At 43.1% G+C, this 72,089-nt stretch overlaps 5 protein-coding genes and 1 long non-coding RNA gene across 25 annotated transcripts; 4 read left to right on the top strand and 2 right to left on the bottom strand.

The window, feature by feature from the left end:
* Positions 1 to 23,521: 23,521 nt before the first annotated feature.
* LOC118402615 (dual specificity protein phosphatase 13-like) lies at positions 23,522 to 31,286 on the bottom strand. Of its 6 annotated transcripts, none has more exons than XM_052477647.1 (6): positions 30,916 to 31,286; positions 30,387 to 30,604; positions 26,704 to 27,814; positions 26,464 to 26,655; positions 26,128 to 26,271; positions 23,522 to 25,983 (listed from the first exon to the last, which is right to left on the bottom strand). In XM_052477647.1, the coding sequence occupies exons 1-3, from the start codon at positions 31,050 to 31,052 to the stop codon at positions 27,603 to 27,605; spliced, it is 567 nt and encodes a 188-aa protein (XP_052333607.1). In that variant the 5' UTR covers positions 31,053 to 31,286; the 3' UTR covers positions 23,522 to 25,983; positions 26,128 to 26,271; positions 26,464 to 26,655; positions 26,704 to 27,602. The 6 variants fall into 6 exon arrangements, 5 of the variants coding, with proteins under 5 accessions (XP_052333607.1, XP_052333610.1, XP_052333608.1 ...); XM_052477650.1 differs by having other exon boundaries at positions 26,512 to 26,655; XM_052477648.1 differs by having other exon boundaries at positions 26,752 to 27,814.
* On the top strand, positions 28,499 to 30,197 carry LOC127911353 (uncharacterized). Of its 4 annotated transcripts, none has more exons than XR_008077921.1 (5): positions 28,499 to 28,889; positions 29,083 to 29,178; positions 29,611 to 29,706; positions 29,803 to 29,898; positions 30,091 to 30,197. It is a non-coding gene; the product is annotated as an uncharacterized LOC127911353 (long non-coding RNA). The 4 variants fall into 4 exon arrangements; XR_008077919.1 differs by having other exon boundaries at positions 29,803 to 29,946; XR_008077922.1 differs by lacking the exons at positions 28,499 to 28,889; positions 29,083 to 29,178 and adding an exon at positions 29,366 to 29,514 and having other exon boundaries at positions 29,563 to 29,706; positions 29,803 to 29,946.
* A 2,706-nt stretch (positions 31,287 to 33,992) lies between the features above and the next one.
* On the top strand, positions 33,993 to 44,336 carry LOC118402709 (sphingomyelin synthase-related protein 1-like). The gene is made up of 6 exons (XM_035800896.2): positions 33,993 to 34,402; positions 36,331 to 36,912; positions 38,040 to 38,135; positions 38,541 to 38,658; positions 40,055 to 40,205; positions 40,627 to 44,336. Exons 2-6 carry the CDS (start codon positions 36,350 to 36,352, stop codon positions 40,932 to 40,934), a joined length of 1,236 nt encoding a protein of 411 aa, XP_035656789.1. The 5' UTR covers positions 33,993 to 34,402; positions 36,331 to 36,349; the 3' UTR covers positions 40,935 to 44,336.
* A 2,709-nt stretch (positions 44,337 to 47,045) lies between these two features.
* Positions 47,046 to 56,800, top strand: LOC118402707 (voltage-dependent anion-selective channel protein 2). Its single transcript, XM_035800891.2, has 9 exons — positions 47,046 to 47,195; positions 48,013 to 48,084; positions 48,639 to 48,688; positions 48,786 to 48,938; positions 49,018 to 49,070; positions 49,291 to 49,518; positions 55,030 to 55,180; positions 55,406 to 55,463; positions 55,552 to 56,800. Exons 2-9 carry the CDS (start codon positions 48,018 to 48,020, stop codon positions 55,641 to 55,643), a joined length of 852 nt encoding a protein of 283 aa, XP_035656784.1. The 5' UTR covers positions 47,046 to 47,195; positions 48,013 to 48,017; the 3' UTR covers positions 55,644 to 56,800.
* Positions 49,523 to 54,387, top strand: LOC127911352 (uncharacterized). 9 transcript variants are annotated; one of them, XM_052477646.1, is made up of 3 exons: positions 49,523 to 49,596; positions 51,573 to 52,090; positions 53,426 to 54,387. In XM_052477646.1, the coding sequence occupies exons 2-3, from the start codon at positions 51,987 to 51,989 to the stop codon at positions 54,294 to 54,296; spliced, it is 975 nt and encodes a 324-aa protein (XP_052333606.1). In that variant the 5' UTR covers positions 49,523 to 49,596; positions 51,573 to 51,986; the 3' UTR covers positions 54,297 to 54,387. The 9 variants fall into 9 exon arrangements, 5 of the variants coding, with proteins under 5 accessions (XP_052333606.1, XP_052333605.1, XP_052333604.1 ...); XR_008077915.1 differs by having other exon boundaries at positions 49,525 to 51,457; positions 51,573 to 52,053; XR_008077916.1 differs by lacking the exon at positions 53,426 to 54,387 and adding an exon at positions 53,101 to 53,418 and having other exon boundaries at positions 49,525 to 51,457; positions 51,573 to 51,868.
* A 329-nt stretch (positions 56,801 to 57,129) lies between the features above and the next one.
* On the bottom strand, positions 57,130 to 66,085 carry LOC118402708 (catechol O-methyltransferase domain-containing protein 1-like). 4 transcript variants are annotated; one of them, XM_035800895.2, is made up of 8 exons: positions 65,931 to 66,077; positions 64,455 to 64,522; positions 64,143 to 64,270; positions 61,290 to 61,395; positions 60,966 to 61,084; positions 58,391 to 58,445; positions 58,180 to 58,313; positions 57,130 to 57,631 (listed from the first exon to the last, which is right to left on the bottom strand). In XM_035800895.2, exons 3-8 carry the CDS (start codon positions 64,245 to 64,247, stop codon positions 57,479 to 57,481), a joined length of 672 nt encoding a protein of 223 aa, XP_035656788.1. In that variant the 5' UTR covers positions 64,248 to 64,270; positions 64,455 to 64,522; positions 65,931 to 66,077; the 3' UTR covers positions 57,130 to 57,478. The 4 variants fall into 4 exon arrangements, with proteins under 4 accessions (XP_035656788.1, XP_035656787.1, XP_035656786.1 ...); XM_035800894.2 differs by lacking the exon at positions 65,931 to 66,077 and adding an exon at positions 65,021 to 65,120; XM_035800893.2 differs by lacking the exon at positions 64,455 to 64,522 and having other exon boundaries at positions 65,931 to 66,085.
* Between the last annotated feature and the right edge of the window lie 6,004 nt (positions 66,086 to 72,089).

Raw genomic sequence — 72,089 nt, 5'->3', positions numbered from 1 at the left:
TAGCTAACCGATCGCTGCCGCTGTACATAGTCTATCTGTAAATAGCCCACCCATTTTTACCTACCTCATCCCCATACTGTTTTTATTTATTTTATTTTCTGCTCTTTTGCACACCAATATCTATACCTGTACATGACCATCTGATAATTTATCACTCCAGTGTTAATCTGCAAAATTATTCGCCTACCTCCTCATGCCTTTTGCACACAATGTATATAGACTCTGCTTTTTTCTACTGCATTATTGACTTGTTAATTGTTTACTCCATGTGTAACTCTGTGTTGTCTGTTCACACTGCTATGCTTTATCTTGGCCAGGTCGCAGTTGCAAATGAGAACTTGTTCTCAACTAGCCTACCTGGTTAAATAAAGGTGAAATAAAAAATAATGATAAAAGATGGTTTATGTTGTCTCATATCTTTGCCTTCCCAATCCTGCAGGCGTTCTGAATACAGGTTCCGGGCGAATCAAAATATAAAATGTCGGTTATCCCCACCGACTGGATTCCAATAGAAATTACTCTTCACTTTGCAAGCCGTCATAATGTGATTTGCAAACCCTTGAGCTTCAGGCCAACAAATGAAGGTAAAACTATGCCCTCAGAATAAGGCCTAATTAATTAGGTGTATTGAATGTCATTTAATGTTAGTATATTCAATTAGGATCTCACTTGCTGGGGGCCACAGAACACACAAAATAAGAGACCGCAACAACCATGTCTCTGTCACTAACAAATACAGTCATGGGTAGTAACTACAATTCACCAGAAATGAAAGGCACTCTGGGAAATATGCAAATAACGATTTACACTAAGCAGTGTGTGTATTTAACACTGAAGTGTGGACCTGTATAGACACTGGGCCAGTGTTCAATTAAACACTCTGTGGTGATTTAACAATGGAGAATTTGCTGTGCAGCAGACGTTTTTAATACTGTGACTTACTGTACAGTAAGAGCATAAAACACATTTTAGTATTTGCATGTGATCCCTACGGGACTTGATCCCACATTCTTGTGACAGAAGATGTCGCCAGTGGGCTGGTCAACTTCATACATTGAACTTAATAATGGGTGGTCCTCCTGGGTTATGCCAAGGTCATGGGTTCAAAGGATCACAAATACAGACCATACCAACACATACAGCACATCCCAACACATACAGCACATACAGCACATACAGCAAATATCAGCACATACCAACACATACAGCACATACCAACACATACCACACACATACAGCAAATACCCACACATACAGCACATATCAACACATACAGCAAATACCCACACATACAGCACATATCAACACATACAGCACATACCAACACATACCCACACATACAGCACATACCCACACATACAGCACATACCAACAAATACCACACATACCAACACATACAGCATATACCAACATATACCACACATACCAACACATACAGCGTGTACTTACACATACCAACACATACATCACATACCAACACATACAGCACATACAGCACATACCAACACATACTAACATATACCAACACACACAGCACATACCAACACACACAGCACATACCAACACATACCAACACACACAGCACATACCAACACAAACCAATGCATACAGCACATACTAACAAATACAGCACATACCAACACATACAGCACATACCAACACATACAACACATACCAACACATACAGCACATACCAACACATACAGCATATATCAATAAATACCAACACATACCAACACATACAGCACATACCAACACATACAAGACATACTAACACATACCAACACATACAAACACACACAGCACATACCAACACATACAGCACATACCAACACATACAGCACATACCAACACATACAGCACATACCAACACATACAGCACATACAGCACATACCAACACATACAGCACATACCAACACACACAGCACATACCAACACACACAGCACATACCAACACACACAGCACATACCAACACACACAGCACATACCAACACATACCAACACATACAGCATATACCAACACATACAGCACATACCAACACATACAGCACATACCAACACATACAGCACATACCAACACATACAGCACATACCAACACATACAGCACATACCAACACAGAGCACATACCAACACATACAGCACATACCAACACATACAGCACATACCAACACATACCAACACATACAGCATATACCAACACACACAGCACATACCAACACATACCAACACATACAGCATATACCAACACATACAGCACATACCAACACATACAGCACATACAGCACATACCAACACATAGAGCACATACGAACACATACGGCACATACCAACACATAGAGCACATACCAACACATAGAGCACATACCAACACATACGGCACATACACCACATACCAACACATACAGCACATACCAACACATACAGCACATACTAACACATACTAACATATACCAACACACAGAGCACATACCAACACATACCAACACACACAGCACATACCAACACAAACCAATGCATACAGCACATACTAACAAATACAGCACATACCAACACATACAGCACATACCAACACATACAGCACATTCCAACACATACAGCACATACCAACACATACCAGCACATACCAACACATACAGCACATACCAACACATACAAGACATACTAACAGATACCAACACATACAAACACACACAGCACATACCAACACATACAGCACATACCAACACATACAGCACATACCAACACATACAGCACATACAGCACATACCAACACATACAGCACATACCAACACATACAGCACATACCAACACACACAGCACATACCAACACACACAGCACATACCAACACACACAGCACATACCAACACAAACCAATGCATACAGCACATACTAACAAATACAGCACATACCAACACATACAGCACATACCAACACATACAGCACATACCAACACATACAGCACATACCAACACATACAGCACATACCAACACATACAGCACATACAGCACATACCAACACATACAGCACATACCAACACATACAGCACATACCAACACATACATCACATACCAACACACTCAGCACATACCAACACACACCAACACATACAGCACATACCAACACATACAGCACATACCAACACATACAGCACATACCAACACATACAGCACATACCAACACATACAGCACATACCAACACATACAGCACATACCAACACATACAGCACATGCCAACACATACCAACACACACAGCACATACCAACACATACCAACACATACAGCATATATCAATAAATACCAACACATACCAACACATACAGCACATACCAACACATACCAACACATACAGCATATATCAATAAATACCAACACATACCAACACATACAGCACATACCAACACATACAAGACATACTAACACATACCAACACACAGCACATACCAACACATACAGCACATACCAACACATACAGCACATACCAACACATACAGCACATACCAACACATACAGCACATACAGCACATACCAACACATACAGCACATACTAACACATACAGCACATACCAACACACACAGCACATACCAACACATACAGCACATACCAACACATACCAACACATACCAACACATACAGCATATACCAACACATACAGCACATACCAACACATACAGCACATACCAACACAGAGCACATACCAACACATACAGCACATACCAACACATACAGCACATACCAACACATACAGCACATACCAACACAGAGCACATACCAACACAGAGCACATACCAACACATACAGCACATACCAACACATACAGCACATACCAACACATACCAGCATATACCAACACATACAGCACATACCAACACATACCAACACATACAGCATATACCAACACATACAGCACATACCAACACATACAGCACATACAGCACATACCAACACAGAGCACATACCAACACATACGGCACATACCAACACATACAGCACATACCAACACATACCAACACATAGAGCACATACCAACACAGAGTACATACCAACACATACGGCACATACACCACATACCAACACATACAGCACATACCAACACATACAGCACATACTAACACATACTAACATATACCAACACATACCAACACACAGAGCACATACCAACACATACCAACACACACAGCACATACCAACACAAACCAATGCATACAGCACATACTAACAAATACAGCACATACCAACACATACAGCACATTCCAACACATACAGCACATACCAACACATACAGCACATACCAACACATACAGCACATACCAACACATACAGCACATACCAACACATACAGCAAATACCAACACATACAGCACATGCCAACACACACAGCACATACCAACACATACCAACACACACAGCACATACCAACACATACAGCACATACCAACACATACCAACACATACAGCACATACCAACACATACAGCACATGCCAACACATACCAACACATACCAACACACACAGCACATACTAACACATACCAACACACACAACACATACCAACACATACAGCACATACCAACACATACAGCACATGCCAACAAATACCAACACATACCAACACATACAGCAAATACCCACACATACAGCACATAAACACATATAGCACATACCCACACATACAACACATACAGCACATATCAACACATACAGCACATACCAGCACATACCACACATACCCAAACATACAGCACATACCAACACATACAGCAAATACCACACATACCAACACATACAGCATTTACTACACATACCAACACATACCAACACATACAGCATATACTTACACATACCAGCACATACCACACATACAGCACATACAGCACCCACACACATACAGCATATACTAACACATACCAACACATACATCACATACCAACACATACAGCACATACAGCACATACCAACACATACAGCACATACAGCATATACCAACACACACAGCACATACCAACACACACAGCACATACCAAAACATACCAACACACACATCACATACCAACACAAACCAATGCATACAGCACATACCAACACATACAGCACATACCAACACATACAGCACATACCGACACATACAACACATACTAACACACACAGCACATACCAACATATACCACACATACCCACACATACAGCACATACCAACACATACAACATTTACATTTACATTTAAGTCCTCCGCTCTCTCCACTGGCTTCCAGTTGAAGCTCGCATCCGCTACAAGACCATACGGAGCTGTGAGGGGAACGGCACCTCAGTACCTCCAGGCTCTGATCAGGCCCTACACCCAAACAAGGGCACTGCGTTCATCCACCTCTGGCCTGCTCGCCTCCCTACCACTGAGGAAGCAGTTCCCGCTCAGCCCAGTCAAAACTGTTCGCTGCTCTGGCCCCCAATGGTGGAACAAACTCCCTCACGACGCCAGGACAGCGGAGTCAATCACCACCTTCCGGAGACACCTGAAACCCCACCTCTTCAAGGAATACCAGGATAGGGTAAGTAAGGGTAAGTAATCCTTCTCACCCCCCCCAACAAGATTTAGATGCAAGTGGTTATTCCACTGGTTGTCACATATGCACCATTTGTAAGTCGCTCTGGATAAGAGCGTCTGCTAAATGACTTAAATGTAAATGTAAATGTAAAAGTCATTTAGCAGATGCTCTTATCCAGAGCACTTACAAATTGGTGCATTCACCTTATGACATCCAATACAGCCTAGCTGACAAGGTAAAACCCTTGACCCTCTATACAACACATACCAACACATACAGCATATACTTACACATATATCACATACAGCACATACCAACACATACTAACACATACCAACACATACCAACACATACCAACACACACCAACACATACCAACACACACAGCACATACCAACACACACAGCACATACCAACACACACAGCACATACCAACACACACAGCACATACCAACACACACAGCACATACCAACACACACAGCACATACCAACACACACAGCACATACCAACACACACAGCACATACCAACACACACAGCACATACCAACACAAACCAATGCATACAACACATACCAACACATACCAACACATACCAACACATACCAGCACATACCAGCACATACCAGCACATACCAGCACATACCAGCACATACCAGCACATACCAGCACATACCAACACATACAGCACATACCAACACATACAGCACATACCAACACATACAGCACATACCAACATATACAGCACATACAGAACATACCAACACACACAGCACATACCAACACACACAGCACATACCAACACACACAGCACACACAGCACATACCAACACACACAGCACACACAGCACATACCAACGCATACAGCACATACTAACACATACAGCACATACCAACATATACAGCACATACCAGCACATACCAACACACACAGCACATACCAGCACATACCAACACACACAGCACATACCAACACACACAGCACATACCAACACAAACCAATGCATACAGCACATACTAACACATACAGCACATACCAACACATACAGCACATACCAACACATACAACACATACTAACACATGCAACACATACCGACACATATAGCACATACCGACACATATAGCACATACCGACACATATAGCACATACCGACACATATAGCACATACCCACACATACAGCACATATCAACACATATAGCACATACCAACATATACCACACATACCCACACATACAGCACATACCAACACATACAACACATACCAACACATACAACACATACTAACACATACAGCACATACCAACACATATAGCATATAGCCACACATACAGCACATACCAACATATACCACACATACAGCACATACCAACACATACCACACATACCAACACATACAGCATATACCACACATACCAACATATACCACACATACCCACACATACAGCACCCCACACATACAGCTTATACTAACACATACCAACACATACAGCATATACCAATAAATACCAACACATACAGCACATACCAACACATACAGCACATACCAACCCATACAGCACATTCCAACACATACAGCACATACCAACACATACAGCACATACAGCACATACCAACACATACAGCACATATCAACACATATAGCACATACAGCACATAACACATACAACACATACACATACAGCACATACCAACACATATAGCACATACGAACATATACCACACATACGAACATATACCAACACATACAGCACATACCAACACATACAGCACATACCAACACACACAGCACATACCAACACACACAGCACACACAGCACATACCAACACATACAGCACACACAGCACATACCAGCACATACCAACACATACAGCACACACAGCACATACCAACACACACAGCACATACCAACACATACCAACGCATACAGCACATACTAACACATACCGCACACACAGCACATACCAACACACACAGCACATACCAACACACACAGCACATACCAACACACACAGCACATACCAACACACACAGCACATACCAACACACACAGCACATACCAACACACACAGCACATACCAACACACACAGCACATACCAACACATACCAACGCATACAGCACATACCAACACATACAGCACATACCAACACATACAGCACATACCAACACATACAGCACATACCAACACATACAGCACATACCAACACATACCAGCACATACCAACGCATGCAGCAAATATAACTCATAACACATATAGCACATACAGCGCATACCAACACATACCAGCAAATACCACACACCAACACATACAGCATATACTTACACATACATCACATACCAACACATACTAACACATACCAACACACACAGCACATACCAACACATACCAACACATACCAACGCATACAGCACATACTAACACATACCAACACATACCAACACATACAGCACATACCAACACATACAACACATACAGCACATACCAACACATACAGCACATGCCAACACATACCAACACACACAGCACATACCAACACATACCAACACACACAGCACATACCAACACATACCAACACATACAGCACATACCAACACATACAGCACATACCAACACATACCAACACATACAGCACATACCAACACATACAGCACATACAGCACATGCCAACACATACCAACACATACCAACACACACAGCACATACTAACACATACCAACACACACAACAAATACCAACACATACAGCACATACCAACACATACAGCACATGCCAACAAATACCAACACATACCAACACATACAGCAAATACCCACACATACAGCACATAAACACATACAGCACATAAACACATATCAACACATACAGCACATATCAACACATACAGCACATACCAGCACATACCACACATACCCAAACATACAGCACATACCAACACATACAGCAAATACCACACATACCAACACATACAGCATTTACTACACATACCAGCACATACCACACATACCCAAACATACAGCACATACCAACACATACAGCAAATACCACACATACCAACACATACAGCATTTACTTACACATACCAGCACATACCACACATACAGCACATACAGCACCCACACACATACAGCATATACTAACACATACCAACACATACAGCATATACCAACACATACATCACATACCAACACATACAGCACATACAGCACATACCAACACATACCAACACATACAGCATATACCAACACATACAGCACATACCAACACATACAGCACATACCAACACATACTAACACACACAGCACATACCAACACACACAGCACATACCAAAACATACCAACACACACATCACATACCAACACAAACCAATGCATACAGCACATACCAACACATACAGCACATACCAACACATACAGCACATACCGACACATACAACACATACCAACACATACTAACACACACAGCACATACCAACATATACCACACATACCCACACATACAGCACATACCAACACATACAACATTTACATTTAAGTCATTTAGCAGATGCTCTTATCCAGAGCGACTTACAAATTGGTGCATTCACCTTATGACATCCGAATACCCTAGCTGACAAGGTAAAAACCCTTGACCCTCTATACAACACATACCAACACATACAGCATATACTTACACATATATCACATACCAACACATACATCACATACCAACACATACAGCACATACCAACACATACAGCACATACCAACACATACAGCACATACAGCACATACCAACACATACCAACACATACCAACACATACCAACACATACCAACACATACCAACACATACCAACACACACATCACATACCAACACACACAGCACATACCAACACACACAGCACATACCAACACACACAGCACATACCAACACACACAGCACATACCAACACACACAGCACATACCAACACACACAGCACATACCAACACACACAGCACATACCAACACACACAGCACATACCAACACACACAGCACATACCAACACACACAGCACATACCAACACACACAGCACATACCAACACACACAGCACATACCAACACACACAGCACATACCAACACATACAGCACATACCAACACATACAGCACATACCAACACATACCAGCACATACCAGCACATACCAGCACATACCAGCACATACCAGCACATACCAGCACATACCAGCACATACCAGCACATACCCACACACAGCACATACCAACACATACCAACATATACAGCACATACAGAACATACCAACACATACCAACACACACAGCACATACCAACACACACAGCACACACAGCACATACCAACACACACAGCACACACAGCACATACCAACGCATACAGCACATACTAACACATACCAACATATACAGCACATACCAGCACATACCAACACACACAGCACATACCAGCACATACCAACACACACAGCACATACCAACACATACCAACACACACAGCACATACCAACACATACCAACACACACAGCACATACCAACACAAACCAATGCATACAGCACATACTAACACATACAGCACATACCAACACATACCAACACATACCAACACATACAACACATGCAACACATACCGACACATATAGCACATATCAACACATATAGCACATACCAACATATACCACACATACCCACACATACAGCACATACCAACACATACCACACATACCAACACATACAGCACATACAACACATACTAACACATGCAACACATACTAACACATACAGCACATACCAACACATATAGCATATAGCCACACATACAGCACATACCAACATATACCACACATACAGCACATACCAACACATACCACACATACCAACACATACAGCATATACCACACATACCAACATATACCACACATACCACACATACAGCACCCCCACACATACAGCTTATACTAACACATACCAACACATACAGCATATACCAATAAATACCAACACATACAGCACATACCAACACATACCAACACATACAGCACATACCAACACATACAGCACATACCAACACATACCAACACATACAGCACATTCCAACACATACAGCACATTCCAACACATACCAACACATACCAACACATACAGCACATACCAACACATATAGCACATACCAACACATACAGCACATATCAACACATACAGCACATACGAACATATACCACACATACAGCACATATACCACACATACAGCACATACCAACACATACAGCACATACCAACACATACCAACACACACAGCACATACCAGCACACACAGCACATACCAACACATACAGCACACACAGCACATACCAGCACATACCAACACATACAGCACACACAGCACATACCAACGCATACAGCACATACTAACACATACAGCACATACATCACATACCAACACACTCAGCACATACTAACACACACCAACACATACAGCACATACCAACACATACAGCACATACCAACACATACAGCACATACCAACACATACAGCACATACCAACACATACCAACACATACCAGCACATACCAACACACAGCTCATACCAACGCATACAGCACATACTAACACATACAACACATACCAACACACTCAGCACATACTAACACATACCAACACTCTGCACATACTAACACACACCAACGCATACAGCACATACTAACACATACAGCACATACCAACACATACAGCATATACCAACACATACAGCACATACCAACACATACAGCACATACCAACACATACAGAACATACCAACACATACAGCACATACCAACACATACAGCACATACCAACACATACAGCATATACTTACACATACAGCACACCCACACATACAGCACATACTAACACATACCAACACATACAGCACATACCAACACATACAGCACATACCAACACATACAGCACATACCAACACATACAGCACATACCAACACATACAGCACATACCAACACATACAGCACATACCAACACATACAGCACATACCAACACAGACAGCATATACTTACACATACAGCACACCCACACATACAGCACATACTAACACATACAGCACATACCAACACAGACAGCACATACTTACACATACAGCACACCCACACATACAGCACATACTAACACACACCAACACATACAGCACATACCAACACATACAGCACATACCAACACATACAGCACGTACTAACACATACAGCACGTACTAACACATACCAACACATACAGCACATACTAACACATACAGCACGTACTACCACATACCAACACACACAGCACATACTAACCCATACCAACACACACAGCACATACTAACCCATACCAACACACAGCACATACTAACCCATACCAACACACACAGCATATACTATCCCATACCAACACACACAGCACATACTAACCCATACCAACACACACAGCACATACAGACAGCATATACTTACACATACAGCACACCCACACATACAGCACATACTAACACATACAGCACATACCAACACAGACAGCATATACTTACACATACAGCACATCCACACATACTAACACACACCAACACATACAGCACATACCAACACATACAGCACATACTAACACATACAGCACGTACTAACACATACCAAAACATACCAACACATACCAACACATACAGCACGTACTACCACATACCAACACACACAGCGCATACTAACCCATACCAACACACACAGCACATACTAACCCATACCAACACACACAGCACATACTAACCCATACCAACACACACAGCATATACTATCCCATACCAACACACACAGCACATACTAACCCATAACACACACAGCACATACTAACACATACAGCACATACTAACACATACAGCACATACTAACACATACAGCACATAGTACAAATGTAGAAGCATCTTGTTATGCAGGTGAATGAGGACCCAAAAGCGACTTGGCGAAAACAGAGTCTTTATTCCAGTAAAGGATAAAAGCAATACTCCTGGACAATCAGAGCAGAAAACAAAACATAAAAAACTTAAATCCACTCGTAGTGACGAGGACAGACTGGAGACTCGACCATTAACTGTAGGTTGCCTCGGGAAGGCACCGACCGTAGCAGACTCAGACACCTGCTCACACGCAGCATCTGAAGGAGACAAGACACGACAGGGCGAGACAAAGACACAGCACAGCGAACATCATACAAGGATCCGACAGGACAGAAACGGAAAACAAGGGGAGAAATAGGGACTCTAATCAGAGGACAAGATAGGGAACAGGTGTGCAAAGACTAAATGAGTGAGTAGGAGAATGGGGAACAGCTGGGAGCAGGAACGGAACGATAGAGAGAGGAGAGAGAGGGAAGGAGAGAGAAAAAGGGAACGAACCTAATAAGACCAGCAGGGGGAAACGAACAGAAGGGAAAGCATAATGACAAGACAATATAAGACAAAACATGACAGTACCCCCCCACTCACCGAGCGCCTCCTGGCGCACTCGAGGAGGAATCCTGGCGGCAACGGAGGAAATCATCAATCAGCGAACGGTCCAGCACGTCCCGAGATGGAACCCAACTCCTCTCCTCAGGACCGTAACCCTCCCAATCCACTAAGTATTGGTGACCCCGTCCCCGAGAACGCATGTCCATGATCCTACGTACCTTGTAAATAGGTGCGCCCTCGACAAGGACGGGGGGGAAGACGAACGGGGTGCGAAGAAAGGGCTTGACACAGGAGACATGGAAGACAGGATGGACGCGACGAAGATGTCGCGGAAGAAGCAGTCGCACAGCGACAGGATTGACGACCTGGGAGACACGGAACGGACCAATGAACCGCGGAGTCAACTTACGAGAAGCTGTCGTAAGGGGAAGGTTACGAGTGGAAAGCCACACTCTCTGGCCGCAACAATACCTAGGACTCTTAATCCTACGTTTATTGGCGGCTCTCACAGTCTGTGCCCTGTAACGGCAAAGTGCAGACCTCACCCTCCTCCAGGTGCGCTCACAACGTTGGACAAACGCCTGAGCGGAGGGAACGCTGGACTCGGCAAGCTGGGACGAGAACAGAGGAGGCTGGTAACCCAGACTACTCTGGAACGGAGATAACCCGGTAGCAGACGAAGGAAGCGAGTTGTGAGCGTATTCTGCCCAGGGGAGCTGTTCTGCCCAAGACGCAGGGTTTCTAAAAGAAAGGCTGCGTAGTATGCGACCAATCGTCTGATTGGCCCTTTCTGCTTGACCGTTAGACTGGGGATGAAACCCGGAAGAGAGACTGACGGACGCACCAATCAAACGACAGAACTCCTCCAAAACTGTGACGTGAATTGCGGACCTCTGTCTGAAACGGCGTCTAACGGGAGGCCATGAATTCTGAACACATTCTCGATGATGATTTGTGCCGTCTCCTTAGCGGAAGGAAGCTTAGCGAGGGGAATGAAATGTGCCGCCTTAGAGAATCTATCGACAACCGTAAGAATCACAGTCTTCCCCGCAGACAAAGGCAGACCGGTAATGAAGTCTAAGGCGATGTGAGACCATGGTCGAGAAGGAATGGGAAGCGGTCTGAGACGACCGGCAGGAGGAGAGTTACCTGACTTAGTCTGCGCGCAGTCCGAACAAGCAGCCACGAAACGGCGCGTGTCACGCTCCTGAGTAGGCCACCAAAAGCGCTGGCGAATAGAAGCAAGAGTACCTCGAACGCCGGGATGACCAGCTAACTTGGCAGAGTGAGCCCACTGAAGAACAGCCAGACGAGTAGAAACAGGAACGAAAAGAAGGTTACTAGGACAGCGCGCGGCGACGCAGTGTGAGTGAGTGCTTGCTTAACCTGTCTCTCAATTCCCCAGACTGTCAACCCGACAACACGCCCATAAGGAAGAATCCCTCGGGATCAGTAGAAGCCACAGAAGAACTAAAGAGACGGGATAAGGCATCAGGCTTGGTGTTCTTATTACCCGGACGATAAGAAATCACAAACTCGAAACGAGCGAAAAACAACGCCCAACGAGCTTGACGTGCATTAAGTCGTTTGGCAGAACGGATGTACTCAAGGTTCTTATGGTCAGTCCAAACGACAAAAGGAACGGTCGCCCTCCAACCACTGTCGCCATTCGCCTAGGGCTAAGCGGATGGCGAGCAGTTCGCGGTTACCCACATCATAGTTGCGTTCCGATGGCGACAGGCGATGAGAAAAATAAGCGCAAGGATGAACCTTATCGTCAGACTGGAAGCGCTGGGATAGAATGGCTCCCACGCCCACCTCTGAAGCGTCAACCTCGACAATGAATTGTTTAGTGACGTCAGGAGTAACGAGGATAGGAGCGGACGTAAAACGTTTCTTGAGGAGATCAAAAGCTCCCTGGGCGGAACCGACCACTTAAAGCACGTCTTGACAGAAGTAAGAGCTGTGAGAGGGGCAGCAATGACCGAAATTACGAATGAAACGCCGATAGAAATTAGCGAAACCTAGAAAGCGCTGCAACTCGACACGTGACCTTGGAACGGGCCAATCACTGACAGCCTGGACCTTAGCGGGATCCATCTGAATGCCTTCAGCGGAAATAACAGAACCGAGAAAAGTGACGGAGGAGACATGAAAGGCGCACTTCTCAGCCTTCACGTAGAGACAATTCTCTAAAAGGCGCTGGAGTACACGTCGAACGTGCTGAACATGAATCTCGAGTGACGGTGAAAAAATCAGGATATCGTCAAGGTAGACAAAAACAAAGATGTTCAGCATGTCTCTCAGTACATCATTAACTAATGCCTGAAAAACAGCTGGAGCATTAGCGAGCCCAAACGGCAGAACCCGGTACTCAAAATGCCCTAACGGAGTGTTAAACGCCGTTTTCCACTCGTCCCCCTCTGATGCGCACGAGATGGTAAGCGTTACGAAGGTCCAACTTAGTAAAGAACCTGGCTCCCTGCAGAATCTCGAAGGCTGATGACATAAGGGGAAGCGGATAACGATTCTTAACCGTTATGTCATTCAGCCTCGATATCCACGCAGGGGCGCAGAGTACCGTCCTTCTTCTTAACAAAAAAAAACCCCCCCGGCAGGAGAGGAAGAAGGCACTACGGTGCCGGCGTCAAGAGACACAGACAAATAATCCTCGAGAGCCTTACGTTCGGGAGCCGACAGAGAGTATAGTCTACCCCGAGAAGGAGTGGTCCCCGGAAGGAGATCAATACTACAATCATACGACCGGTGAGGAGGAAGGGAGTTGGCTCTGGACCGACTGAAGACCGTGCGCAGATCATGATATTCCTCCGGCACTCCTGTCAAATCACCAGGTTCCTCCTGAGAAGAGGGGACAGAAGAAACAGGAGGGATAGCAGACAAACACTTCACATGACAAGAAACGTTCCAGGATAGGATAGAATTACTAGACCAATTAATAGAAGGATTATGACATACTAGCCAGGGATGACCCAAAACAACAGGTGTAAAAGGTGAACGAAAAATCAAAAGGAAATAGTCTCACTGTGGTTACCAGATACTGTGAGGGTTAAAGGTAGTGTCTCATATCTGATACTGGGGAGATGACTACCATCTAAGGCGAACATGGGCGTAGGCTTCCCTAACTGTCTGAGAGGAATGTCATGTTTCCGAGCCCATGCTTCGTCCATAAAACAACCCTCAGCCCCAGAGTCTATCAAGGCACTGCATGTAGCACCCGAACCGGTCCAGCGTAGATGGACCGACATAGTAGTACAGGATCTTGATGGAGAGACCTGAGTAGTAGCGCTCACCAGTAGCCCTCCGCTTACTGATGAGCTCTGGCTTTTACTGAACATGAATTGACAAAATGTCCAGCAAGTCCGCAATAGAGGCACAGGCGGTTGGTGATCCTCCGTTCCCTCTCCTTAGTCGAGATGCGAATACCTCCCAGCTGCATGGGCTCAGTCTCTGAGCCGGAGGGAGGAGATGGTTGCGATGCGGAGAGGGGAAACACCGTTAACGCGCGCTCTCTTCCACGAGCTCGGTGACGAAGATCTACCCGTCGTTCTATGCGGATGGCGAGTGCAATCAAAGAGTCCACACTGGAAGGAACCTCCCGGGAGAGAATCTCATCCTTAATCTCTGCGTGGAGTCCCTCCAGAAAACGAGCGAGCAGCGCCGGCTCGTTCCAGTCACTAGAGGCAGCAAGAGTGCGAAACTCTATAGAGTAATCCGTTATGGATCGATCACCTTGACATAGGAAGCCAGGGCCCTAGAAGCCTCCCTACCAAAAACTGAACGATCAAAAACCTGTATCATCTCCTCTTTAAAGTTCAGGTAATTGTTAGAACAATCAGCCCTTGCCTCCCAGATAGCTGTGCCCCACTCGAGCCCGGCCAGTAAGGAGTGATATGACGTAAGCAACCCGAGCTCTCTCTCTTGAGTATGTGTTGGGTTGGAGAGAGAACACAATATCACACTGGGTGAGAAAAGAGCGGCACTCAGTGGGCTGCCCGGAGTAACAAGGTGGGTTATTAACCCTAGGTTCCGGAGACTCGGCAGACCAGGACGTAGCAGGTGGCACGAGACGAAGACTCTGGAACTGTCCAGAGAGGTCGGAAACCTGAGCGGCCAGGGTCTCAACGGCATGACGAGCAGCAGACAATTCCTGCTCGTGTCTGCCGAGCATGGCTTCCTGGATCTCGACGGCAGTGTTACGAGAATCCGTAGTCGCTGGGTCCATTCTTGGTCGGATCCTTCTGTTATGCAGGTGAATGAGGACCCAAAAGCGACTTGGCGAAAACAGAGTCTTTATTCCAGTAAGGGATAAAAGCAATACTCCTGGACAATCAGAGCAGAAAACAAAACATAAAAACTTAAATCCACTCGTAGTGACGAGGACAGACTGGAGACTCGACCATTAACTGTAGGTTGCCTCGGGAAGGCACCGACCGTAGCAGACTCAGACACCTGCTCACACGCAGCATCTGAAGGAGACAAGACACGACAGGGCGAGACAAAGACACAGCACAGCGAACATCATACAAGGATCCGACAGGACAGAAACGGAAAACAAGGGGAGAAATAGGGACTCTAATCAGAGGACAAGATAGGGAACAGGTGTGCAAAGACTAAATGAGTGAGTAGGAGAATGGGGAACAGCTGGGAGCAGGAACGGAACGATAGAGAGAGGAGAGAGAGGGAAGGAGAGAGAAAAAGGGAACGAACCTAATAAGACCAGCAGGGGGAAACGAACAGAAGGGAAAGCATAATGACAAGACAATATAAGACAAAACATGACACATCTTCTAAGTGGTCTTATGTACAATGTCTTGTGAAAGTATTCGCCCCCATTGCATTTCCCATAGTTTGTTACCTTACTATATGGAATTAAAATATTTTTTTGTATAATTTGATGAAGATGAAAAATATTTTCTATTGTGAAACAAACAAGAAATAAGACAAAAAAAATTGAAAACTTAAGCGTGCATAACTATTCACCCCGTCCAAGGATCGCCGTCCCAAGGAAGCAGATGGAGGCAGCGAGAGAGGAACGGCGACGATACGAAGAGTTTAAGTCAACGACGGAAGCCTGAGAGGCAGCTCCCCAAAAAATATTTGGGGGGAGGCACCCGGGGAGATTGGCGGAGTCAGGGTTTAGACCTGAGCCAACTCCCCGTGCTTACCGTGGGGAGCGTGATGACCGGTCAGGTGTTATGCGGTGATGCGCACCGTCTCCCCAGTGCGTATTCACAGGCCGGTGCGCTCTGTGAAAGTAAGCATCCACCCAGGACGGGTTGTGCCAGCTCTACACTCGAGACCTCCAGTGCGTCTCCACGGCCCAGTGTATCCAGTGCCTGCTCCATGCACCAGGCTTCCAGTGCGTCTCCACGGCCCAGTGTATCCGGTGCCTGCTCCATGCACCAGGCTTCCAGTGCGTCTCCACGGCCCAGTGTATCCGGTGCCTGCTCCATGCACCAGGCTTCCAGTGCGTCTCCCCAGTTCGGTAAGACCTGTTCCGGTTCCACGTACCAGGCCTCCAGTGTGTCTCCCCAGCCTGAGGCGCCACCGAAGTGAGGGGAGCCTCAAGCGGTGCGGGGTCTGCGTCACGCACCGGAGCCCCCACCCAGAGTAGATGCCCACCCGGACCCTCCCCTATAGGTTCAGGTTTGCGGCCAGAGTCTGCACCTTGGGGGGGGGGGGGTGTACTGTCACGCCCTGACCTTTAGAGATCCATATTATTCTCAATGTTTGGTTAGGTCAGGGTGTGACTCAGGTGGGAAATTCTATCTTATCTGTTTCTTTGTTTTTGGCTGAGTGTGGTTACCAATCAGAGGCAGCTGTCTATCGTTGTCTCTGACTGGGGATCATACTTAGGCAGCCCTTTTCCCCACCATTAGGTTGTGGGATCTTGTTTATGTTTAGTTACTGTTGCCCGACAGAACTGTGCTTTTTCGATTTCGATTTTGTTATTTTGTTTGAGTGTTTTTAAAGTTCAAATCATGAACACTTTCCACGCAGCGCCATGGTCTACTTTGTCTACCACCAACGAGAGCCGTTACACGAGTGTTACTTTAGCAGTATGCTTAGGGTCATTGTCCTGCTGGATGGTGAACCTCTGTCCCAGTTTCACATCTCTGGAAGACTGAAACAGGTTTCCCTCAAGAATTTCCCAGCATTTAGCGCCATCCATCATTCCTTCAATTCTGACCAGTTTCCCAGTCCCTGCCGATGAAAAACATCCCCACAGAATGATGCTGCCACCACCACGCTTCACTGTGTTCTCGGGTGATGAGAGGTGTTGGGTTTGTGCCAGACATAGTGTTTTCCTTGATGGCCAAAAAGCTCAATTTTAGTCTCATCTAAATCGTGGCTGAACGACTACAATATCAACATACAGCTGGCTGGTTATACAATGTACCGGCAGGATAGAACAGCAGCGTCTGGTAAGACAAGGGGCGGCAGTCCTATGTGTTTTTGTAAACGACAGCTGGTGCACGATAGCTAAGGAAGTCTCGAGCTATTGCTTGTCTGAGGTAGAGTTTCTCATGATAAGCTGCAGAACACATTACCTACCGAGAGAGTTTTCATCTATATTCCTTGTAGCTGTTTACATACCACCACAGTCAGAGCCTGGCACCAAGATAGCATTGAATGAGCTGTATTCCGCCATAAGCAAACAAGAAAATGCTGATCCAGAGGCGGCGCTCCTAGTAGCCGGGGACTTTAATGCAGGGAAACTTAAATCAGTTTTACCTAATTTCTATCAGCATGTTAAATGTGCAACCAGAGGGAAAAGAACTCTGGACCGTCTAGACTCCACACACAGAGATGCGAGCTCTCCCTCGCCCTCCATTTTGGAAATATGACTATAATTCCACCCTCCTGATTCCTGCTTACAAGCAAAAATTAAAGCAGGAAGCACCAGTGACTAGATCAATAAAAAGGTGGTCAGATGAAGCAGATGCTAATCTACGTAGCTATGTTCTGGGATTCCTCAAATAGCATTGAGGAGTACACCACATCAGTCATTGGCTTCATCAATAAGTGCAACGATGACGTTGTCCCCACAGTGACTGTACGAACATACCCCAACCAGGAACCATGGATTACAGGCAGAATTCGCACTGAGCTAAAGGCTAGAGCTGCTGCTTTCAAGGAGGGGGATTCTAACCCGGAAGCTTATAAGAAATCATGTTATGCCCTCCGACGAACCATCATACATTGCTCTAACGCTCATCAGATGCGTCAGGGCCTGCAAACCATTACAGACTACAAAGGGAAGCACAGCCGAGAGCTGCCAAGTGACACGAGCCGACCGGACGAGCTAAACTACTTCTATACTGGCTTCGAGGCAAATAACACTGAAACATGCATGACAGCACCAGCTGTACTGGAAGACTGTGTGATCACACTCTCCGCCGCCAATGTGAGTAAGACCTTTAGACAGGTCAACATTCACAAGGCAGTAGGGACAGATGGATTACCAGGACGTGTACTGTGAGCATGCGCTGACCAACTAGCAAGTGTTTTCACTGACATTTTCAACCTCTCCCTGTCCGAGTCTGTAATACCAACATGTTTCAAGCAGACCACCATAGTGCCTGTGCACAAGAACACTAAGGTAACCTGCCTAAATGACTACTGACACGTAGTACTCACGTTGGTAGCCATGAAGTGCTTTGAAAGGCTGGTCATGGCTCACATTTTTTTTCACCTTTATTTAACCAGGTAGGCAAGTTCAAATCAAATTTTATTTGAGAACAAGTTCTCATTTACAATTGCGACCTGGCCAAGACAAAGCAAAGCAGTTCGACACATACAACGACAAAGAGTTACACCTGGAGTAAAACAAACATACAGTCAATAATACAGTAGAAACAAGTCTATATACGATGTGAATGCAAAAAAAAGGCCATGGTGGCAAAGTAAATACAATATAGCAAGTAAAACACTGGAATGGTAGATTTGCAGTGGAAGAATGTGCAAACGAGCAAAATAAATAAATAAAATAAAATAAATACACTAGGGAAAGAGGTAGTTGTTTGGGCTAAATTATAGGTGGGCTATGTACAGGTACAGTAATCTCTGAGCTGCTCTGACAGCTGGTGCTTAAAGCTAGTAAGGGAGATAAGTGTTTCCAGTTTCAGAGATTTTTGCAGTTCGTTCCAGTCATTAGCAGCAGATAACTCGAAGGAGAGGCAGCCACAGAAAGAATTGGTTTTGGGGGTGACTAGAGAGATATACCTGCTGGAGCGCGTGCTACAGGTGGGTGATGCTATGGTGACCAGCGAGCTGAGAAAAGGGGGGACTTTACCTAGCAGGGTCTTGTAGATGACATGGAGCCAGTGGGTTTGGCGACGAGTATGAAGCGAGGGCCAGCCAACGAGAACGTACAGGTCGCAATGGTGGGTAGTATATGGGGCTTTGGTGACAAAACGGATTGCACTGTGATAGACTGCATCCAGTTTGTTGAGTAGAGTGTTGGAGGCTATTTTATAGATGACATCACCGAAGTCGAGGATTGGTAGGATGGTCAGTTTTACAAGGGTATGTTTTGCAGCATGAGTGAAGGATGCTTTGTTGCGAAATAGGAAGCCAATTCTAGATTTAACTTTGGATTGGAGATGTTTCATGTGGGTCTGGAAGGAGAGTTTAGAGTCTAGCCAGACACCTAGGTATTTGTAGTTGTCCACGTATTCTAAGTCAGAGCCGTCCAGAGTAGTGATGTTGGACAGGCAGGTAGGTGCAGGTAGCGAGCGATCGGTTGAAGAGCATGCATTTAGTTTTACTTGTATTTAAGAGCAATTGAAGGCCACGGAAGGAGAGTTGTATGTACATCAACACCATCATCCCAGAAAGCCTAGACCCACTTCAATTTGGATTCCGCCCCAACAGATCCACAGATAATGTAATCTCTATTGCACTTCACACTGCCCTTTTCCACCTGGACAAAAGGAACACGCGTGTGAGAAAGCTATTCATTGACAACAGCTCAGCGTTCAACACCATAGTGCCCTCAAAGTTCCTCAATAAGCTAAGGACCCTGGGACTAAACACCTCCCTCTGCAACTGGATCCTGGACTTCCCGACGGGCCGCCCCCAGGTGGTAAGGATAGGTAACAACGCATCCGCCACGCTGATCCTCAACACAGAGCCCCCTTCAGGGGTGCGTGCTTAGCCCCCTCCTGTACTCCCTGTTCACTCATGACTGCACGGCCAGGCACAACTCCAGTGATCACCGACATCAACGAGACAGCCTATAGTGACGAGGTCAGCGACCTGGCCGTGTGGTGCCAGGACAACAACCTCTCCCTCAATGTGATCAAGACAAAGGAGATTGTGGACTACAGAAAAAAGAGGACAGAGCACACCCCAATTCTCACCGACAGGGCTGCAGTGGAGCAGGTTGAGAGCTTTAAGTTCATTGGCGTCCACATCAACAACAAACTAACTTGGTCCAAGCACACCATGACTGTCGTGAAGAGGGCACGACAAAACCTACTCCCCCTCAGGAGACTGAAAAGATTTGGCATGGGTCCTCAGATTCTCAAAAGGTTCTACAGCTGCACCATCGAGAGCATCCTGACTGGTTGCATCACTGCCTGGTATGGCAATTGCTTGGCCTCCGGCCGCAAGGCACTACAGAGTGTAGTGCAAACTGCCCAGTACATCACTGATATGGAGGGTAGTACGTACGACTCAGTACATCACTGGGGCCAAGCTTCCTGCCGTCCAGGACCTCTATACCAGGCGGTGTAGGCCCTAAAAATTGTCAAAGACTCCAGCCACCCATGTCATAGATGTACATACTACATGTATATACTACCTCAACTAACTGGTGCCCCCACAGATTGACTCTGTACAGGCACCCTGTATATATTGTTATTTTTTACTGCAGCTCTTTAAATACTTGTTACTTTTATCTCTTATTCTTATCCGTGTTTTTTGAAACTGCTCTGTTGGTTAGTGGCTCGTAAGTAAGCATTTCACTGTATTCGGCGCATGTGACTTATGAAATTTGATTTGATTTGAGTACGTCTCCTGTTTAGATCCTGGGCTGGACCTCGTCCATATGGCCACGGGTCCCTGGTTTGGTCCACGTCTGCCTCTCAGAGCCCTCCAAACAGTTGTCTGTGCTGCTGCCCTAGGGCTTGTCTTGCTGTCTGGGTGGTGCTGGTGATGGTGGTGGAATGAATCTCCTGTTGGTGGTAGACCTCCTACTTAGTCTGCTATTGGAGTCAGACATTGGCATTTTTATTAGAGATTCCAATATGATATGATAGAGTACGGCACAATACTATTCAATAAAACACAAACTATATTCATCCACCTGTTACATCCATCTGCTCTGCCCTCAACCCCATTCATAAACAACACAAAAACACATATTTTGAGATTAGCACTTCAATTCCTTTGGTCTGGGGTAGTATATGTATTCATTGTATGTATCACTAATCAGGAAGTCCAGATAAAAGTGCCATACAGTTTACAATAACTTGTCTTTAATACAGTAACTCTCAAATAAAACACATTTCTTTCCTCAGAATCAGTATTCTATGTATACAGTATTATACAGTATAACTAATACTGTATAATATATAAAATATATCCCTTTTTTTCCCCCTTCAAACGAGAGCAACATTTACACACTGGGAATGCGAAAAGCCTCATTTATTATTCATACTGTATATATTTGCGTTTGTTTAGCTTGGACTGATTCTGCTCTCGGCATTGGCTAGAGATCAGACTTATTTATCCTAGTCATTGTCATTGTAAATAAACCATTAGCAATGCAGCTGCAGCTGATTATTTTAATTACAGTTGTGGGGTGTAGAGATTTAATGTGATGCTCAGTGGTGGAGAATTATTGTCATGTCCCCGTGGGGACGAGTCATTGAGACCGAATCTGTTTCTGTGACCTTTCGTAAAAGAGGCCTGGAGTAGCATATGGAAGTGCACTGCAACATTTTGATAGCTTTATCCATGAGAGAGACTGTAGAATGTTGTTTTGACAGTATTATACAATAAAACATGTATTCATTATTTGCAGTATATGGCAATGCACTCTTGGTGATTTTTTTTTTAGGCATAAACAGTAAGTTATACTGTAAATTCCAAAACTTTGGTTTAACAGTACTTTACTGTAACCCCACAGCATTTGGGCCTCCCTACTGGCACTTAGTGCAAGAGGTGTGTTCCTGGCTCCTTAACATATTTTGAGGCTGTTAAAGAGGCTAAATTTGTGCCGCCCGTGAGCGAGAGTCCTGTGCCAATTAAACTGATTGGTCGTAGCAGTGTTTCTACACTTAAATGTGTATAGGGGACAGATTGGAGTGGTGGCAAGTGTCACTATTTGCCACGTCCTTTGGCCTGTTTTATCCTGTATTCACTGCCAGCGAGGGAGCCTTTGTTAAGGCCTCTTGAAGTGAAAGTGGTATTATACCTTTTACCTTTTATACGGTAAAATACTGTAAAAAAAAAAAAAATCTCTTCTCCCACTTTGTAAGTTACAGTAAAAACAACTGGAAAGGTTTAATGGGGTAGCTAAAGTGTAGCTAAAGTCTCTGCACAAGTACAAAACAATGTGCTTCATACGATCTTCTTCTTCTTCATTTATCTATAAGTACATAGCCTCTTCTCAAGTCAGGGGCAAAAAGCTGATTTCCATGGTGTTCATGTTGAGCTGCAGCTCTGCTCTTATACTGAACAAAAATATAAACGCAACATGTAAAGTGTTGGTTCCATGTTTCATGAGCTGAAAAGAAAATGAGCTGAAAATAACACATATGAATGAACACATATGTTTACATCCCTGTTAGTGAGCAATTTCCTTTGGCAAGATAATCCGTCTACCTGACAGGTGTGGAATATTAAGAAGCTGTTTAAATAGCATGATCATTACACAGGTGTACCTTGTGCTGAGGACAATCTCTTTGTGAGACACGATGTGGGTGAACGTATAATCTCCACATGTCTATTTCCCACCGTCAAGCATGGAGGAGGAGGTGTGATGGTGTGGGGGTGCTTTGCTGGTGACACTGTCTGTGATGGTGCTGCCTCAGACGACCTGATCACTTGACCTCAACCAAATTGAGATGGTTTGGGATGAGTCGGACCGCAGAGTGAAGGATATGTGAACTCCTTGAAGACTGTTGGAAAAGCATTCCAGGTTAAGCTGGTTGAGAGAATGCCAAGAGTTTGCAAAGCTGTCATCAAGGGAATGGGTGGCTATTTGAAGAATCTCAAATATAAAATATATTTTGATTTAACACTTATTTGTTTAGGACATAATTCCATATGTGTTATTTCGTAGTTTTGATGTCTTCACTATTATCCTACAATGTAGAAAATAGTAAAACTAAAGAAAAACCCTTGAATGGGTAGTTCTAAAACCTTTGACTGGTAGTGTAAATACTGTATTCGATTCTACTGTATTTTAGTCAATGCCACTCCGACATTGCTCAATCTAATATTTGTATATTTATTAATTCCATTATTTTACTTTTAGATGTGTGTGAATTGTTAGATACTAATGCACTGTTTGAGCTAGGAACACAAGCATTTCACTACACCCAAAATAAAATCTGCTAAATATGCATATGTGACCAATAAAATGTGATTTTATTTTATTTGTTAGTAAGTGCCAGGTGCACCGGTGTGAATGTGTCAAGAACTGCAATACTGCTGGGTTTTTTACGCTCAACAGTTTCCCGTGTGTATCAAAAATGGTCCAACACCCAAAGGACATCCAGCCAACATGACACAACTGTGGGAAGCATTGGAGTCCACATGGGCCAGCATCCCTGTGGAACGCTTTAGACACCTTGTAGAGTCCACATGGGCCAGCGTCCCTGTGGAATGCTTTAGACACCTTGTAGAGTCCACATGGGCCAGCGTCCCTGTGGAACGCTATAGACACCTTGTAGAGTCCACATGGGCCAGCATCCCTGTGGAACGCTTTAGACACCTTGTAGAGTCCACATGGGCCAGCATCCCTGTGGAACACTATAGACACCTTGTAGAGTCCACATGGGCCAGCATCCCTGTGGAACGCTTTAGACACCTTGTAGAGTCCACATGGGCCAGCATCCCTGTGGAATGCTTTAGACACCTTGTAGAGTCCACATGGGCCAGCATCCCTGTGGAACGCTTTAGACACCTTGTAGAGTCCACATGGGCCAGCATCCCTGTGGAACGCTTTAGACACCTTGTAGAGTCCACATGGGCCAGCATCCCTGTGGAACGCTTTAGACACCTTGTAGAGTCCACATGGGCCAGCATCCCTGTGGAACGCTTTTGACACCTTGTAGAGTCCACATGGGCCAGCATCCCTGTGGAACGCTTTTGACACCTTGTAGAGTCCACATGGGCCAGCATCCCTGTGGAACGCTTTTGACACCTTGTAGTGTCCACATGGGCCAGCATCCCTGTGGAACGCTTTTGACACCTTGTAGAGTCCACATGGGCCAGCATCCCTGTGGAACGCTTTAGACACCTTGTAGAGTCCACATGGGCCAGCATCCCTGTGGAACGCTTTAGACACCTTGTAGAGTCCACATGGGCCAGCATCCCTGTGGAACGCTTTAGACACCTTGTAGAGTCCACATGGGCCAGCATCCCTGTGGAACGCTTTAGACACCTTGTAGAGTCCACATGGGCCAGCATCCCTGTGGAATGCTTTAGACACCTTGTAGAGTCAACATGGGCCAGCGTCCCTGTGGAACGCTTTAGACACCTTGTAGAGTCCACATGGGCCAGCATCCCTGTGGAACGCTTTAGACACCTTGTAGAGTCCATGCCCCGACGAACTGAGGCTGTTCTGAGGGCAAAATGGAGTGCAACTCAATATTAGGATGGTGTTCCGAATGCTTTGTACACTCTAGTGTATATCCAAATTGATATTGTACAGAGATGAGTTATTCTTCTAACAGACTACTTACACATGAAACATATTAGAATCTCATTAAACCGGAGCTCTTGTACATGTATTTTAACAGCACAACTGGCTGTAGGTAGTAGACATCTGCCTTAACTCTTTCTTTCTATTTTTACACCTGAATGACCTCGGCTCAAAATAATTCTGGCATCTCTTCTGCATACCCCCAAGGTTACGTGAGCTACCAGTAGGTATGGAGAGTGGGAGTGGACACACGGTTTGGTTTTTGCCGGCAGCGACAAAATAGCTTTAGAGATACTGCTCGTGTCTTCTGTGTTGATATTTCTTTAACAGAATGTTCCTTCACTGTGTGGACACAGCCATTGTCTGAGCTCTGTTTACCAATGACCTCGTTTGATGGCACTGCTGAAAATATACCACATCCATACATATGTTCATAATGCCAATAACAGTCTGCTCTTTCAAATGAATTATAAATCCCCCAAAATTTTGCAACATATTTTATTCAACATACTGTATGTAGGTGAGGTATACTTGTTTGTTTAAGGTAGTTTGTGCACTAGAAAGGGATTTGACAGATTCATTCCCACTTGATTTGAAAATCAACTTCCTCTTTTCATGCTTCTTCGTTGTGCACTGATACAAATATTAACTTGTGAGGTTTGGTCTGTTTTGCTGTGTTCTGATCTCTACAGAATCAGACAGGTTTTCTGTTTTCTCTTCAGCTGGAGGTCTAGGTCCAGCAGCAGAGCCAGGAAGTTCCTGTTAGGGTAAATGGCTCTTTTCTGGATTACTTTCTGAAGAGCACAATGGAGGGGGATGTGACAATACAACATGAGGTACGCCAACACCAAGGTAGACGATCTGCTCATACCCATAATGCAATGGACGAGAATCTTCCCTGGAGAGGAGAGAAGAGGAGAATTGTTTTTGTTTTTATATATTTAACCTTTATTTTTCCAGGCGGGTCAATTAAGAACTAATTGTTATTTAGAATGATGGCCTGAGAAGTGGCGAGAAAAGATTAAAAGAGAGAAGAAAGTGATGGAGAGGGATTAGTGAGAGGCCACCTTGTTATTAATATCATACATGACTGCCTGCCTCAAACTGTGGCCTTTTCTGTTCCTTTCAGAGATCTAAAAATAGTTTCCATAATTCATTGCCTTTGATCATTTATGTTGCCTTTGCAGAGAGAGAGAGAGCTTGGCTGTCACATCATTCCAATGTTGCCTGTCCTCTGGTGGTGAGGCTCTCTGAGAGGATCCATGGTTAGACTTTATAAAGTTCTGCAAGGTAAGATTTCTTATTCTTCTTTGTGTGGATTGGAAGTAGTTACTGTATAACTAACTATTCAATGTGCTTTACAGGGACAGGCTTGGGTACTGTGGGAATGGGTTGAGGTCGGTGCTATGTAGGGACAGAGAGGGGTACTGTGGGAATGGGTTGAGGTCGGTGCTATACAGGGACAGAGAGGGGTACTGTGGGAATGGGTTGAGGTCGGTGCTATACAGGGACAGAGTGGTGTATTCTGGGAAGGAGTTGAGGTCGGTGCTATACAGGGACAGAGTGGTGTACTGTGGGAATGGGTTGAGGTCGGTGCTATACAGGGACAGAGTGGTGTACTGTGGGAATGGGTTGAGGTCGGTGCTATACAGGGACAGAGTGGTGTACTCTGGGAATGGGTTGAGGTCGGTGCTATACAGGGACAGAGTGGTGTACTCTGGGAATGGGTTGAGGTCGGTGCTATACAGGGACAGAGTGGTGTACTGTGGGAATGAGTTGAGGTCGGTGCTATACAGGGACAGAGTGGTGTACTCTGGGAATGGGTTGAGGTCGGTGCTATACAGGGACAGAGTTGTGTACTGTGGGAATGGGTTGAGGTCGGTGATATTCAGGGACAGAGTGGTGTACTCTGGGAATGGGTTGAGGTCGGTGCTATTCAGGGACAGAGTGGTGTACTCTGGGAATGGGTTGAGGTCGGTGCTATTCAGGGACAGAGTGGTGTACTCTGGGAATGGGTTGAGATACGGTGCTATTCAGGGACAGAGTTGTGTACTATGGGAATGGGTTGAGGTCGGTGATATTCAGGGACAGAGTGGTGTACTCTGGGAATGGGTTGAGGTCGGTGATATTCAGGGACAGAGTGGTGTACTCTGGGAATGGGTTGAGGTCGGTGCTATTCAGGGACAGAGTGGTGTACTCTGGGAATGGGTTGAGGTCGGTGCTATTCAGGGACAGAGTGGTGTACTCTGGGAATGGGTTGAGGTCGGTGCTATTCAGGGATAGAGTGGTGTACTCTGGGAATGGGTTGAGGTCGGTGCTATTCAGGGACAGAGTGGTGTACTCTGGGAATGGGTTGAGGTCGGTGCTATTCAGGGACAGAGTGGTGTACTCTGGGAATGGGTTGAGGTCGGTGCTATTCAGGGACAGAGTGGTGTACTCTGGGAATGGGTTGAGGTCGGTGCTATTCAGGGACAGAGTGGTGTACTCTGGGAATGGGTTGAGGTCGGTGCTATTCAGGGACAGAGTGGTGTACTCTGGGAATGGGTTGAGGTCGGTGCTATTCAGGGACAGAGTGGTGTACTCTGGGAATGGGTTGAGGTTGGTGCTATTCAGGGACAGAGTGGTGTACTCTGGGAATGGGTTGAGGTCGGTGCTATTCAGGGACAGAGTGGTGTACTATGGGAATGGGTTGAGGTCGGTGCTATTCAGGGACAGAGTGGTGTACTCTGGGAATGGGTTGAGGTCGGTGCTATTCAGGGACAGAGTGGTGTACTCTGGGAATGGGTTGAGGTTGGTGCTATTCAGGGACAGAGTGGTGTACTCTGGGAATGGGTTGAGGTCGGTGCTATTCAGGGACAGAGTGGTGTACTGTGGGAATGGGTTGAGGTCGGTGCTATTCAGGGACAGAGTGGTGTACTCTGGGAATGGGTTGAGGTCGGTGCTATTCAGGGACAGAGTGGTGTACTCTGGGAATGGGTTGAGGTCGGTGCTATTCAGGGACAGAGTGGTGTACTCTGGGAATGGGTTGAGGTCGGTGCTATTCAGGGACAGAGTGGTGTACTCTGGGAATGGGTTGAGGTCGGTGCTATTCAGGGACAGAGTGGTATACTGTGGGAATGGGTTGAGGTCGGTGCTATTCAAGGACAGAGTGGTGTACTCTGGGAATGGGTTGAGGTCGGTGCTATTCAGGGACAGAGTGGTGTACTATGGGAATGAGTTGAGGTTGGTGCTTTTGTAAAGACCAAATGTCAGCCTAACAGATGAAATGTGTCAACTTCAAATTATATTTTTTGCTGTTCATGCATGTAAAAAATATTCTATATAAAATTACAGAACCCAAAATATAAGCTTGTTTAACACCAATGTCTGTAAACATTGGAAATGTAAATAAACAAACAGGGCCAGGCAAAACACTTTGTTATAGTTTCAACTGCTGATTGGCCCTACTTGACTTAGAATAGGAGTCTTACCATCTGGTTGTTTCAATGCTTTGTGAATGAAATCCGCTGCGGGCTTGAAGTAAACATCCAGATCAAAGTGAGTCGAGTCCTCTGCTGGAATACCATAATAAACAAAGCTGTTGCCATAAAATCTGTGGTCCCCTATGCTGCCTCGCTTGGCATGAGCAGCGTTTAAAACATGAGTGACGCCTAACTTCTGTAAGGTACTCCTGTTTTGGGCAATTGCCCTGGTAAGACAAAGAGAGAGAAGGTGGTGAGACTGAACTATTGTAAATGTGGTGCAGCACTAGCTATATTAGTTTGTCAAATAGTTTTCAACTCGTCAGAAACTGTATCAACGATAAACAATACTTCTGTTGAATTACATTAGATGTTTGCAGTAGCCTGTGATATGACCTTGGTTTATACTTGATCTGTTTACTGTGACATCGACATAAAAATACTCATGCAGTTATGATAAATTCTATCTACAAATGCTTGAACTATAAACTTAAGTGTAATGCGGTTTAGATTAATAATTATTCAAATGAATACTTACACATTTCCTATGAATATGTTCGGCCAAACCTCATTTATCTGGGTCAACCGCAACGTGCAAGAATCCAAAATCTTTTCCAAGTCCTTCACAGACAGGTACTCTTTCCTGGGTTCTTTTTTGGTCTTCCGGAATGCCATTATTCCAATTCCAAATTCCCCTCAAATTACAAATGAATGACTAGGCTACTACTCAATGTTTTCAGTGTGTTAAAGCAGCAGTACACTCTATACTCCCACTTCAGCTGATAGGTGTGAGCTGGCGTTTGTTTACCCTCACTGGGACAGTTACCCAATATGGAGCGCTCAGGCTACGCGTGTAAGTCAGGCAGGATCACAAACTGGCGGCTGTGACTGTGTCCTTTCACACCACCCCGGGTGTGTGTCCGAGAATGGCACCCGATTGCCTATGACTACTTTTGATCAGAAACCTATGGGCCCTTGGGGCGGCAGCGTAGCCTAGTGGTTAGAGCGGTTAGAGCGTTGGACTAGTAACCGGAAGGTTGAAAGTTCAAACCCCCGAGCTGTCGTTCTGCCCCTGAACAGGCAGTTAACCCACTGTTCCTAGGCCATCATTGAAAATAAGAATTTGTTCTAAACTGACTTGCCTAGTTAAATAAAGGTAAAATATATATTTTTTTGTCAGAAGTAAATCAGTATACAGGGAATGTACAGCGTGTCGTTTGGGACAAAGATCCTTAATTTAATAAACCACAAACAGAGCACCTGACGGGCATGTTAAACATGTACAGTATACTGTAGAGTAGATTTTAAATCATTTTATTTGTCCACTTTCATGTCCAACCGAAATTTGACTTCCACTTGATCCCAACCTCCGAAAGACACACACATATTAGAGAGGTTGGAGCCGCCACACTGGGTGGATTTTGATACCCCCCCACCCTCCGGTTGCAGTTTGCATCCAACCAGACTTTTCCCGTAAGATCCAGGATTCGAAATGGCAACTCTCAGTTTGTTGGCTCACGTCCTTATCCACTAGCCAATCAATTTATAACATTTCTGACATGCGTTTTTTTCTGGATTTTTTTGGTTGTTATTCTGTCTCTCACTGTTCAAATAAACCTATCATTAAAATTATAGACTGATCAATTCCTTGCCAGTGGGCAAACGTACAAAATCAGCAGGGGATCAAATACTTTTTTCCCCTCACTGTACCTGCACACGTTTGTCCACTCCAAAGTAATTCTAGCATCCAAATCCAATCCATTTGATGAATGGAAACACATCCGTTATAAAACACCAAGAAAAATTACATTCGGCCATTGTCATTAGGCCATTGTCATTAGACCTACACTCTTGTTGCCCAAATTAATTGGTGCGTCCTGCTGACAAATGGACCTTTTTGTAAAAAGAAAAGTCAGACACCTGAAAAGGGCTGAAATATGGGACCGTCCCGGGTGCAATAAGTCCAAGTAACAGATTGGAATAGTTTAGAAAAAGGTATGTTATTTATGTTTAAGTAGCATTAGATTGATTAATTAATCAATGTACATGCAAAAACATTGATATTGAAACAAACAATTATAAAAATCAACGTGCAATAGAGTATGCTGGAAAATATGATAATGGTTCAACTCTGGTTATTAACCAACACTGAGTGTTCATTTAACATTTTACAGTGTTAATTTACCTATTGAATAACCACTAGAAATTGTTATACTGAAAACAATCTACACTAGTTAACACTGACCAATGTCCTGCGTGCTATGAAAGGGACACATCTGCAGGCTTCCGGAACCTTTCAAGAACCTTTTAGAATGAAGAAGAATTCTAAACAGAACCCCACACGTTTAACTCAAAGGTTCTTTATCAGGCAAGAGTTCTCCAAGGAACCATACGAGCTGAGGAAGAATAATTTAACAACGATTACTTTTTAAAGTGTACTTACAACATACAAATCAAATACAAGTGTATTTGTCATATGCACAGGATACAGTGTAGTGTAATATACAGTACAATGAAATGCTTACATGCAGGCTCTTCTGTCAAACAATGCAACAGCTGTACATGATATTCAATAGAACACATTTAGAAAGACAAGAACACACATACAGTCTGGTATAAATGGTTCTCATGAGACATCAGCTATCTTTCCTTTTCATTTTCTGGTGTTGTAGGATGGTAATTAGCCTAGTTGAGGCTTTGGGCCTATGTATAGTAACAACAACAGGTGCTGTTCCTTCGCCTCAGTCTAAAATTAAGATTACCTGATTGATGTCTGTTTGTGTAATTGAACTTAGACCTATGTCTTAAATCTTACATGTGTCTTGCAACTTTACATAGAGCTAATGTTGGCTACAGTGACTCACCTCATTTAAATCTATTCTACATTATGCAACCTGGACTCAGGCTTCGATGTAACAAAGTAAATGTAAATCCATAAATGGTATGTGATATGTTACATCTCGTATGGTATGTATTCATTTGTGGGTGTCATCAACCATTTTGTAAATGTTACAAATTACAATTAGTATATGTTACAAACTGCAATTCATTCAATATATTATGAATTGTAATTCTTACAAATAGTTACAAAATAGCTAATTCCAATTTGTTGTGGCTAATATTAGCTAGTTGTCTAACATTAGCTAGGCTAGGGGTTAAGGTTAGGAGTTGGGTTAAAGGGTTAGGAGTAAAAAAAAGTAGTAACTAGTTGCTAATTAGCTAAAATGCTAATGTTTTCCGTGATGAGATTCAAACACCAAATACACAACCTTTGGGTTGCTCGACATGTAGCAACCCGCACAGACAGCGACCGGTGTGTTATGTGTTAGGCTATTAGTGGGTTGTGTTGTACTTACCAGTGTTCTTACCAGTCTGACATGCCAATCAACCTGCTATCTGCCAATCACAGGAATGCCTGGAATGTTCTGATGCCGGGCATCCTGGTGGTTGGCGGAGTGGCGTGGAGGGGGTTGGGCAGGAGGAGGGAGCATTGGAAGTTAAGACCAGGTTTAGCCATTGTACTCTCTCTCTCTTATGTCTGGGTTTCACAAGAGAAGGTCACGGTTGGCTTATCTTTCATTTATTTGGCGTGGGGCTACGGCCAAACAGTAGCCTGTGTGAAGTTGGGTTAATAAACCGTCAATTCGCAAACTCTGTATTTACATTTACTATGTTACGTCTAGTTTCTGAGACCAGGCTGACATGACGTTAGGTTACTTCACTGGTCATGAACAACAATACATTGTTTCAGTGTGAGTACACGCTGTGCTGTCTTTGCATACCGATACTGTCATTTCACCAGTAGAGGTCAGTGTAGTGGCTATAAATTCAGCAATGAGCGACGCTCGACTCAGTACGAGAAAACTACCTGGTGCTCGGCTCCAACCGCAAAGCGGACGAAATGATTTGCTTCAATCGTCTTAACACACCAAACGTAAATATAGTTTCGTCAGACTCATGCGAGATGCCGTATAGTCATTTTTTACTCTCCGCGGCAGCTCATTAAAAGTTGAGTCTGAATTCCGGTGAGTATTTTACTGTTATTATTGCTAACTAGCTAACATATCAGGCTAACGTTAGCATACCAGCAAGCTGATAACGTTATGACCGGAATGTACACGTTGTTGCTGATAGCTAATGTATTCTGAGCATTGACATTTGTTTTTGTATAGTTAACTATCCACACAGCACGATAATTGGGCTTTTGGTAGTATATATCAGTCAGATGTGTATGGCTAACTAGCTAGCTACTGTTAGCTAACTAACCCCTCTGCCTGGCCTGCTGTTGCCAGAAATGTCACCACCCTTCTCTGTCTTGTTGTTTTAGTATTAATGACTGACTGTGCTATTTAGCACCCAATACTGGTTTTCTGTGTTGCGTTTTAATGTTTTGCAAGGAGGTGAGTAGGGACATGACATGGGACAGTTTTTCTTGCCAGGGGGCACTGACCTCTAAGTAGTCTGATGTTTAACTAGGCTTTATTACACAATGACTCGGTCTATACAGAGGTTTGTCTGACAGTGTACTGTAGGCTAGACTTAACGTTAGTCCTTAGAAGTTTCGGCCGAAAACGGCTTTTGAATTACTACAATGTTTAACCAGACTGGAAGAAATGGAGAAGATTGTTTTGAAACGGTGTGAAGTCAGTGCCTCGTGTAGAAATATTGTATACTAGACAGGGAACCAGACAGTATTGCTGAAATGCTGATCCAGTGAAAAATGGTGAATGCCTAGTTCTCTGTGGCTTGTGTAATGAATGGCAGTGTTTTCTCTTTTGAAATGGTACTGGCTCCTCCAATCGATATGGGGACTTTGTCTATTCCACCCACTGCATATATGTTCATGTGATATGCATGTTACCTGTGACCTTTTTTAAAAAGCTTTTCTCCTTTTGAAAATGGCCTATGTGGCATCGTTATGAGTTAGAAACATTTTATTCTAGTGTCAAAATGTACTACAAAGTGTAAAGTCAGTCTGGTCCAAAACACGGATTTACAAGATGATCGGGAATAGAATGTTATGTCACGGAATGAAGGGTACAGTACGTTTTCCTTGTGTTTATTCCAATCTAGCTGGCAGCACCCAAGTAATGAATTCAGAGCGCAGCTGCACTCGACCCGATCCTTTTCATTTACATTTTAGTCATTTAGCGAGTTACATGAGCAATTAGGGTTAAGTGCCTTGCTCAAGGGCACATCGACAGATCTTTTTTTCCCCTCTCTCCACTTAGTCGATTCTATAGATGGGTTTGCTGAAACCGCCACGAACCCCATGCTTCAATGGGACAGATGTCCGTGTTGTGATTCTGCTATGCTAATATGGCAAAAAAAATCGCTAACTAACAACTGTAACATTTTATATTTGATAAACAAGTGCTCATTGTGCAGCTGTATGTTGACGATGTTTATTGAATACAGTATAATTCAACCCGTCTGTTTTGTCCCATAGATGCGCACTGCTGCGGTCTTGTTGCTGAACAACCCAACCCGCATTGTTGGAGGGACAATATTCCATATGGGACAATATTTTAAGTTCAATAGACTTAACCTCAAATTAACTATAAATTTGAGAAATTCCTATACAAATATTGAAAGCCTTTAATGAGACAACTAAAAGATGTGCAACATTAAAATATTTTCTTGTGTAATTTGAGGGTCCCGAAATATCCCCAGAGATGAGGTAACCAACTTTGCCAAGGTCAAACACCAGCCTGCTGAAGCTAATTGGTGAAATAATTAGTTTAACTCATCCCACCTGTGAGAGACCCACATCAAACCACACCCCAGACACAAACTCATGTTTGAATTCAGTCACGGCCACTAGAATTTCTTAAAGAATCAAATATAAAATGAGGTCAAATCAGGAATGCAGTCGCCCTTTTTAAAAGCATGTTTGATTTGGTTTTGGAGTCGAGATTAATCTTGTCGTTTTTTGGGGGTTTGTCTTCTACAGTTTACAGAGTGAAGGGGAGATGTCTAGTAGTACCCAGCTGAGCATCCAGCATTGGACCACCAAGCACGTAGCCAAGTGGCTGAAGGACGAGGGCTTCTGCCACTATGTAGACCTGCTGTGCAACAAGCACCGCCTGGATGGCATGTCTTTACTCACCCTGAGTGAATACGACCTCCGCTCTCCCCCTCTGGAACTCAAGGTGCTGGGGGACATCAAGAGGCTGATGGTGTCCCTCCGCAAGCTGCAGAAACACAACCTGGACATCCTGGAGGAGCTGGGGGTCCCGTTCGACGGACACTCGCCTCAGGGTGGGGACTGGCACTGCAACGGAGACTCCAGTAGAGAGTGCGATAACTCTAACACGGACACGGCACCGGTTGGAGAGCAGTATCTTCAGTATAGGAATGGGAAGTACAAGCACGGAGGGAGCGGGAGGCTGGACCCTGAGTACTGGAAGACGGCGCTTAGTGCCGTCTATGTGGTGTTTGTGTTCGGATTTACCTCTTTCGTTATGGTGATTGTGCACGAGAGGGTGCCGGACATGCGCACTTACCCGCCCTTGCCAGACATTTTCTTAGACAGGTGGGTTGCTCATGCTGTTCGCCCACATCCTAAACAAAGTGTGTACATTTAGACTGACTTGATCTTGTGATCTTCTTCTCGGCACCGATTTTTAAACTTAACGGGTGCTTTGGTGACGACATGTCACAAGGAACCAAATACGAGTAAACGGAATGAAACCGGGAGGAACTCGTCTGAATTTCATTAATATAAACTCTTTTTCATAGCGAAAATGATTTTCCGTTTGGAGTAAATTGGCTTCCGTTGCTGAATGCATTCATTTGGTCTGTGTCTGACTAATGAATACAACCCTGACTAGGCTTTCAGAGCAACAGTGAACGTTTATCTTGATGATGAAGTTAAACATGATGGTTCACCTGCAGGGGGGGAATCAGTCTGGATGGACATTGTGATACTTGCCCTACTTTCTGATAGCAACTGTCTATTATAAGCCTGACATGGGGTGTGTCCCAAATTGCTCCCATGAAGTGTACTACTACTCTATGGGCCCTGGTTGAAAGTAGTGCACTATATAGGAATGTGGTGCCATTCGAGACGCAACTATTGCCTGTTCTGAATCTCGATAGCATGTCCTGCCATCAAGTGCTCTTGGATCGTCTGATCTTCTGTTCACAATGACCTCCATTTGGGACAGTAGATCTCGCTGTTCTGCCATAATGAATGTCTGGCTTGTTCTCACCTAGTGCCGAGTCTGACTTACTCATGGTGTGATAATGTGTCGGATTACTGTTGGGAGTAATGACTAAGCAGTAATTAGGCTAAATGTAGCTCCGTATGTTTATGGTCGAGCAGGACTAGAGGTTGACGTCGAGACGCGGCATGGTGTGAAATAGCAAAAGGGTTAGCCTTTTGTGAGAACTTCATGCAGGTCTGTCGGATATTATCCCAGTTGAGCTGGATGACCCTATGCATCCTTTTAGTGGGATAGAAATCTACGAGGCTGTTTCGTTTGTTCCAGTCAAGTAATGTTGAATATAGGTTAATACTTTTCATTAGGTTATTAGCGATTAGGCTTGAGTGTCACTCAAAAAAAAAGAGGTTGGCTAAGCCTGGGAGAATAACCCACAGTGCTCCGTAGCAGACAGCTTGAAGATCAGCCTATAACCATTTTTCTTTCTTTTTAACAGTGTACCTAGAATACCATGGGCCTTTGCCATGGCAGAGGCATGTGGAGTCATCCTGTGTAATATCTGGCTGCTTGTTCTGCTGCTGCACAAACACAGGTAGAGTACTGGTTACTGGTCCACAGGAAAACATGTTCATCACACAGCCTAGACATTTATTTTTTATTATTATTATTATTTATTTTTTTAAAGCTAGTATCTAGAATTTCTCCTCGACTAGAATAGAGGAATTATGTAGAATAGAAGTGTGTAGTCCAGCAGTTTAAGTTTCTCCTCCAAGGAACCTGTTTCGTGTATTCAATCTATTCCAGACCTAGCACACCTGATTCAACTAATCATTAGGCTTTTGTCTACTTGAATCAGATGAGCTAGTTTTTAAGGCTACAGCAAAAGTGTGAAACTTCTAAGGGTCCCTGAGGAGAGATTTGAAAACCTTTTGGCCTAGTTATTGAAGTTGTGGTAGTACGTGCTATGTTAATGTGTGTAATGTTTGCTCTGCTGAAGGTCCATTCTACTGCGACGGCAGTGCAACCTCATGGGGACCGTGTTCATGCTGCGTTGCGTCACCATGTTTGTGACCTCCCTGTCTGTGCCAGGGCAGCACCTGCAGTGCTCAGGAAAGGTACCACCGCTCTTCTAGCTAAATCAAAACTGTGTAGAAATGATGACGGAACTACTTTTAGTCTTTTCATTCTGTCCAGCTTGATAAGTCCTCTATAGTCACTTCATTCTGTACAGCTTGATAAGTCCTCTATAGTCACTTTTCATTCTGTCCAGCTTGATAAGTCCTCTATAGTCACTTTTCATTCTGTACAGCTTGATAAGTCCTCTATAGTCACTTTTCATTCTGTACAGCTTGATAAGTCCTCTATAGTCACTTTTCATTCTGTCCAGCTTGATACGTCACCTATAGTCACTTTTCATTCTGTCCAGCTTGATAAGTCCTCTATAGTCACTTTTCATTCTGTACAGCTTGATAAGTCACCTATAGTCACTTTTCATTCTATCCAGCTTGATAAGTCCTCTATAGTCACTTTTCATTCTGTCCAGCTTGATAAGTCCTCTATAGTCACTTTTCATTCTGTCCAGCTTGATAAGTCCTCTATAGTCACTTTTCATTCTGTCCAGCTTGATAAGTCCTCTATAGTCACTTTTCATTCTGTCCAGCTTGATAAGTCCTCTATAGTCACTTTTCATTCTGTCCAGCTTGATAAGTCCTCTATAGTCACTTTTCATTCTGTCCAGCTTGATAAGTCCTCTATAGTCACTTTTCATTCTGTCCAGCTTGATAAGTCCTCTATAGTCACTTTTCATTCTGTCCAGCTTGATAAGTCCTCTATAGTCACTTCTTCATTCCAGCTGTCCTCTATAGTCACTTTTCATTCTGTCCAGCTTGATAAGTCCTCTCATAGTCACTTTTCATTCTGTCCAGCTTGATAAGTCCTCTATAGTCACTTTTCATTCTGTCCAGCTTGCTTGATAAGTCCTCTATAGTCACTTTTCATTCTGTCCAGCTTGATAAGTCCTCTATAGTCACTTTTCATTCTAAGTAGTCACTTTTCATTCTGTCCAGCTTGATAAGTCACCTGTAGTCACTTTTCATTCTGTCCAGCTTGATAAGTCCTCTATAGTCACTTTTCATTCTGTCCAGCTTGATAAGTCCTCTATAGTCACTTTTCATTCTATCCAGCTTGATAAGTCCTCTATAGTCACTTTTCATTCTGTCCAGCTTGATAAGTCCTCTATAGTCACTTTTCATTCTGTCCAGCTTGCTAAGTCCTCTATAGTCACTTTTCATTCTGTCCAGCTTGCTAACAGTAATCGAAATGAAAGCTAGACAGTCAGAGAATCGCAAATTCTAAAAGTGATGGTCAAATTTTGACGCTGAGCAAATGTAACCAATTTTTAAGTTTGGCCCTCTGGAACCCCCCGCTGTCCACAGGCTATGGTTGGCAATTTACACTTCTCACAACAGGCTAGAATATCAATCGTGACCCTTTCCTTCTCTTTCCCCCTAGGTGTATGGTGATATGTGGGCCAAACTGCATCGAGCTCTGGTCATATGGAGTGGATTTGGAATGTCCCTCACAGGGGTCCATACGTGTGGGGATTACATGTTCAGCGGTCACACGGTGGTCATCACCATGCTCAACTTCTTTGTGACAGAATGTAATTGTTCCATGTCATTTATTGTTACTGTCTCCTTGGTGCAGACTATGTGGTCCTTCTGTAGCTCAGTTGGTAGAGCATGGCGCTTGTAACGCCAGGGTAGTGGGTTCGATTCCCGGGACCACCCATACGTAGAATGTATGCACACATGACTGTAAGTCGCTTTGGATAAAAGCGTCTGCTAAAAGGCATATATTATTATTATTATTATATTAAGATGTCATTGACTGTAGTGGGAAGAACATCTGTGTCCAATCAGCTATAACTACATGAAGACAAGACCACTGACAGCTTTAAACTGTTGTTACAATCTACAGGATCACGTGAAGTTGTCATTCAATTCCTGATTGGAACAGAACTGAAACTGAAAACCATCCTAACACATTGTTCAATGTTCTGCTTTGTATGTCTCCACTAACAGACACCCCGCGGGACTGGAACTTCATCCACACCTTGTCCTGGGTCCTGAACCTGTTTGGCATCTTCTTTATCCTGGCGGCCCATGAACACTATTCCATCGACGTCTTCATCGCCTTCTACATCACAACCAGGCTGTTCCTGTACTACCACACTCTGGCTAACACAAGGGCCTACCAGCAGAGTCGCAGGGCTCGCATCTGGTTCCCCATGTTCTCCTTCTTCGAATGCAACGTCAACGGCCCCGTGCCCAACGAGTACGGCTGGCCCTTCTCTAAACCCGCCATGATCCGGAGCATGATTTGGTACTAGGCGGTAGCGTCCGCTGGTCCGCGATGCAGCCACGACGACGTTGATCTCTTCTAACACACTAACACTGTTTACTCTGAGCCCCGTCATGCTATTTTGCTGCTGTGCTGCCTTCAAGGAGTTGCCAACTGTGGTTGTGTGATATTGACTTTATATTCCAATAGCTGCAGAGACTGTAAACTGAGATGGCTTTGTAGGATCCTATCGGGGCCACAGTGAGACAGGGTACGGGGAGACTTGATTACTCCTCTTCTGTGACTTAGTGGTTGGCTGGCGTTTGTCCCACGGCAACCTGTTGAAAGGGATTAAACTAAGTATGTGTCCAAAATGACACCCTACTCATTTTATAGTGCACTACTTTAGACCAGGGCTCTATGGCCTCTCGTCAAAAATAATGCACTACATTGGGAATAGGGTGCCATTTAGGATAAATGCTAAAGACTAATCCTCTCCACTTCCTCTCATTTGAAAAGGGATTGAGATTTTTGAAGATAATTCCCACACCTTTTGTCATGATCAATAACCAGGTTACAGATGTGATGTAAGTGCTTTAGTCAACTCCTCGTCTCTTGTTATGCCTTACTGTTTATGGCATGACAGCGAACTCGACAGAGGAGTTGGCTACAGCACAAACTGACCTGCTACTGCCAGGCTAGCATTTCCCCGCTTTTAGCGGCTCTTAACTTGAGTGAATGTTGAAGGTAATAGCAAGCTAGAGGTTTGGGGGGGACATGAAAGCAGAATTCTCAGGCAGCCTATTGTAACCAAAAAATGTTTATTTTTTAAGTCCAATAGAATTTGTTAATGTAAAGTTCAACAGTATTATAGTAAAAAAAAACACAAAAAAACATCTCTTGTGTTCATTTTAGATATCCTGAGAAATTAGGGTATATTATTGTGGTGTTCATCTGGACTTTGGCTCTAATACAATTATGGCCCACCTTTTTTTTTTTTTACAATTTTCAAAATGTCACAGATACTGTTCCTGAATTTCTGTGTAACAATATCGAAGTTCCAGATGTTGTTACTTGTTTATCTTTATTACTTTAGGTAGTGTGAAAAGCTTCTGCATTCCTTCAGACACTACTGTGGGGTTTGGCTGTACTACTGCATTATTAAATTCGTCATGTTGACATGAACTACACTACATGACCAAAAGTATGTGGACACCTACTTGTTGAACAACTCATTCCAAAATCATGGATGTTAATATGGAGTTGGTCCCTGCCCCTTTGCTGCCATAACAGTCTCTATTCTTCTCGGAAGGCTTTCCGCTAGATGTAGGAACATTGCTGCTGGGACTTACTTCCATTCAGCCACAAGCATTAGAGGTCGGGCATTGATGCTAAGCAATTAAGCCGGGCTCGCCATTGGTGTTTCAATTCATCCCAAAGCTGTTCGATGGGGTTGAGGTCAGGGCTCTGTGTAGACCAGTCGAGATCTTCCACACCGATCTCGACAACCCATTTTTATATGGACGTCACTTTGTGGACGGGGGGCAGTGTCATGCTGAAACAGGAAAGGGCCTTCCACAAACTGTTGCCACAAAGTTGGAAGAACAGAATTGTGTCATATGTCATTGTATGCTGTAACGTTAAGATTTCCCTTCACTGGAACTAAGAGGCCTAGCCCGAACCATGAAAACCAGCCCCAGACCTCGGTAGTGAGTGTTGCAACCGAGGACAGACTTTTTTCTTTTTTTCTTTTTTGTTGTACGCGCTTCAGCACTCGGCGGTCTCGTTCTGTGAGCTTGTGTGGCCTACCACTTTGCGGCTGAGCCGTTGTTGCTCCTAGATGTTTCCACTTCACAATAACCACTTGCAGTTCACCAGGGCAGACTCTAGCAGGACAGAAATATAACGAACTGGCTTGTTGGGAAGGTGGCATCTGAGCTCATCCAATAAGGCCAGTCCAATGCCAATGTTTGACTATGGAGTTTGCGTTGCTGTTTTTCGATTAAATGTTTATACACCTGTCAGCAACGAGTGTTGAAGAGGTGTCCACATACGTGTGTGTGTATAATGTATTTGGTTTCCTTTTATAATATTTGTATTGTTCAGTTCGTACCTTTTTTTCCGAACTACACCTTGCCGTAAAACGGGGCTGTTACCAAGGAGATTGCAAAAAGCAGCCAAAACTATGGAATGGAAAATGGTGAACAATCGTTTTTAAATATCATTCCATTTGCCAATAACTTTAGGTGTTTATAGTAACATTGTCTTTTTATAAGAAATACATATCTCAGATGTTGCGTACTTGCTTGTAATTTAGTAAATGCTTCGCTGTAATTTAGTAAATGCTTCGCGCTAACATACAAGGATGTAAATTCTTATAAAATAAGTTTTACTTCTTCCACAGATCCCTTCAGGTCTGTCTTAATTTATTTAATTTTGTACATGTCAATAGAATTGTTTTGCTTTTATTAAATATTTGATATACATAAAGGATATTGCAATATACACTTGAACAGGAATATGTTTACAGTTGTGAGGAAATATATTTGTTTAAAACACAATGTGCTTTTATGTATAGGGTTGATTTTCAGAATCACCATCTCACCCAAATCATTAAAACAAATTCGAACCAACACAAACCCCCGCCCCACACAGTCACTCAAATCAGATCTGAAACGACCATTAATGGTATTGGTTACAACCCACTTTTGTAAGACAATTAAGTATTACTTTACTGGGCAAAGATGGCAGTTCAACGTCTAATTTTTAAATGTATCCTACATTTGATTAAATTCACGCAAGTTGACAACTCAATGTAAAAAATATATATATAGATTTGAACCATGCCATTGGATATAAGTGAAAAAAGGACACATTTTCCTAATTATTTTTATGTTGAGAATCGAATCAGTTTTCCACCATGCTTCATCGTCATCACATTTGTTTCTACGTCAGATTTTTTTAAAACATATTTTTGTAAGTAATACTTATGTTTATTCAACCGGTTTGTGTCCAGTGGGTTAAGTCTCATCTCCATCCCATGTTTTATTTAGAATTTCAGCTGTGGAATAGTTACTAGATCCCTTACATGCCATGATTCTTTTTACCCCCCTAATAAAGTGATGCATTGAACTTCTGGCTTGACTAATGCCAGCTTGTCCTAACTGCACAACTATCAATTGCTGCTTGTTTTTTTTGTTTTGTTTTTTTAGATATGTACAGGAGAATTGTGGCTTTTCTCTTATATATTTGTTCTTGTCACTTTTAACCCCCTATAAAAAAAAAATGTTTCTAATCCTTATCACTGGTGTGGTTATAATAGTATGTTACATACCTCCAAGATGCAGTAATTAGCTACCATTTTGTAATGGAAATGTAGCAATCACACAAAATGTGGTTGTATTGGGTAAACGGATTAATGTCTTTGCCATCATTAAACAGTTGACATCAATGATGTGACTTGGATGTGATTCTTCAGAAGAGAAGGGTTTCAGCATACATTGTCTCTGTATGCTGATCTTGTTGCAGTTTCCCTACAAATGTTTAAAGGGGAGGGGAAGCTGATCCTAAATCTTTAACTAGTCAAAAGTCACCCGTGGGCACTGTGGGCAAGAATGTAATTCAGTTAGCTACATGGTTAGAGGACATGGTGACACATCTGCACGGGATAGAGCCAGGGTGCAGTGGGATTTAAGCGGATTCTGGGAATCGGCTCAGAGCTATCCTGAGCAGTTTACATATTGTAAATCCCGTCCAGTTGACGGCCATGGTTCCCACTGTCTGAGGTCCAGTGTCTAATCATGGATTTAACCTACTACTGAGTTTACATGCCAGGTCGGTCTGCTATGGAAAACCAGCATGTCTTTTCAGCCTGATCTTATTAGCTTAGTTAGTACCACTTCAGGTCAAGTCCTCTGACATTGCCGATTCAGTGTTTACTGTTTTTAGTTAGCTAGACCACCAAAAGCTTTTTCCAACCCATTCTTCTTCAACCACACTGCAGCCCTCTGCTAGCAGCACAGTGATCAGCTCCAGCAAATGTTTATTTCATCACAGCTCAGTTAGTATATCATTCCTTATCATGCAGAATTCTTCTAGTTAAGGTTTCTGGAAGTGTTTCTGACAGCCCCTGTTATAGTTGCTAATCCAGATGTGTTTAAAAAAAAAAATGTTACCTTTTATTTTACTAGGCAAGTCAGTTAAGAACAAATTCTTATTTTCAATGACGGCCTAGGAACAGTGGGTTAACTGCCTGTTCAGGGGCAGAATGACAGATTTGTACCTTGTCAGCTCGGGGATTTGAACTTGCAACCTTTCGTTTACTAGTCCAACATTCTAACCACTAGGCTACCCTGCCGCTGCGACCCAACAAAATGCTAACCTCCTGAAACTGTGCAGAAAAAAAGATGACTGCTAGATATATTACCAGGATGTGTACTCTGAGCATGTGCTGACCAACTGGCAAGTGTCTTCACTGACATTTTCAACCTGTCCCTGACCGAGTCTATAATACCAACATGTTTCAAGCAGACCACCATAGTCCCTGTGCCCAAGAATACTAAGGTAACCTGCCAAAATGACTACCAACCTGTAGCACTCACGTTGATAGCCATGAAGTGCTTTGAAAGGCTGGTCATGGCTCACATCAACACCATTATCCCAGAAACCCTAGACCCACTCCAATTTGCATACCGCCCCAACAGATCCACAGGTGATGCAATTTCTATTGCACTCTACACTGCCCTTTCCCACCTGGACAAAAGGAACACCTATGCGAGAATGCTGTTCATTGACTAAAGCTCAGCGTTCAACACCATAGTGCCGTCAAAGCTCATCACGAAGCTAAGGACCCTGGGACTAAACACCTCCCTCTGCAACTGGATCCTGGACTTCCTGATGGGCTGCCCCGAGGTGTAAAAAGGAGGTAACAACACATCCGCCACGCTGATCCTCAACACGTGGGCCCCTCGGGTGTGTGCTCAGTCCCCTCCTGTACTCCCTGTTCACTCATGACTGCATGGCCAGGCACGACTCCAACACCAAGTTTGCCGATGACACAACAGTGGTAGGCCTGATCTCTGACAACGATGAGACAGCCTATACGGAGGAGGTCAGAGACCTGGCCATGTGGTGCCAGGATGACAAGCTTCCTCAACATGATCAAGACAAAGGAGATGATTGTGGACTACAGGACCGAGCACGCCCCAATTCTCATCGATGGAGCAGGTTAAGTGCTTCAATTTCCTTGGTGTCCACATCACCAACAAACTATCATGGTCCAAACAAACCAAGGCAGTAGTTAAGAGGGTGCGACAATGCCTATTCCCCCTCAGGAGACTGAAAAGATTTGGCGTGGGTCCTCAGATCCTCAAAAAGTTCTACAGCTGTACTGTAGAAGCATCCTGACTGGTTGCATCACTGCCTGGTTTGGTACTGCTCAGCTTCCGACCGCAAGGCACTACAGAGGGTAGGGAGTACAGCCCTATACATCACTGGGGACAAGCTTCTAAGTCTAAAAGGCTTGTTATTAACAGCTTCTACCCCCTAGACAAAAGACTCCTGAACAACTAATCAAATTGCTACCCATACTATTTGCATTGTTGTCGTCCCCCTCATTTTAAGCTGCTGCTACTCTCTGTTTATTATCTATGCATAGTCACCTACAACTCTACCTACATGTACATATTACCTCAATTATCTCGACGAACCTGTGCCCCCGCATATTGACCCCCTGTATAGCCTCTCTCCTGTTATTTTTACTGCTGCTCTGAATTTTGACATTTTTTTACTTCTCTATTTTTTTTAACTTAACGTATTTTTCTTAAAACTGCATTGTTGGTTAAGGGCTTGATAGTGAGCATGTCACTTAAGGTCTACCTACACATGTTGTATTCGGCGCATGTGACAAATTTGATTTGTGATTAGCTGACTGCTAGAACTATCGTGTTAGGTAAAGCACCGTGGTTTCTATGGTGATAAAGACATCTTCTAGTTGCCAGATATATTATTTGTAAAGACAATAGTATTAAGTAAATTAATATACAAATATTAAAGTGTTTCAGTCTGTATTAACAAAATTATTAAATATGGACATAGAAATACTCAAATAAACCCAGAACTCAGTCATCCTACTTTGATTTAGACAGGCGAAAAAACGAACACCTATATTTATAGGGTCCTGCGATCCTGGGGTCATGAGAGGTTGTTTTGCTTTCGCTGTTTCTCCTTCATCGCCCTCCAGCAGGATAGGACTGTCGCGACTCGGTGTTAGAAACTGCTTGAAAACAACGAACCAACGCAAAAAAATCCAGTAAGTAATTGCCATAGTTTTGTTCTTTCTAATTAGATACCTTGCTTGCCAGCTAACTAGCTAAACGTTAGCTAGGTAGGGGACATGGCCGGGATCCAGCGCTGCGAAATCTGTAGCCAGACAGCAACCGGTTACATGGATAGCTAACTAGCTAACGTTAGTCCATTGTCAAGGGTAAATACATGTCCCGATCTTTGACACATTAACTACAGTATAACTAATTACATTTAGACTTCGAGGTGGAAATATGATGTACCATTGCCTAGCTACGTCTTCTTATTGTCTAGTTCAAGCTGAGAGAACAGATCCCTGTCTGTGATGTTAACTTGCTCGCCGGCTTGCAATTTTGCTAACGGCTACTAGCTCGCTAACTTGACTTTCATTGAACCAGCCGCCAGTCATATTGATATTGCATATTGTAACGATCTATTGTAGCTAACTAGCTAGGCAAGCAAACAACTTGAGACTTGGCAGGGGCTTTGACGTGCTTAATATCGACGTCAAGATGGCTGCTGGCAGATAACCTTGTTCTTCAAAGCTTTACGTGTGTAGAGATGGTTGTGTAGGCCTGGCTATATCCCTTAAAATGTGTTCACAGTCCTACGAGAAGATGATCCGTACATTCCCTACTATCTGATCAGTTACTTGGTGGTGGAGTACACTGCTACTAGTCAATAAATGGCGAGCATGTTAGGACTATCCCTTTGTGGCAATGCCATCTTTGTCCTACATTTGCTGCAATAGGCTACATGCGGAACTCGGTCAGTAGTACTATGATAGCATAATTTGTCATCTGCCATTTTCCTTGTTGTCACAGGTAGAATGGCTGTTCCTCCATCATATGGTGACCTTGGTAAATCTGCAAAGGACATCTTCAACAAAGGATACGGTAAATGTCTTTGAAACTGGTTGGTTTACCCCTGTAGGAATTAATGGTCAGGACACTCATTAATAATATATAATAATAATATATGCCATTTAGCAGACGCTTTTATCCAAAGCGACTTACAGTCATGTGTGCATACATTCTACGTATGGGTGGTCCCGGGAATCGAACCCACTACCCTGGCGTTACAAGCGCCATGCTCTACCAACTGAGCTACAGAATGTAATGTAACAAGGGTATCTTCTGACAACTTAAACGTTCACATCACTTTTGTTTGGCCTCTCTTGAGCCCTTGTAAGGGAATGTTTCCGTCAATGCACAGAACACATTTCACACTGACGTGTCATTTTACAAGGAAGTTAAATGTAACACCTGGACATTAAATTTGTTCAAGACACGTCACAATTGGGCCGAATGGATTAGTATTCTCCATGTAGTAGTCCATTTGGCAAGTATTTCACTGTTAAGTAGATGCTAATCAAAACCAGGTTACCGCCACTACCTTAATATGTAATGGAACGTGGTGTTCTGAATGTCATGGTTTGTTCTTTTATTAGGCTTTGGATTGGTGAAACTTGATGTCAAGACTAAGTCTTCAAGTGGAGTGGTGAGTTTTAGCTTTTCAACCCTACCAGGGTTACTGTACATTCTGGTCCTCCATAGCAAGATATAGGCTTACTAAGTCTGTCATTATTGTTATTTAGGAATTCAAAACCTCTGGCTCATCCAACACTGACACCAGCAAAGTCAATGGCAACCTGGAGACCAAGTACAAATGGGCTGAATACGGCCTGACGTTTACAGAGAAGTGGACCACAGACAACACTCTGGGGACTGAGATCACCGTTGAAGACCAGGTAGAGAGGAGAAACCAGTCTATACTGTAGTTTGTCAACTTTTTTATTCAGTTATGCTTAATTTTGTTTTCTTCCATAGATCACCAAAGGGCTGAAACTTACGTTCGACACCCAATTCTCACCAAATTCCGGGTAAGGTTTGTGGCTTTTTAAAATTTCAAGCACAACTAAATGTTTCTTATCAGACTTTTGGAACCCTGAAATGGATAACATTTATTATGCACGTTCAGCACTGCGTAATCCACCACCCATCTTCCTTTATTGAAAATAATCAGTGATGACTGAACGAGAACAACAGAAATATCAGACTGATGTTTATTCGTCCTGTTTTCCTCCTCTATTCTCCTAACAGCAAGAAGAGCGGTAAGGTGAAGACTGCGTATAAGCGTGAATACGTCAACTTGGGCGTGGATGTGGACTTTGACTTTGCCGGCCCGGCCATCCATGGTGCGGCGGTGGCCGGATACGAGGGATGGCTGGCCGGCTACCAGATGACCTTCGACACGGCCAAGTCCAAAATGACCCAGAGCAACTTTGCTGTTGGCTACAAAACGGGAGATTTCCAGCTGCACACCAATGTGTAAGTTTCATATTGATTGTATTGTTGGAGGACTTGTGTCAGTTTCATATGGATTGTATTGTTGGAGGACTTGTGTCAGTTTCATATCGATTGTATTGTTGGAGGACTTGTGTCAGTTTCATATTGATTGTATTGTTGGAGGACTTGTGTCAGCTTCATATGGATTGTATTGTTGGAGGACTTGTGTCAGTTTCATATGGATTGTATTGTTGGAGGACTTGTGTCAGTTTCATATGGATTGTATTGTTGGAGGACTTGTCAGCTTCATATTGATTGTATTGTTGGAGGACTTGTGTCAGTTTCATATTGATTGTATTGTTGGAGGACTTGTCTCAGTTTCATATTGATTGTATTGTTGGAGGACTTGTCTCAGCTTCATATTGATTGTATTGTTGGAGGACTTGTCTCAGTTTCATATTGATTGTATTGTTGGAGGACTTGTCTCAGTTTCATATTGATTGTATTGTTGGAGGACTTGTGTCAGCTTCATATGGATTGTATTGTTGGAGGACTTGTGTCAGTTTCATATTGATTGTATTGTTGGAGGACTTGTGTCAGCTTCATATGGATTGTATTGTTGGAGGACTTGTGTCAGTTTCATATTGATTGTATTGTTGGAGGACTTGTGTCAGCTTCATATGGATTGTATTGTTGGAGGACTTGTGTCAGTTTCATATTGATTGTATTGTTGGAGGACTTGTGTCAGCTTCATATGGATTGTATTGTTGGAGGACTTGTGTCAGTTTCATATTGATTGTATTGTTGGAGGACTTGTGTCAGTTTCATATTGATTGTATTGTTGGAGGACTTGTGTCGGTTTCATATTGATTGTATTGTTGGAGGACTTGTGTCAGCTTCATATGGATTGTATTGTTGGAGGACTTGTCAGCTTCATATGGATTGTATTGTTGGAGGACTTGTGTCGGTTTCATATTGATTGTATTGTTGGAGGACTTGTGTCAGTTTCATATCGATTGTATTGTTGGAGGACTTGTGTCAGCTTCATATGGATTGTATTGTTGGAGGACTTGTGTCAGTTTCATATTGATTGTATTGTTGGAGGACTTGTCTCAGCTTCATATGGATTGTATTGTTGGAGGACTTGTCAGCTTCATATGGATTGTATTGTTGGAGGACTTGTCAGCTTCATATTGATTGTATTGTTGGAGGACTTGTCAGCTTCATATTGATTGTATTGTTGGAGGACTTGTCAGCTTCATATTGATTGTATTGTTGGAGGACTTGTCAGCTTCATATTGATTGTATTGTTGGAGGACTTGTCAGTTTCATATGGATTGTATTGTTGGAGGACTTGTCAGTTTCATATTGATTGTATTGTTGGAGGACTTGTCAGCTTCATATTGATTGTATTGTTGGAGGACTTGTCAGCTTCATATTGATTGTATTGTTGGAGGACTTGTCTCAGCTTCATATTGATTGTATTGTTGGAGGACTTGTCTCAGCTTCATATTGATTGTATTGTTGGAGGACTTGTCAGCTTCATATTGATTGTATTGTTGGAGGACTTGTCAGCTTCATATTGATTGTATTGTTGGAGGACTTGTCTCAGCTTCATATTGATTGTATTGTTGGAGGACTTGTCTCAGCTTCATATGGATTGTATTGTTGGAGGACTTGTGTAAGTTTCATATTGATTGTATTGTTGGAGGACTTGTGTCAGCTTCATATGGATTGTATTGTTGGAGGACTTGTGTAAGTTTCATATTGATTGTATTGTTGGAGGACTTGTGTCAGCTTCATATGGATTGTATTGTTGGAGGACTTGTGTAAGTTTCATATTGATTGTATTGTTGGAGGACTTGTGTCAGCTTCATATGGATTGTATTGTTGGAGGACTTGTGTAAGTTTCATATTGATTGTATTGTTGGAGGACTTGTGTAAGTTTCATATTGATTGTATTGTTGGAGGACTTGTGTCAGTATTGTTCATATTGATTGTATTGTTGGAGGACTTGTCTCAGCTTCATATGGATTGTATTGTTGGAGGACTTGTGTAAGTTTCATATTGATTGTATTGTTGGAGGACTTGTGTAGGTTTCATATTGATTGTATTGTTGGAGGACTTGTGTCAGCTTCATATGGATTGTATTGTTGGAGGACTTGTGTAAGTTTCATATTGATTGTATTGTTGGAGGACTTGTGTAAGTTTCATATTGATTGTATTGTTGGAGGACTTGTCTCAGCTTCATATGGATTGTATTGTTGGAGGACTTGTGTAAGTTTCATATTGATTGTATTGTTGGAGGACTTGTGTCAGCTTCATATTGATTGTATTGTTGGAGGACTTGTGTCAGTTTCATATGGATTGTATTGTTGGAGGACTTGTGTAAGTTTCATATTGATTGTATTGTTGGAGGACTTGTGTCAGCTTCATATGGATTGTATTGTTGGAGGACTTGTGTAAGTTTCATATTGATTGTATTGTTGGAGGACTTGTGTCAGCTTCATATGGATTGTATTGTTGGAGGACTTGTGTCAGCTTCATATGGATTGTATTGTTGGAGGACTTGTGTCAGTTTCATATTGATTGTATTGTTGGAGGACTTGTGTCAGTTTCATATTGATTGTATTGTTGGAGGACTTGTGTAAGTTTCATATGGATTGTATTGTTGGAGGACTTGTGTCAGTTTCATATTGATTGTATTGTTGGAGGACTTGTGTCAGCTTCATATGGATTGTATTGTTGGAGGACTTGTGTCAGTTTCATATGGATTGTATTGTTGGAGGGTTTCATAGGATTGTATTGTTGGAGACTTGTTTCATATTGATTGTATTGTTGGAGGACTTGTGTCGGTTTCATATTGATTGTATTGTTGGAGGACTTGTGTCAGCTTCATATGGATTGTATTGTTGGAGGACTTGTGTCAGCTTCATATTGATTGTATTGTTGGAGGACTTGTGTCAGCTTCATATGGATTGTATTGTTGGAGGACTTGTGTCAGTTTCATATGGATTGTATTGTTGGAGGACTTGTGTCAGTTTCATATTGATTGTATTGTTGGAGGACTTGTCTCAGCTTCATATGGATTGTATTGTTGGAGGACTTGTGTCAGTTTCATATGGATTGTATTGTTGGAGGACTTGTGTCAGCTTCATATTGATTGTATTGTTGGAGGACTTGCCTCAGCTTCATATTGATTGTATTGTTGGAGGACTTGTCTCAGCTTCATATGGATTGTATTGTTGGAGGACTTGTCAGCTTCATATTGATTGTATTGTTGGAGGACTTGTGTCAGTTTCATATTGATTGTATTGTTGGAGGACTTGTCTCAGCTTCATATGGATTGTATTGTTGGAGGACTTGTCAGCTTCATATGGATTGTATTGTTGGAGGACTTGTGTCAGTTTCATATGGATTGTATTGTTGGAGGACTTGTGTCAGTTTCATATGGATTGTATTGTTGGAGGACTTGTGTCAGCTTCATATTGATTGTATTGTTGGAGGACTTGTCAGCTTCATATGGATTGTATTGTTGGAGGACTTGTGTCAGTTTCATATTGATTGTATTGTTGGAGGACTTGTCAGCTTCATATGGATTGTATTGTTGGAGGACTTGTGTAGGTTTCATATTGATTGTATTGTTGGAGGACTTGTCTCAGCTTCATATGGATTGTATTGTTGGAGGACTTGTGTCAGCTTCATATGGATTGTATTGGAGGACTTGTGTCAGCTTCATATGGATTGTATTGTTGGAGGACTTGTCTCAGCTTCATATGGATTGTATTGGAGGACTTGTCAGTTTCATATTGATTGTATTGTTGGAGGACTTGTGTCAGTTTCATATTGATTGTATTGTTGGAGGACTTGTCTCAGCTTCATATGGATTGTATTGTTGGAGGACTTGTGTCAGTTTCATATTGATTGTATTGTTGGAGGACTTGTGTAGGTTTCATATTGATTGTATTGTTGGAGGACTTGTCTCAGCTTCATATGGATTGTATTGTTGGAGGACTTGTCTCAGCTTCATATGGATTGTATTGGAGGACTTGTGTCAGCTTCATATGGATTGTATTGTTGGAGGACTTGTCTCAGCTTCATATGGATTGTATTGGAGGACTTGTGTCAGCTTCATATGGATTGTATTGTTGGAGGACTTGTCTCAGCTTCATATGGATTGTATTGGAGGACTTGTGTCAGCTTCATATGGATTGTATTGGAGGACTTGTGTCAGCTTCATATGGATTGTATTGTTGGAGGACTTGTGTCAGCTTCATATGGATTGTATTGTTGGAGGACTTGTCTCAGCTTCATATGGATTGTATTGGAGGACTTGTGTCAGCTTCATATGGATTGTATTGGAGGACTTGTGTCAGCTTCATATGGATTGTATTGGAGGACTTGTGTCAGCTTCATATGGATTGTATTGTTGGAGGACTTGTGTCAGCTTCATATGGATTGTATTGTTGGAGGACTTGTGTCAGTTTCATATGGATTGTATTGTTGGAGGACTTGTCAGCTTCATATGGATTGTATTGTTGGAGGACTTGTGTCAGTTTCATATTGATTGTATTGTTGGAGGACTTGTCAGCTTCATATGGATTGTATTGTTGGAGGACTTGTGTCAGCTTCATATTGATTGTATTGTTGGAGGACTTGTCAGCTTCATATTGATTGTATTGTTGGAGGACTTGTGTCAGTTTCATATTGATTGTATTGTTGGAGGACTTGTCTCAGCTTCATATGGATTGTATTGTTGGAGGACTTGTCAGCTTCATATTGATTGTATTGTTGGAGGACTTGTGTCAGTTTCATATTGATTGTATTGTTGGAGGACTTGTCTCAGCTTCATATGGATTGTATTGTTGGAGGACTTGTCAGCTTCATATTGATTGTATTGTTGGAGGACTTGTGTAGGTTTCATATTGATTGTATTGTTGGAGGACTTGTCTCAGCTTCATATGGATTGTATTGTTGGAGGACTTGTTTCATATGGATTGTATTGTTGGAGGACTTGTGTCAGCTTCATATGGATTGTATTGTTGGAGGACTTGTGTCAGCTTCATATGGATTGTATTGGAGGACTTGTGTCGGTTTCATATTGATTGTATTGTTGGAGGACTTGTCTCAGCTTCATATGGATTGTATTGTTGGAGGACTTGTGTCAGCTTCATATGGATTGTATTGGAGGACTTGTGTCAGCTTCATATGGATTGTATTGTTGGAGGACTTGTGTCAGCTTCATATGGATTGTATTGGAGGACTTGTGTCAGCTTCATATGGATTGTATTGTTGGAGGACTTGTGTCAGCTTCATATGGATTGTATTGGAGGACTTGTGTCAGCTTCATATGGATTGTATTGTTGGAGGACTTGTGCCTCAGCAGTGAAGTGAAAAGTACTATGGTCTTAACAAGTTACATCGATTTTAATGAGTTCTAGGTTGATTTGAGCGTTTCAGTTCATCTTTAATTGAGTTATTATTAAACATAAAAGAGCTCTTCATCAGACAATGATAACACAATGTATGGTCTGTTTATGTCCTATATCCCAGTAATGATGGCACAGAGTTTGGAGGGTCCATTTACCAGAAGGTGAATGACAAGCTGGAGACTGCTGTGAACCTGGCCTGGACAGCAGGCAGCAACAGCACGCGCTTTGGCATCGCTGCCAAGTATCAGCTGGACTCCAGTGCCTCCATATCTGTGAGTGCTGCTCTTTTGGTTGTCTTGTTTATCAGCCTAATGGCTGTTTAGTATTCAGAGACTGGTTCTGCAGGATTAGTAGTTTATTCAATGGGAATGGGTTGTGTCAAATGAGATGTTTTAGGAAGTAACTGGAGAATAAAGTGACGTTCTTATGCAATGCCAATAATTATCATAATCCGTTGTATTCCATTGTTAATTGTATGTGTTTGTTACATTTTCCAGGCTAAAGTTAACAATGCCAGCTTGGTGGGAGTGGGCTATACCCAGACGCTGCGACCAGGTAAGAACCGGCTCTCGCTACTTTGCACTGCCGGCCATCACCAAAGTGGATTGTTGTAGCCAGGTTATTTATTTTTCCTGTTCTGCAGGTATGAAACTTGTCCTGTCTGCACTGGTGGATGGCAAGAGCATCAACGCCGGTGGCCACAAGCTGGGACTGGGCCTGGAGCTGGAGGCATAAGTATCTAGCTATCCTTTCTAGTGAAGTCTTCATGTTTTAATATTTGAGGGAATATTAGAAGAATTTGGCCTTATTTATTTCCAACCCAACAACCAGTAAGGGATGTCTCCAAAGGAAAGCGATGAATCTAATCTAAAACATCAACAACATAGCCCTCAGTCCTGTCACTTAGATGGAATCCTGACCTATCAGCCACTGTCATTTCCTTTCAGCTGGCTTGTAGTCAGTCATCCTGTGTGTCCTATGAACAGTAGCCCAGTACTACTAAGCCTGTTATGTGTTGGTTTGTAGTCAGTCATCCTGTGTGTCCTATGAACAGTAGGCCAGTACTACTAAGCCTGTGATGTGTTGGTTTGTAGTCAGTCATCCTGTGTGTCCTATGAACAGTAGGCCAGTACTACTAAGCCTGTTATGTATTGGTTTGTAGTCAGTCATCCTGTGTGTCCTATGAACAGTAGCCCAGTACCATTAAGCCTGTTATGTATTCCTGTACTGTACCACTAGTGAAATACATCCTCCTTCTCAAAGAGCGTGTTTATTCTGCATTGTTTTACGTTTGTTTTATTGGTTTGGCCTGGACAATCCAAGGAGGGTTATATTAAGATGTATACTTTGATTTAATTCTATATATAATAACAATGTTATTATGTTGTCATTATTTGACAATCCTGAACTGTTGTTTTGCACACTAGCAAATTATATTATACCTTAATTTATATCCTTTCTTTCCCTGTTTCATTTGCACATAGAGTAGCCTTTGGTTAGCAACGCTTTGCCTGTTGTCAGGACGGCTCCTACTCAGAATGTTCATCGCGTATTCTAGAGACCTTAAACCTCTTATTCTAATGGGTGTTGATCTATTTAGCTAATATTCTTGAGGACATGTTAGTTAATTATGCTTACTGCTTCGCCACCCATTCTGCGGTCTTTTTACAGACCTGTTTTTGACCTGTTTCCTAGTTGAACATGGTAATATAAATTGCTAGACATTTGCCAAATGGGATTTTCTGGGTGTCATTAGAAAGGAAAAAGGGGAAAGTATTATAACTGAGCGAATCCTTCACCTCCCCTTCCCCTAGCTGTGTATAAATTATATGACTGGGAAACCCAAGTCCACTTGTCTGTCTACCTTTACAATAAAGTCTTTAAACAAGTCAGTCCTTTGTTCTTGGGTAAGTCACGGCGCCTTCACACGGTAAGTCACTTGTTTTACAGCTCAACCAGAATGAACATTTTAAAACAACCGTAACCGTGGCTCGTCTGAGTACAATAGAACTGTAAAACATTACACATTACTTTGGTCCTTTTCTAGGGCCATCAAGTTTTATTTAATCACAGGGTTTGCTGTGAATTATCACAACTTCAGAATTTGCTCAAATGAAGGTGTGATTTCAGATTTTTCATAAAAAAATAAAAAGAATGTTGACATCTTAATTTTATCTAAAGTAACGGTTGGCAAAATGATGTAAATTGAGAAAGCAGACACTCGACTTGTTTTCAGTATATTTTTGAATGCCTTCAGACAATATATTTAAAAAAAATGCACAAAAATTTAAGTTACCTGATTAGCTCTGACAGTCCTAGTTCTTTCATTTAAACCTTTTCAGGTCACATATATTCAAGGGCAGCATTACACACATGGATTTAATGTGTGTTTATTATTAATGACCTATACACAACCATTTTAAAAGTCAGCACTTGCCAAGTACTATCTGATTATCGTAATGTAAAGCTACTTCTCAGTAATTGGGTACTACAGTTTACCGCAGTACAGACCAGTGTTGGCCAATCTTCCATTTAGTACTGTAGTTTTAAGCCCTGTCTCCTACATAGTGTTAGAGTTTGAAGGCCAGTGTCACTCCGTCTCCCACAGTGAGCATGCTGATGTTGATCCTGACATCCCGGTACAACTTCTTGTTCAGCTTGTCAATGGCCTGGGTGTCAATGTCATCAGCTGCAGGGTTCACCACCTTCCCACTCCACAGAACCTAAAGCACAGAGCATCATCAGCGTTCTAGTGTGTGTGTATATATTAACATTCAAAAATTTGGGGTAACTTAAATGTCCTTGGTTTTTGAAAGAAAAGCAATAAAAAAGCCTAATCGAACCCACAAATGCTGATGCTCCAGATACTCAATTGGTATAAAGACCAGTTTTATTGCTTCTTTAATCAGTGCAACAGTTTTCAGCTGTGCTAACATTGCAAAATAGTTTTCTAATAATCAATTAGCCTTTTAAAATGAAACTTGGATTAGCTAACATAGGAGTGATGGTTGCTGATAATGGGCCTCTGGACGCCTATGTAGATATTACATTTAAAAAATCTGCCGTTTCCAGCTACAATAGTCATTTACCACATTAACAATGTCTACACTGTATTTCACTGAACAAAAAAAAATGTTTCTTTCAAAAACAAGGACATTTCTAAGTGACCCCAAACTTTAGAACAGTAGTGTGTGTGTGTATATATTTTAGTTGCTTACGGCTGTCCATGTGATTTTAGATTAGGCTTCAGTCCTCATATTGAAACACTCACGTTATCAATGGCAATAATGCCTCCTTTCCTCACTAGCTGGAGGGATTTTTCATAGTAGTTGTCATAGTTTGCTTTGTCTGCATCGATGAAGACGAAGTCAAATGTCTCGGCCTCGCCATTGGCCAAGAGGTCATCTGAGGAGTGAGTGTGAATACATTTGTTCATTGTCTTGTTTTGTAATGGATCTGTTATAAACATGTTATTACTATACCTAGAGTTTTCAATGCCGGCTGGATGCGTAGATCTATTTTTTGTTCCACTCCAGCCTGCAAAGAGAGCACAGAAGTAGACCTGGGGGTTGAGTTACGCATTACTTTTTCTGACAAATGTTGTACTCTGCTTACAACGTCAACAAGAAGGGTCTTTTCTGGAAGGTGGTAGGTGAGTATTGATAAGAACTTCTGTTATCAGGGGAGACCGTTAGTAATGGATCCTCTGACATGCTCTCTCGATGATGGATCAGATTACTTTCACATTCCCATCAATCTATCACACAATTGCAGCCAGCCTCTCAAAAGCTTGAATTGAGATACTGTGCAAGTAGAGACTCTGGAGTGCATAATAAATAACTGTATGGGGATGAGGTAGTTGGATGGGCTATTTACAGATGGACTATGTACAGGTGCAGTGATCTGTGAGCTGCTCTGACAGCTGAGGCTTAAAGTTAGTGAGGAAGATATGAGTCTCCAGCTTTAGTGATTTTTATAGTTTGTTCCAGTCATTGGCAGCAGAGAACTGGAAGGAAAGGTGGCCAAAGGGGGAGTTGGCTTTGGGGATGACCAGTGAAATATACCTGCTGGAACGCGTGCTACGGGTGGGTGTTGCTATGGTGACCAGTGAGCTGAGATAAAGCGGGGCTTTTCCTAGCAAAGACTTATAGATGACCTGGAGCCAGTGGGTTTGACGACAAATATGAAGCGAGGGCCAGCCAGCGAGAGCATACAGGTCGCACTGGTGGGTAGTATATGGCACTGTGATAGACTACATCCAATTTGCTGAGTAGAGTGTTGGAGGCTATTTTGTAAATTACATCGTCAAGGATCGGTAGGATAGTCAGTTTTACGAGGGTATGTTTGGCAGCATGAGTGAATGATGCTTTGTTGCGAAATAGGAAGCTGATTCTCGATTTAACTTTGGATTGGAGATGCTTAATGTTAGCCTGGAAGTAGAGTTTACAGTCTAACCAGATACCTAGGTGTTTGTAGTTGTCCATATATTCTAAGTCAGAACCGCCCGGAGTAGTGATGCTGGACGGGCGGGCAGGTGTGGGCAGCGATTGGTTGAAGAGCATGCATTTAGTTTTACTTGCAAATGTAGCTTGAGTACCAGTCTATTTGTTTCATCATGCAAACTATAACCATCATGCCAACTATAACCATCATGCCAACTGTAACCGTCATGCCAATTATAACCTTCATGCCAACTATAACCATCATGCCAACTGTAACCATCATGCCAACTATTACCACCATGCCAACTATTACCACCATGCCAACTATTACCACCATCATGCCAACTATTACCACCATCATGCCAACTATTACCACCATCATGCCAACTATAATTACTATCATGCCAACTATTAACATCATGCCAACTATTAACATCATGCCAACTATTAACACCATCATGCCAAATATTACCACCATCATGCCAACTATAACCATCATGCCTATAACCATCATGCCAACTATTACCACCATGCCAACTATTACCACCATCATGCCAACTATAACCACCATGCCAACTATAACCACCATGCCAACTATTACCACAATCATGCCAACTATAATTACTATCATGCCAACTATTGCCATCATGCCAACTATTAACATCATGCCAACTATTACCATCATGCCAACTATTACCACCATGACAACTATTACCACCGTCATGCCAACTATTACCGTCATGCCAACTATAACCATCATGCCAACTATTACAATCATGCCAACTATAGCCATCATGCCAACTATAACCATCATGCCAACTATAACCATCATGCCAACTATAACCATCATGCCAACTATCATCATGCCAACTATCATCATGCCAACTATAGCCATCATGCCAACTATAACCACCATGCCAACTATTACCATCATACCAACTATAACCATCATGCCAACTATAACCATCATGCCAACTATAACCATCATGCCAACTATAACCATCATGCCAACTATTACCATCATGCCAACTATAACCATCATGCCAACTATAACCATCATGCCAACTATTACCATCAAACCAACTATAACCATCATGCCAACTATTACCATCATGCCAACTATTACCATCATGCCAACTATTACCATCATGCCAACTATTACCATCATACCAACTATAACCACCATGCCAACTATTACCATCATGCCAACTATAACCATCATGCCAACTATAACCATCATGCCAACTATTACCATCATACCAACTATAACCATCATGCCAACTATTACCATCATGCCAACTATTACCATCATGCCAACTATTACCATCATGCCAACTATTATAGCAAGAGCACAAACAGATCTGGGACCAAGCTAATGTGAATATAATAGTTTCAGAATGTAATTTGTTACCTGGGGATCTTGACAAGGCTATCCCTTACAAATACACCCATGTCTGGCCTGCACACGCCAGAATCACTACAATGGTGTGAGAGATGACGTACAGTCAATCAAATGATTCTGCCCGCTGAAATGCCTGTCTAAAAAGAGTTACGTCAACAGTAGGTCACGTAGCACTGGTGTGTCACAGAAAGCAAACGTAAATCCACATATCACCTCTTTCCAGAAGGGTTTGCCGATGTTGGGGTATTCGTCTTTGATGTCACAGGCCACCATCTTCCCGTCGTCTGGCAGAACCAGCGCTATGCTCAGAGTGTTGTACCCTGTGTATACTCCTACAGGGAAGACAAATAAAACGAGTATTATGAGACTCGTATACAGTAAATGTTTTACATAAAACCAGTATTTGTTTTTGCGAGCCATTATGGACTAGATTTACACTGTTATTGGTGGTAAAAGCAACATGAAATAAAATCCTACAGAAACTAGTGAGAAGAGATTATTACGTGTGATAAAGAGTATAATGTGAATAACGTTTACCGATTTCTATAGCTTTCTTGGTTTTGATGAGTCTTGCCAGGTTAGCCATCAGCTGAGACTGCTCCGCGGCAACCATGATGAAGTTCCACGAATCATCCATAGTCCTCTGGAAGACAAAACAGAAGAAAGGAGATATTTATTATTGGTTTTTCTCCAGAAATAGAAAAGTTACCATGATAAACAGCCTAAGTTTACTAAGTGTACATTTATATTTACAAATCTCAGACCCAGACACTTGTGAACAGAGAGTGTGTGCTCAGTCCCCTCCTGTACTCCCTGTTCACTCATGACTGCATGGCCAGGCACGACTCCAACACCACCATTAAGTTTGCCGATGACACAACAGTGGTAGGCCTGATCACCGACATTAATGAGACAGCCTATAGGGAGGAGGTCAGAGACCTGGCAGTGTGGTGCCCAGACAACAACCTTTCCTTCAACATGATCAAGACAAAGGAGATGATTGTGAACTACAGAAAGAGGAAGGCCGAGCACAGGTCTGTAGTGGAGCAGGTTGAGAGCTTCAAGTTCCTTGGCGTCCACATCACCAACAAACTATCATGGTCCAAACACACCACGACAGTCATGAAGAGGGCACGACAATGCCTATTCCCCCTCAGGAAACTAAAAAAATGTGGCATTGGTCCTCCGATCCTCAAAAAGTTCTACAGTTGCACTATCGAGAGCATCCTGATTGGTTGCATCACTGCCTGGTATGGCAACTGCTTCGCCTTCGACCGCAAGGCACTACAGAGGATAGTGTGTACGGCCCAGTACATCACAGTGGCCAAGCTTCCTGCCATCCAGGACCTCTATACCAGGCGATGTCAGAGGAAGGTTCTAAAAATTGTCAAAGACTCCAGTCATAGACTGTTCTCTCTGCTACTGCGCGATACTGGAGCGCCAAGTCTAGGTCCAAAAGGCTTCTTAACAGCTTCTACCCCCCAAGCCATAAGACTCATGAACAGCTAATCAAATGGCTACCCAGACTATTTGCATTGTGCAGTCGCAAAAAGCATCAAGCGCTATGATGAAACTGGCTCTCATGAGGACCGCTACAGGAAAGGAAGACCCAGAGTTAACTCTGCTGCAGAGGATAAGTTCATTAGAGTTACCAGCCTCGGAAATTGCAGCCCAAATAAATGCATCAGAGTTCAAGTAACAGACACATCTCAACATCAACTGTTCAGAGGAGAATGGTGGAATCAGGCCTTCATGGTCGATTTCCTGCAACGAAACCACTACTGAAGGACACCAATAATAAGAAGAGGGCCAAAACACACAAGCAATGGACAATAGATCGGTGGAAATCTGTCCTTTGGTCTGATGAGTCCAAATATGAGATTTTGGGTTCCAACCGCCGTGTCACCGCAGAGTAGGTGAACGGATGATCTAGTCCCCACCATGAAGCATGGAGGAGGAGGTGTGATGGTATTTGCTGGTGACACTGTCTGTGATTTATGTAGAATTCAAGGAACACTTAACCAGCATGACTACCACAGCATTCTGCAGCGATACACCATCCCACCTGGTTTGCGCTTAGAGGGACTATCATTTGTTTTTCAACAGGACAATGACCCAACACACCTCCAGGCTGTGTAAGGGCTTTTAAATATTATATAATTTTAATTATTATTTTACCCTTTTTTCTCCCCAATTTCGTGGTATCCAGATGGTAGTGGTTACTGTCTTGTCTCATCGCTGCTACTCGGGAGAGGCGAAGGTACGAGAGCCATGCGTCCTCCGAAACACAACCCAACCAACCCGCACTGTTTCTTGACACAACGCACAACCCACCCGGAAGCCAGCCGCACCAATGTGTCGGAGGAAAAACTGTACACCTTGCGACCTGGTCAGCGTGCACAGCGCCCAGCCCACCACAGGAGTGCGCGATAAGACAAGGATATCCCTGCCGGCCAAACCCTCCTAACCCAGACGACGCTGGTGGCACAGCCAGCAATGCGATGCAGTGCCTTAGACCACTGCGCCACCCGGGAGGCCTGTGTAAGGGATTTTTAACCAAGAAGGATGGAGTGCTGCATCAGATGACCTGGCCTCCACAATCACCTGACCTCAACCCAATTGAGATGGTTTGGGATGAGCTGGACCGCAGAGTGAACGAAAAGCAGGCAACAAGTGCTCAGCATATGTGGGAACTCCTTCAAGACTGTTGGAAAAACATTCCAGGTGAAGCTGGTTGAGAGAACGCCAAGAGTGTGCAAAGCTGTCATCAAGGAAAAGGGTGGCGACTTTGAAGAATCTCAAATATAAAATATATTTTTGATTTGTTTAACACTTTTTTTGTTACTACATGATTCCACGTGTTATTTCATAGTTTGTCTTCACTAATACTCTACAATGTAGAAAATAGTTTTTTAAAAATAAATATCCTTGAATGAGTAGGTGTGTCCAAACTTTTGACTGATACTGTACATATTGCATCAATTACCTCAACTAACCTGTGGCCCCACACATCGACTCTGTACCAGTAACCCCTATGTATAGCATCACTCCTGTTATTTTATTGTTGCTCTTTAATTATTTGTTATGTCTATTTTCTTAATTTCTTATTTTTTTAACTTCAGTTTATTTTTGTAAATACTTTCTTAACATTTATTTTTCTTAACTTCATAGTTGGTTAAGGGCTTGTAAAGTAAACATTTCACTGTAAAGTGTTGTTGTAATTCAGCTCATGTGACATAAAATTAGACTTGATGTGATTTGTACAACATAATAAATGGTGCCCCCTTGTGGCAAAAGACAGACACTATGGACTTTGGACAAGTTCTACTGTTTGGCAAATATATGAACATATTTGATAATGAAGACATGTGTAAATCCGGACCTTCTTACCAGTCTGAGTTTTTTCAAGGCCGGATGCTCCCTCATTGAATGATTGAGGACATACTGCATCAAAGGGTTATCTTTTGCCCCAGAGTGACTCTTGAAGATGTCCATGGAAAAGGTGGATCTTCTTTTGCCTGGAGGGAGCAATCATGTCAATTGATGAGTAATCTCAAGAGGGTACAGATACTGTGGTTTAAGTGTTTGATAATTTAACAATAATGGGAAACAATACACGATGACTCTCTGTCATATTTGACTGTTCAACGTCATCTTGACATGTGATGAAATTGATAAGGCGGCACGTTGATTCCCCCTTACCAATGTAATAACCAGCCACAAAGACAACTCCAAGTGTAGCCGAGCCGATCAATGCTTCTCTGGACACACTGTGAAAAGACATTGTAACAATGTTTCTCCTCGCTTAAACATTGACCGATCAAGGACTTCTTACCGTGTAACACGTTCTTTCCTTGTTTGCTATACGTAACCGCGAAGCTGTAATATAGTGGCGCACCCTAAATATAATGCATACACATGAACGGACAATATATTCAAATTGCGCGTATATTACAATGTTCTAGGTCAAATTAATAGTACGCGCGCGTGCACGTGACCGCTCATGTGCTAAAACCACCCCAAACGGCTGTATAATGCCCATAGCCACAAGTGGTCTGCAATTTAACACCATTTTACTCTGAGCAAGATACTGTTGAATTGTTAACTTGTCAACCTAATCCGTTCAGACACTGATATTTTGTACCATTATATTTTATGGCTGCTAAATTATCCGAATGATTTGTACAAAGTTCCTCATCAACATGAAGAAATAACCCGATCTTCACATGACGGAGCACCAAAAGTAATGCATACAGTAACCTACTTACCGCGTATAAAGAGATTAATTCGACGAACTATGAATCTGCGTGGTGCCAGTTATGTTGCACCGTTATGTGATTCACTGTATAAAAATGGCCTCTGAGAACAGGGAGGGTCTCTGATCCCTGAATCATGAATAATCAATTTAACACTTGCTTCACCAAATCTAGATAACGCTATTGCTTTATCATGTGCTCATGACCATGGACGTTTTACACAAAGACCTAGCTGTAATAGTTTGCCAAAGTGTGAGGCTTCTGTGTGTCTGTAAAGTCTCGTATTGTATTACGACTGTTCCCCCTATCCTAGTCCATTTCTGGTTTGTGGAACATACAGTACCATGGACCCTGCTGTTGTAACAGAATAACTTTACGTCCGTCCCCTCGCCCATACCGGGGCCCGAACCAGGGACCCTCTGCACACATCGACAAAAACAGTCACCCTCGAAGCATCGTTACCCATGACGTAACCGATTGAAACGCTATTTAGCGCGCACCGCTAACTAAACTAGCCGTTTCACATCCGTTACACTGTTACAGAAACAACAACAAGAGTATTCTAGAACACTTAGAGAATGTGGATCATTGGTTGTCATCACAACACAGAGGAGAACAAGGACGGTCGGTTTGAGCGGTGTGTTTTACTTTGAACTCGATGTAAAACTCGTCTGACAATAGTTCCAGAAGGAATATGTGAATTAGGTCTTGTCCAAAACATCAGCCCTATAGCGTATTTGCAAGGCCATGTCTCGAAAAAAAAAAAAATCATATCATTCTAGACTACTATAATTTTGCAATGTCATTGTTGAATTGCAAATTCTATAATCTTAATGACTACAGTCAGTGTCCCAGGTATGTAGTATTTACTTTTCTACCACAGCACAGTCGGAAACCATGGAAACCACGGCCTGTTGTTTACCTGTTGATGTCATTTCCGATACCTTACGAGGGTAATGACACGGTCACCCCTCCAGTTGATTCTGTATCGTAGAAAATCCAGGTCAACTCTACTATCACCCCCGTGTTCGTCTGGGCTGTTTGTGACCGTCTGAAATATCTCTTTAGAGCATCCATGACGCATGTAACGTGATCATGAACAAAATAAATAGCTGAGGGGGATGACCAACATGTGACGCATACTTTCGTACAGAGAGGGGCGCTGTTGTCATGTCAATGTTCAGTATACTGTATTGTGGGAGATATATATCCATTGGGCCATTGGTCTGCTACTTTCACCTAACAAAAATGTAATGTTATTGCATCTACAATAGTAATGTTATTGCATCTACAATAGTAATGTTATTGCATCTACAATAGTAATGTTATTGCATCTACAATAGTAATATGATTGTATCTACAATAGTAATGTTATTGCATCTACAATAGTAATGTTATTGCATCTACAATAGTAATGTTATTGCATCTACAATAGTAATGTTGTTGCATCTACAATAGTAATGTTATTGCATCTACAATAGTAATGTTATTGTATCTACAATAGTAATGTTATTGCATCTACAATAGTAATGTTATTGCATCTACAATAGTAATGTTATTGCATCTACAATAGTAATGTTATTGCATCTACAATGTGCTCTTGCATTTCATCTGGTTGAGTTATCTTCTATCATATTAAAAAGCAGTAGGATTTTTCACTAGGCTCCACAATGAAGTCCTTGTCAACAATGTAACATAGACCAACTCTCTGCCTCTATGGTATTTCGACCCAGTTACATACAGTATGTGTTGGTGTGGTGATCAGCAGGCCAGTGGGAGCTGATATCTCTGATCTGTAGCTGAAGTGAATAGCAGTCTTCTCCTCAGGGCCTTTTAGTTCCACAGCCATGCCGTGTGATAGTGTGGTGACAGCATGTTCCCAGCGTGGCTCTGCATGGAGAGACGGCTGGAGGATGGTGGGCGTCATCACAGGGCCCTGTGTAGGATCCTAATAGTGCCAGACACACACCATAGCTACATCCCAAATGGCATCCTATTCCCTATGTAGTGCATCACTTTTGACCAGGGCTTATAGGGCTCGATCTGGTCAAAAGTAGTGCACTATGTAGGGAATAGGGTTCTATTTGGAATGCACACATCCCATATCAGCGATTAATCCAGTCATGAGGGGACGACTCCCTTTCATCAGCTGCTCTGAGACACATGAGCACAAGGTCAAGAGCAGCTGGCGTTATGTCAGAGACAAATGGTGTAGATAATTAACTTCAGGGGAAAGAGGGGGAGGAGAGAGGAGGGGAGAGGGAATGAGAAGAGAGGGAATGAGAGGAGGGGAGAGAGGAAGGGAGAGAGGAGCAGCATAGCAGCAATGAGAGAGGAGGAGCAGAGAGAGGGGATGAGAGAGGAGGGGAGAGGGAATGAGAGAGGAGGAACAGAGAGAGGGAAGAGGGAATGAGAGAGGAGGGAGGGGAGAGGGAATGAGAGAGGGGAGAGGGGGAGAGAGAGAGGAGACACAGAAAATGTCAGTGCTTCCATGACTATGTCATTACATAATCTAAAATCATTATTGACTGCATTAGTTCATGATATGCCTCAGTTTTAAGAGCTTTGGGTGATGATATGCCTTAGTGTTAAGAGCTTTGGGTGATGATATGCCTCAGTTTTGACATGCACAGGGCAGAATAAACTCAGGATAACACAGTGACTAACCAATTACATTATTATTTCTCGTCCCCAGGAGAAAGGTCAGGGCAAGCAGCTGCCAGGTGTGCCACTAGAGGGGTGCAAATAGCACCAATTAAATGAGAGAGAGAGAGAGAGAGAGAGAGAGAGAGAGAGAGAGAGAGAGAGAGAGAGATAGTGAGAGAGAGAGAGAGAGAGAGAGAGAGAGAGAGAGAGAGAGAGAGAGAGAGAGAGAGAGAGAGAGAGAGAGAGAGAGAGAGAGAGAGAGAGAGAGAGAGAGAGAAGAGAGAGAGAGAGAGAGAGAGAGAGAGAGAGAGAGAGAGAGAGAGAGAGAATAGCAGAGTATTATCCAAGAGACCCGGTGAGTAAGAAAGTTCCCAATCTCAAATACGAATCACGTGAAGTGATACACAGTTCCAGAATCTGTCTCTCTGAGTGTCTACAGGTTCCATCCTGTCCAGATGAACTGTGAATACAGAATCTGTCTGTCTGAGAGAGTATTTCCCCGTGGGGACCAAACCTGGGAGCTCACAGCCACAGCTGGCCCACTGAGGTGAGGAAAAGTCTGGAGGAGTCTGCCAAGGGGCACCCCTCATCCCTGGTAAGGGAGTAAAGGCAATATCACACCATCACACAACAAATCCAGATGCATTACTCCTCCGTATATCTGGGAAATTACTGTGGTGTGAAGGATATCATTATGAATGCCTTTCTATTTCTCTGAGCTCTACAGTCTTAGGCTACTGTGAAGGATATCATCATGAATGCATTCCTATTTCTCTGAGCTCTACAGTCTTAGGCTACTGTGAAGGATATCATTATGAATGCCTTTCTATTTCTCTGAGCTCTACAGTCTTAGGCTACTGTGAAGGATATCATTATGAATGCCTTCCTATTCCTCTGAGCTCTACAGTCTTAGGCTACTGTGAAGGATATCATCATGAATACCTTTCTATTCCTCTGAGCTCTACAGTCTTAGGCTACTGTGAAGGATATCATTATGAATGCCTTCCTATTCCTTTGAGCTCTACAGTCTTAGGCTACTGTGAAGGATATCATTATGAATGCATTCCTATTTCTCTGAGCTCTACAGTCTTAGGCTACTGTGAAGGATATCATTATGAATGCATTCCTATTTCTCTGAGCTCTACAGTCTTAGGCTACTGTGAAGGATATCATCATGAATACCTTTCTATTCCTCTGAGCTCTACAGTCTTAGCCTACTGTGAAGGATATCATTACGAATGCCTTCCTATTCCTCTGGGCTCTACAGTCTTAGGCTACTGTGAAGGATATCATCATGAATACCTTTCTATTCCTCTGAGCTCTACAGTCTTAGGCTACTGTGAAGGATATCATCATGAATACCTTTCTATTCCTCTGAGCTCTACAATCTTAGGCTACTGTGAAGGATATCATCATGAATACCTTTATATTCCTCTGAGTTCTACAGTCTTAGGCTACTGTGAAGGATATCATCATGAATACCTTTATATTCCTCTGAGTTCTACAGTCTTAGGCTACTGTGAAGGATATCATCATGAATACCTTTCTATTCCTCTGAGCTCTACAGTCTTAGCCTACTGTGAAGGATATCATCATGAATACCTTTCTATTCCTCTGAGCTCTACAGTCTTAGGCTACTGTGAAGGATATCATTATGAATGCCTTCCTATTCCTCTGAGCTCTACAGTCTTAGGCTACTGTGAAGGATATCATTATGAATGCCTTCCTATTCCTCTGAGCTCTACAGTCTTAGGCTACTGTGAAGGATATCATCATGAATACCTTTCTATTCCTCTGAGCTCTACAGTATTAGGCTACTGTGAAGGATATCATCATTAATATTTTTCTATTCCTCTGAGCTCTACAGTCTTGGGCTACTGTAATATATAATAATATAATAATAATATAATAATATATAATAATATAATATAATATAATAATAATAATAATATAATAATAATAATAATATATGCCATTTAGCTGACGCTTTTATCCAAAGCGACTTACAGTCATGTGTGCATACATTCTACGTATGGGTGGTCCCGGGAATCGAACCCACTACCCTGGCGTTACAAGCGCCATGCTCTACCAACTGAGCCACAGAAGGACCACTGTGAAGGATATCATCATGAATACTTTTCTATTCCTCTGAGTTCTACAGTCTTAGGCTACCTAGTGGTTAGAGGCAGGTAGCCTACTGGTTAGAGGCAGGTAGCCTAGTGATTAGAGCAGGTAGCCTAGTGGTTAGAGGCAGGTAGCCTTCGTGGTTAGAGGCAGGTAGCCTAGTGGTTAGAGGCAGGTAGCCTAGTGGTTAGAGGCAGGTAGCCTAGTGGTTAGAGCAGGTAGCCTAGTGGTTAGAAGCAGGTAGCCTACTGGTTAGAGGCAGGTAGCCTAGTGGTTCGAGCAGGTAGCCTAGTGGTTAGAGGCAGGTAGCCTAGTGGTTAGAGGCAGGTAGCCTAGTGATTAGAGCAGGTATCTTAGTGGTTAGAGGCAGGTAGCCTAGTGGTTAGAGAAGGTAGCCTAGTGGTTAGAGAAGGTAGCCTAGTGGTTAGAGGCAGGTAGCCTAGTGGTTAGAGGCAGGTAGCCTAGTGGTTAGAAGCAGGTAGCCTAGTGGTTAGAGGCAGGTAGCCTAGTGGTTAGAGGCAGGCAGCCTAGTGATTAGAGCAGGTAGCTTAGTGGTTAGAGGCAGGTAGCCTAGTGGTTAGAGGCAGGTAGCCTAGTGGTTAGAGGCAGGTAGCCTAGTGTTTAGAGGCAGGTAGCCTAGTGTTTAGAGGCAGGTAGCCTAGTGGTTAGAGGCGGTAGCGTAGTGGTTAGAGGCAGGTAGCCTACTGGTTAGAGGCAGGTAGCCTAGTGGTTAGAGGCAGGTAGCCAAGTGGTTAGAGGCAGGTAGCCTAGTGATTAGAGCAGGGAGCTTAGTGCTTAGAGGCAGGTAGCCTAGTGGTTAGAGGCAGGTACCCTACTGGTTAGAGGCAGGTAGCCTAGTGATTAGAGCAGGTAGCCTAGTGGTTAGAGGCAGGTAGCCTAGTGGTTAGAGGCAGGTAGCCTAGTGGTTAAAGCAGGTAGCCTAGTGGTTAGAGGCAGGTAGCCTAGTGGTTAGAGGCAGGTAGCCAAATGGTTAGAGGCAGGTAGCCTAGTGGTTAGAGGCAGGTAGCCTAGTGGTTAGAGCAGGTAGCCTAGTGGTTAGAGGCAGGTAGCCTAGTGGTTAGAGGCAGGTAGCCTAGTGGTTAGAGGCAGGTAGCCTAGTGGTTAGAGCAGGTAGCCTAGTGGTTAGAGGCAGGTAGCCTAGTGGTTAGAGGCAGGTAGCCTAGTGGTTAGAGGCAGGTAGCCTAGTGGTTAGAGGCAAGTAGCCTAGTGGTTAGAGGCAAGTAGCCTACTGGTTAGTGGCAGGTAGCCTAGTGGTTAGAGCAGGTAGCCTCATGGTTAGAGGCAGGTAGCCTAGTGGTTAGAGGCAGGTAGCCTAGTGGTTAGAACGTTGGGCCAGTAACTGAAAGGTTGCCAGATCGAATCCCCGACCTGACAAGGTTAAAATCTGTTGCTCTGCCACTGAACAAGGCATTTAGCCCACTGTTCCTAGGCTGTCATTGTAAATAAGATTTTTTTTTAAAAAACAGACTTGCCTAGTTAAATAAAGGTTAAGTAAAAAAAAAATATATATATAGTGTATCTCCAGCTAACTTAATGTTGTGGTATCCCGGGAGGTACTTGCTGCGACGTTGGCTCCGTCTGCTGGGAGTACACGAGCTGAGCACCCTGGCACGGATGGCTCCAAGTGGAGCTAATTAGGGGAAAGTGCCAACCAGCTGTGGAGGCCACATAAAAGGAGCACTGTGGCACACCGCGGGCAAGACTGACAGAGAGCCAAACCTATGTGATTTTAGTTGTTATGCTTATTTTATGGCCTAGTAAAGTCATGTTTGCTGACTAAAACCTCCTGGTCTCTGTGTTAATCACTGCACACTCAACCCAACAGCCCACAGTTTACCGCAATATGTTATGAAAGATACAAATATATTCAGGAAGACTATATTGACCGGTACGGTATGTAGTTTAGCTGACGGCATGCGTAAATCATAACCAACAAGTCTAGTGTGATTTTGTTGAAATGCTATGGGTGTGGTGTGTGGTATACTTCCTCATTCATACCAGAGAGGTTATACCCTATCATCGGCTACCCAAACAGCAACCTGTTCTCTACATAGTGGTCACTGATCAAACGTAGTGCACTATGTCGGGGATAGGGTGACATTTGGGAAACAACCCTTTTCCTGAGGACCAGTTAGGTATACATATTTTATTTTAATTTAACTAGGAAAGTCAGTTAAGAACAAATTCTTATTTTCAATGAAGGCCTAGGAACAGTGGGTTAACTGCCTTGTTCAGGGGCAGAACGACAGAATTGTACCTCGGGGGTTTGAACTTACAACCTTCCATGTAA

The sequence above is a fragment of the Oncorhynchus keta genome, chromosome 24 (genome assembly GCF_023373465.1).
Source record: "Oncorhynchus keta strain PuntledgeMale-10-30-2019 chromosome 24, Oket_V2, whole genome shotgun sequence".
In the NCBI taxonomy this organism is placed as follows: Eukaryota; Metazoa; Chordata; class Actinopteri; order Salmoniformes; family Salmonidae; genus Oncorhynchus; species Oncorhynchus keta.
The sequence above is the reverse complement of the archived record's forward strand: the minus strand, read 5'-3'. Positions and strand labels throughout refer to the sequence as shown.

Coding starts and splice junctions, on each gene's coding strand:
- LOC118402707 (XM_035800891.2), top strand. CDS start 48,018: ATGGCTGTTCCTCCATCATATGGTGACCTTGGTAAATCTGCAAAGGAC. Junction 48,689..48,785: donor CTAAGTCTTCAAGTGGAGTG/GTGAGTTTTAGC, acceptor ATTGTTATTTAG/GAATTCAAAACCTCTGGCTC. Junction 55,181..55,405: donor ACTCCAGTGCCTCCATATCT/GTGAGTGCTGCT, acceptor TACATTTTCCAG/GCTAAAGTTAACAATGCCAG.
- LOC118402615 (XM_052477647.1), bottom strand. CDS start 31,052: ATGGCATTCCGGAAGACCAAAAAAGAACCCAGGAAAGAGTACCTGTCT. Junction 30,605..30,915: donor AACATATTCATAGGAAATGT/GTAAGTATTCAT, acceptor TTGTCTTACCAG/GGCAATTGCCCAAAACAGGA. Junction 27,815..30,386: donor AGCATTGAAACAACCAGATG/GTAAGACTCCTA, acceptor TCTCCTCTCCAG/GGAAGATTCTCGTCCATTGC.
- LOC127911352 (XM_052477646.1), top strand. CDS start 51,987: ATGGATTGTATTGTTGGAGGACTTGTGTCAGCTTCATATGGATTGTAT. Junction 52,091..53,425: donor TTGTTGGAGGACTTGTGTCA/GTTTCATATTGA, acceptor GGACTTGTGTAG/GTTTCATATTGATTGTATTG.
- LOC118402709 (XM_035800896.2), top strand. CDS start 36,350: ATGTCTAGTAGTACCCAGCTGAGCATCCAGCATTGGACCACCAAGCAC. Junction 38,136..38,540: donor CTGCTGCTGCACAAACACAG/GTAGAGTACTGG, acceptor GCTCTGCTGAAG/GTCCATTCTACTGCGACGGC. Junction 40,206..40,626: donor CAACTTCTTTGTGACAGAAT/GTAATTGTTCCA, acceptor CTCCACTAACAG/ACACCCCGCGGGACTGGAAC.
- LOC118402708 (XM_035800892.2), bottom strand. CDS start 64,536: ATGTCTTTTCACAGTGTGTCCAGAGAAGCATTGATCGGCTCGGCTACA. Junction 64,271..64,454: donor TGTGGCTGGTTATTACATTG/GTAAGGGGGAAT, acceptor TGCTCCCTCCAG/GCAAAAGAAGATCCACCTTT. Junction 58,314..58,390: donor GCCGGCATTGAAAACTCTAG/GTATAGTAATAA, acceptor CTCACTCCTCAG/ATGACCTCTTGGCCAATGGC.